The sequence below is a fragment of the Acinonyx jubatus genome, chromosome D2, assembly GCF_027475565.1.
Source record: "Acinonyx jubatus isolate Ajub_Pintada_27869175 chromosome D2, VMU_Ajub_asm_v1.0, whole genome shotgun sequence".
In the NCBI taxonomy this organism is placed as follows: Eukaryota; Metazoa; Chordata; class Mammalia; order Carnivora; family Felidae; genus Acinonyx; species Acinonyx jubatus.
Window position 1 is genome coordinate 2,496,376 of NC_069393.1, and position 72,089 is coordinate 2,568,464.

Below are 72,089 nucleotides of genomic sequence, written 5' to 3' on the forward strand. Positions count from 1 at the left end.
GTTTTTATAGTAAAGTAATGGACCCTTTTTAATGTTTTCCCGTTTGTCATGTTTTAAAAACAAATGTTCTAAAAAAAAAAAACTGTTCTAAATTGTCATTTGTCTTACATTGTATATTTTTGTCAAAAAGAAATGTTTCAGCACTATAAAATATATTAATTGTAATGAATAATCCCATCTTTCCCTCAACAATTTGAAATGTCATATGTGATATTTCATTATTTATTAGATGCACATCTTTTTGACATTTTAAAACCTTTTAAATCAGAATATGTTTTAGAATCGGTAACCTTTCATTACTGCTGCCGGTCAGGTGAAAGAGTTGTCATTGTTTGTGTATGCATGAATTGTTCATGGTTGTTAATAGTTCCATCACATCAACTGACTTATCCTTTAATTTTTTTAAGTTTATTGATTTGAGAGAGAGACAGAGCATGAGCGAGGGAGGGGCAGAGAGAGAGAGAGACAGGGAATCCCAAGCAAGCTCCACTCTATCAGCGCAGAGCCCGACAAGGGGCTCGATCTCCCACGCTGTGAGATCATGACCTGAGCCAAAATCAAGAGTTGGGCACTTAACCGACTGAGCCAGCCAGGCGCCCCTCATCTGACTTATTCTATAATTAAGGAAAGAGAATTCAGTGGTGCTCCGGTCAGCCTAACCAAGTCGACACATTAAAAAAGCCACCACAAGATTGTACATTGTTTTTCACACATTAATACAGTGAGCTACATGTATAGAATTAATATTGTGCCGTTTTTATGTTCCTAGAATAAGTGCTACCTGATTTTTATGTATTATTTGACTGGGTCCTGTTGAACATAATTTTCTTTACAATTTTTGCAGTGATATTTATTAGCGAGATTGGGCTATAAGATTTTTTTCTTTTTGGTGTTATCTTTATAAAGTTCTGATGTAATAATATTGTGCTAATTTTATAAAATACTGGAAGTATTCTTTCTTATGCAAAAATTTAAAAACCTGGTCTAAAATAATTTATTTCATATATCTCTAAAATTTGAAATAAAAAGTGCTGAAACTCAGATCATGAATAAAAGTGATGGAATGTTACAGCATTTACTGCATTTCCAAACAAGTGAGTGTGATAAATCAGGACCTATATAATACTTCCATTAAATTTTTTTAAATAAAGTGATTATTTTATTCTTTTTTAAATTTTTATTAAAAAAATTTTTTAATGTTTACTTTTGAGAGGGAGAGACAGAACGTGAGTGCGGGAGGAGCAGAGAGAGGGGGAGACAGTGAATCTGAAGCAGGCTCCAGGCTCTGAGCTGTCAGCACAGAGACTGACGCAGGGCTTGAACTCACAAGCCATGAGATTACAACCTGAGTTGAAGTCAGATGCTTAACTGACTGAGCCACCCAGGCGCTCCTTTATTATTTATTTTATGTTTATTTTATTTTTGAGGGGGTGGAGGGGCAGGGAGAGAGGGAGACACAGAATCCGAAGCTGGCTCCAGGCTCTGAGCTGCCTAGCACAGTGCCTGATGTGGGGCTTAAACTCACAAACCGTGAGACCATGACCTGAGCCAAAGTCAGATGCTTAACCTACTGAGCCACCCAGGTGCCCTTATATATAATACTTCATTTTATATTCAGCTGGCATTATGGTTATTTCAAAGATCTGGGACAATTTAAACTCTGATAAAAAGAAGTAGAAATTCTCCAATTTCTAATTTTGAGAGTTATATGGAAGATATGCAACATTTATTTATATGTATGAAGCTAATATGCATATACGTAACAAATGTTCTATATATTGTGAAATCCACATTTGAAAAACAAAGAACATCTGTGTTTTATCTTTTCCTGGCAATCAGCTCACGATATTAATAAATAAGTGAATGTTGTAACTGTAGTGGCTCCTTAATGCTTGAGTATCTCTTATGTATCACTTTCTATACATCATCTCACTTAATTACCTACCGTCATATACAGATGAGGAAACTGAGGCTCAGAGAGATGAAGTTACAAGCCTGAAAGCGTGAAGCTTTAGCCTGGTGAGAGAGCCGATACTCAAACCAACGTTCACCTAGTACTTAAAATTATGTTCTTTTTCTCCACTGTGCTGCTTCTCCATAGGAGACCTACTGCAATCCAAGAACATACTTAGCCCGCCAGTTCTTATCTCGAATATCTATAAACGAGTAGGGAATTTCTATGTGTGAACTGTCAAGGGCCACAAATTTTCTTGTTCTACAGGTACCTACTCATCACTGAGAACTGAGATAATCCATTAGGAAATACCAAGTGTGAGAAACTATATTTTTAGTGGACTTGAAAGCAACATGCATATGGCAGAAAGTTCTACTTGCATGGGCTCGTTCATGCACTTGAAAGGGTGCTGTAAAAAAATGGAATGTACATGGTTCATTTCTGTCTCACATGCCAGATAAGAGAGCATTTCTGGTTTCTTTCTCAGAGTTCTGAACAGCCTCACCAAAACCAGAGGCAGATTTGAGATTAAGATTGGATACTCTCCAGGTGACATTAATCTGTCCATCACTGAGTTCTGAGTCAAAGCAACAGCATGACCCGCACTCGTAAACTTGTGTAAACCTCGACGTGCTCTGAGGCAGGTACAGCTTGGCTTCCTGCAGTGGTGGGTGAAACCTTAGGCACCAAACATGTGTCATATTCATAGGAAAATTGCAGGGGAAGTTTCTGCTTGGCTCATGTCATAATAGATTTGCTTCTTTTGCCCAAACAAGTTGATTTATTTAGGGATTTACTAATTTACTCTTGCTAAACATGTTGATCAAACTTGATCTGAGCCAGGCAGAAGTAGGCCAAGCAGTTTACCAGTAATACGGACAAAAATAAAACTTGTTTGAAGTCAGGTAGCTTGACTAATCACATAAGGAACTTGTTTTACACTTGTACACACCCTTCACCAGAATTTTCAGCTACTCAGACTTAAGAAAGAAAGGCAGATGCATTCTATTGTAGATGGCTTAATTCATTTGAAAACATCTCATGGCAAGAGTTGGATATCGATCCAAATCAAGTCAACATATGTTTATTAAGTGGCCATGGTATGCAAGGTCCTGTGCTTGAAGAAGAAGAAGGGGAGGAGGAGGAGGAGGAGAGGTGAAGGAAGGCGAAGGAGGAGAGAAAGAAAAAAAGCAAAAAAAGGAGGGCAAAAAAGTATCTCCTTTGGCGTTGGGAGTGGGGAGTGTTTGATCTTTCCTTGAAGCTCCATTTCAAAGAGCCCAAGTCAGTGGTGTCCTAAGAGTGAGTAAAGTCAGACTGAGCTTCCGAATGACTGCATCTTTCAAAGTACCGTTCATCCAAGAAACTCACAATGTTTGACCATCAAGTTTTAGCTTTGAAGAGGAAAAGGCCTAGACGTTTTCTGGGAAGAGGAGGCTCCTGGCTCCTGATAAGAAGGCCATCAGGATAGGCTTCTGGCTCCGTCTCCCCAAAGCAGACCTGAGAGTAAAGCAAGACTGAGGACCCAACCTAAAAATTGCGGACAAACGCTGGTAGAGATGGGAGGATTCCTAAACTGGCGAGAGTGAGGGCATGGCGAGCGGGAGCCTCAGCCTGGGGGAGGAGGATGGCCTGGCCCCAGAGAGCCAGGCCAGAACTTTTCTATTCTCCGCTAGCTTCTCCCCTACACTGCCTTGGGAGAATCACATGGAAGTGATAGCCGGGCCAGCTGGTGTCTCGGTTACCAACAGGGCGGCCCAGAAGCCTGCTGGGGTTAGGTGAGGCACTGATGAAGACGGGTGCCGACCCACCAGGCTCTCCTAAGCACCCACACCCGCACCCACTCCTACCCTAGACACCGGGACTGGTACGACACATTCCAAGAAAGTTGTTCCTTACCAGTACAGCAGCATGTTGCCGTGACTAAAGAGCAAATCCCTGACCCAACCATGAGTTTCCAAGTGTGGTGGCAGGAAACAGGGCTGTAGACTGTCGCTTTGTGGTACCTGGGGGTTCTCTGTCCTGAGGCTCATTTCCTCTATTATCTTAAAGTCACCGAGGGGAAGACAGACTGGGCCTGGGCATTGGCTCTTCGCTAACACGTAGAGTTAGCCAGAAACATGACAAAATTGAATAGTGTACATCACATGAATTCAGAGAGCAGAATTATTCGTACAGATGGATCATGAATTTCAAATAAGCAACAAATATTCTCACAGAAGTTATTAGTAATATGAAGCTGGTACAGGAGATTAAAAAAAAAGAACGAGTGGAAATCAGTTATGAAAAATATAATACAGCACACAATAATGATAATAATGATAGTAACGGCTAGAAAGTATATATTATTGGGGCGCCTGGGTGGCTCGGTCGGTTAAGCATCCGACTCCGGCTCAGGTCATGATCTCCCGGTCCGTGAGTTCGAGCCCCGCGTCGGGCTCTGTGCTGACGGCTCAGAGCCTGGAGCCTGTTTCAGATTCTGTGTCTCCCTCTCTCTGACCCTCCCCCGTTCATGCTCTGTCTCTCTCTGTCTCAAAAATAAATAAACGTTAAAAAAATTTTTTTTTAAATAAAAAAAAAAAAGTATATATTATTTACTTTGTACCAGGCAGTACTCTGCACGCATTTCTTACAGTTACAGATTCAACAACAACTCTATGAGGTGGGTACTACTGTTATTTCTACTTTACAGGTGGAGAAACTGAGGCAAAAAGAGGTTAAAAGAATTGTTCAGGTTGGGACTAGGATTCAAACACAGGTCTTCTGGCTCCAGAAAACAAACAGCAAATCGATACGGCCAAAGCAAGAATTAGTGAACAAGATCAAATTGAAGGGAGGAGAACAGGATAAACGTAAGTGAAATGAAGGACAGAAGTACCAATATCTGGCTAAAAGAGTCTGAGGAAAAAAAACAAAGGGAAGGGAGGATATATTTGGAGTCAACGGTGGTAAGACTTCTAGATTTAAAGTGCTCAGAGAGTGCCAAAGAGGACGGATAAGGAAAAACCCACACTTAAACCCACTATAATGGCATTTAAGACTAGCAAAGACAGTAATATTAGAAAGCTGACACAAAGAGCCAATCCTTCTCAAAGAGGCAAGACTTAGAATCCATGTTACAGACCACAGAATTAAAGTTGTTTGACCAAGTAAGAGAGCCTGATCAGGTGCAGATCAAAGTCTTTCACTTCTGGGAGTTACATTTTCTGGATGTGGAAAAGTTTCCTTCTTGCTCCGACAAAATTTAAAAGTGGAGAATGAGGGGCCCCTGGGTGGCTCCGTCGGTTAAGCATCTGACTTCGGCTCAGGTCATGATCTCACGGTTCGTGAGTTTGAGCCCCATGTCAGGCTCTGTGCTGACAGCTCGGAGCCTGGAGCCTGCTTCAGGTGCTGTTGTCTCCTTCTCTCTGCCCCTCCCCCCATTCGCACTCTGTCTCTCTCTCTCTCAATAAAATAAAGACATACAAAAATGTTTTTGAAAGAATGGAGAATGAGGGGTGCCTGGGTGTCTCAGTGGGTTGAGCGTCCGACTCTTGATTTCAGCCTGTGGGATTGAGCTCCGCATTGCGCTCTGTGCTCAGCGTGGAGCTCGCTTGGGATTCTCTTTCTCCCTCTCACTGAGCCCCTCCGCAACTCTGCACATGCTCTCTCTCTCAAAAACAAGCATTAAAAAGAAAAGAGTGGAGAATGAGAGGGATGCGTGGCTCAAATGATAGAAAGGCCGCTGTGCTGGGTGGTGCCCCCCATCTGTGCTGTTTTCCTCTGCGCAGACAATCTTCCAGGGAGGAGCGCACTCCACTAGCCACTGCTGAGATCCCACATGAAAATTCTAGGAGACATGTGAGACGAGGAAAAATAAAATTAAAGTTAGGCTGAAGTTAATCCAAGGCTAGTGGAAAACTGTTTTAGGACTAAGAAAAGAACAGAACGTGAAGAGAGAGCTATACAAGGCAAAGCTGGGACAGTTTGAGAACCCAGATGACTGCAAGAGATGGAAACACACTGAATGTATTTAAATCCACAAGTTCATAGTTACACTCTCCTCTCCCCCAAATAAGTTCCTCATAGGTCACTGTTAGAGGATGCCAGTAAAGCAATTCATCATTTAGAAAACTAATAAATAAAGGGAAAGAATCAGGCATTTATTCTGCCTTTTCTATACTCACTACTGAGTAACTTAATAGATTAGAGGAAGCTGTTTTTCTGAGAAGTATAATAAAGAGGAAATAATCGAATTGAATATTATTCATTTGCCGTAAATTAATGGAACTTACCAATGCTCACCATACCTGCTGACATTACACAAAAAGAAACAAACATGATGTGCTCCCTCACGGAAGAACATAGCAGCATGTTTGAAGCAGCTTTGCCAAAAACTTTAACCTGAATCTGAGAAACTACCAACACTGCATATGAAGAAAGAGGAACATGTTAAGCCACACCATGGAAGTGCCATCGGCAAAATACAGACTATAGAAAACTCAGTCGCATCTGTAATCCAGTTTTCCAACAAATAAAGAATCCTACAGTGTATTTTGTGGTTAAAAAATAATGAAGATGCACAGATAAAGAAAACCTCTTAGATCTCTTCAAATATGACCAGTAGAGACATTTCTGCTTGACTAGTTTTATTGATTGTATGTAATTTGAAGATGATTTCCAGTAACAAGAAATAAGCAGTAGATTCAAAAACCAGCTCTTAACATTAAAAAAAATGTGTTTTCCTTGCCTCCTTTTCTAAAAGCCTATTATTTGCACTGACCAGTGGCTTACGTAGGGACTGGTAAATAAATAATCATTTTTCTTCTATTTTTCTACCATCTGTTCCAAAAGAACAAAACAAAAAGACTCTAGAAATATTTATTAATAAAAATAATAAAGAGCCACAATTTGATTGACAACTAGCCTGAAACCAATGCAAGTCAGAATACAATGCGATGCCATTTTAAATAGCTGAAAGAAAATAACTACTGGCTTATAATTCTATGCCCAGGGAAAGAGCAAGTAAAGAGCAAATACATATATATATATATATATACATATATATATATATATATATATATATGTATATATATATACATATATATATGTATATATATATACATATATATATATGTTTTAGACCAACAAAAATTCATAGAATTGGCCCTTGAACAGATCTGCACTCAACACCAAAAAATAAATAATCTGATTAAAAGATGGGCAGAGGACCTGAATAGACACTTCTCCAAAGAAGACATATAGGTGGCCAAGAAACACATGAAAAGATGCTCAACAGCATCCATCATCAGGGAAATGTAAATGAAAACCACAATATCATTTACAAATGTCAAAATGGCTAGAATCAAAAAGACAAAATACAGCAAGTGTTGGCAAAGATGTAGACCCACACTAAAGGAAATTCTAAATGGTTTCATTCAGGCAAGAGAAAATAGAATCCCAGATGTAAGACTGGAAATGCAAGAAGAAACATGGTAAAAATGTGAGCTAAACCAGTCAACACATTACCTAAACTAATAATAATAATAATAATGATGGCTTGTAGAATTTAAAATATATAAAATACTTTATTTAATTTTTATTTATTTATTTTGAGAAAGAAAGTGCTCTGGATTGCCAGCCCTGGGCCTGGCATGGGGCTGGAACCATGAGACCATGACCTGAGCCAAAATCAAGAGTCAGTCACCCAACCAACTAAGCCACCCAGGCACGCCTAAAACATTTTAAAACATGACAACAATAGCATATAAATTAAAACAAGGGAGGTGGTACTTGCGCTGTTCAAGAGGAGGGTAAAAGAAATAAATAACAATGGGTTTTTTAAAATAAGTCTTGGGTATATGCTGCAATCTTTAAGGAACCACTAACAAATAGTAAAACATATAAGTACAAGACTAAGAAATGGAAGAGGGGGAAAGGGATTTAAAAAAATGAAGTAAATCCAAAAGAAAGCAAGTAAGGAGTAAAGGAGTGACACAGAGCAGGTGAAACAAATCAAAAGCAAATGGGGGTAGGTTTAAAGTGAATATGTCAGAGATGCACAGCTGGCTCAGTGGGTAGAGCATGCGACTCTTGATCTTGGGGTCATGAACTTGAACCCCACGTTGGGCACAAAGATTATTCTTAAAAAAATGAAATTCAAAGTGAATATGTCTGTAATTACACTAAATGTAATTCTATTAATTGGTCTAATTAAAATACAAGGACAGGGCACCTGGCTGGCTCAGCTGGAAGAGCATGTGACTCTTGATTTCTGGGTCATGAGTTCAAGCCCCACTTTTGGCTGTAGAGATTACTTTAAATAAATAAAATTTTAAAAATAAAACAAAATACAAGGATAGGTGCATTAAATAAAAGAAGAAAACCCAGCTATATGCTGTTTAGAAGTAACATATCTAACATATTAGGGTACAGAAGAGCTAAAAGATGAAAAACGATTATGCAAACCTGATCTGAAGAAAGCTGGTCACTGCCATATTAATATATAAAAAGTTGATGTTAAAGCAAATACTGCTACTGAATGAAAGAAGTTCACTTCCTAATGAAAAATAGTTCAATTTAACAGGAATATAATCTGCATATAAATATATATACTTTGTATGGAGCTAACTTGAATATATATGTGTATACACATATAGATATACATATATAGATACACATACACATATATACATATGCTTACTGCTCACTGGGTGACCAGGCTGTGCCTCAATAACCAATCCAAGGAATGCAAGAGGAGACATCACTAAATATCCTTAAAAAAGATAATCATGAAGAATTTTGTGCTACATGGTTGGAAATTTGGATAAATGGGCAAGCTCCTGGCAAAATACAAGTTACAAAAACAGACACAAGATGAAGCACAGATATAAACAGTCTTATAATTATTAAAGAAATTCATAATATAAAAACTCTCACATACACATATACAAACACACAACTCATGGACTAATTATTTCAGTGATAAATTCCAACAACATTAAAGGAATAAATAATGCCAATATTACAAAACTTCTTCCAGAGAAATGGAATAAAAGAACCACTTCCCCATTTTGTTTTAGGAGGACAACATCATTTTGATACCAAAATCTGATCAGGAAGATTAAGGGACAGTAAGGACAATCGGTCTCAGAAAGACTGATGCAAAAATCCTAAACAAAACAATAGCAATGCTAATTCAGCTTGTCTAAAAGGATAATGGATCTCAACAAATTTGTGTTTATTTATTGTGCTTATTCCTGTAGTGAAAGCTTGGTTCAACATTTGCTATACTGAATACCAAGATTTACTACAAAATTATGGTAAGTTTGACAGTGTAGTATATGGACACATAATTTAGGACAAAGGTGACACTACAGAGCAGTGGGTAAAGAATGGATTTGTAATAAATTATGCATAATTGGACATCTAAGTTGGAAGAAAATGAAGTTTGGCTCTTAAACTGCACACAATAATCAATTCCAAGTGGATTGGAGCTTTGGGTGTGAAAGGCAAAATAACAAAGCTTCTAGGAATTGATATAGGAAAGTAGCTTCATTACTTTGGCATAGGGAAACACTTCTTGAAAGAGAAGCAAAAAACCCTAGCCATAAAGGTAATAGATTGTTCAATTTAACTGGAATAAAAATAAAGACTTCTATCCTTCAAAAGACACCATTGAAAGAGTAAAAATGTAATTCAAAGATTGAAGAAGGTATTTTCAATACATATAAATGGCAAAGAACTTGTGTGCAGAATATACCCCCAAAAATCTACAGAGCAATTTTTAAAAACATCAAAAATACGATGGCAAGAGACTTCAAGAGGCCCTTCACATGAGAAAATATCCAAATGACCACTGAACATAGGAACACATATTTCATCGGTAGTCCTCAGAAAAATGTAGATTAAAATCACAAGGAGGTGGAATATGTATGAAATTTAAAATGAATCTCGGGGCGCCTGGGTGGCGCAGTCGGTTAAGCGTCCGACGTCAGCCAGGTCACGATCTCGCGGTCCGTGAGTTCGAGCCCCGCGTCGGGCTCTGGGCTGATGGCTCAGAGCCTGGAGCCTGTTTCTGATTCTGTGTCTCCCTCTCTCTCTGCCCCTCACCCGTTCATGCTCTGTCTCTCTCTGTCCCAAAAAATAAATAAATGTTGAAAAAAATTAAAAAAAAATAAAAAATAAAATGAATCTCAACAAATTTTAGAATTGGTCTCATGAAGACCACCTTTTCTAATCAGAATGCGATTAAATATATAAAATAATAATAAAAGATAGGCAAAACAAAAAATAGCACATGTTTGGAAATTTAAAGCCACATTTAAAATAACAGGTCAAAGAAGAAATTATATTGGAAAGTTGAAAATGCTTGAACAGAAAGAAATGAAAAAAATACAGTACCTGAAAATCTGGTGGAACACAACTAAAATGGTGCTAAGTAAGATATTTGTGTCATTGACTTCAAACATTACAAGAGAAGTGAGGTTGAATTTTTGGGAGCTAAGCAGGTGGGTTCTTTAAACAAAAAAAGTCACTTGCTAAAAGAGGTTTGATCTTGTTTCAAAATCTTCAGGCTCTATACTGTGATTTTCCTGTTGTGACTTGCAACACACTTCTTAGAGCATCCAAATTAGTGCAGGTTCTTTGAGAAGCACTGGATCTGCTGAGGCACAAGGACCAGGGCTGTTTGTACTGTAGTCTGAAGTGGCTAGACACAAATCAAATCTGGCAGCTTTCTCAGTCACTTGGCAAATGTATTGGAGCAGGAAAATAGGATATTAAAAATGCTGCCTCCAGAATTCAAACACCCAGCAAGTATTGTATCACCTTGTCTGGGGTTGTGGACAAAAGATGAAATATCTTTTCTGTGATATGGGTGAAAATATCTCGACAGTGTCTAACCCACTAAAGGCATAACTTCTGGAATGTGGCAGGATCTTATATTTTCACAGATCCCCACCCCCCCCCCCAAGAGATGCTGTAAATATATGGCATACATAGCATCTGGGGTCTGCTATTTTCAGCTCTCTGGATCCTACTGGCATGCTATCATCCATGTAGCAAATTAGGGTGTTGCCCTAAAGTATAACAAGCCAGTCCATCATGTGTGGCAAAGAACAAGAGTTAACTATCCTGAGCCAGGAGAGTAAATGTGTACTGCTGTCCCTATCAAATGCAAGCGAATGCTCCTACTATTTCTTAAATTATTTACATCTATTAAAAACAACCACATTACCCTTCACAATTCACATTTTCTATGTTTCCTTTAAAATGGTTTGTGTAGGGTGCCTGGCTGGCTCAGTTGGTAGAATATGCCACTCTTGATCTTGGGGTCATGAGTCTGAGCCCCACGTCGGGTGTAGAAATTATTTAGAAAATAAAAAATAAAGTGGCTTGTTGCACTACCTCCTTGTTCCCGTAGAACAACTCTGAGCGCTCATGGTTCCAGGTGGCCACAAGTAATAACATTTTGCCATTATGTACTATGAGCTGCTACCTTCCCATTCTGGAGTATAAAATGATTCTCTTTTGCTTCTTATTCTTATAACCAACACTATGTTCTCGACAAATCCTTCAATCCACTCTGGTTATGATTTCTGAGTCAAAGATGTTATGTGGCAAGCAACAGAAACGAATTTAAGCAATATTAAAGAATTTATGGGGTGCCTGGGTGGCTCAGTCGGTTGTGTCTGACGTGAGCTCAGGTCATGATCTCACAGCTCGTGAGTTCAAGCCCCGCGTCGGGCTCTGTGTTGACAGCTCAGAGCCTGGAGCCTGCTTCTGCTTCTGTATCTCCCTCTCTCTCTCTGCCCTTAACCCACTCACATTCTGTCTCTGTCTCTCTCAAAAATAAATAAAAACATCAAAAAAAAATGGAATTTGCATGAGATTCTGGAGAGCAGCCAGCATCAAAATAAAAGATGAACAATGGGGTGCCTGGCTGGCTCAGTCAGTAGAGCATGTGATCCTTGATCTGGCAGTCGAGAGTTCGAGCCCCATGTTGGGCGTAGAGTTTAAATAAAATAAATAAAGGATGAACAATGAATCCTTGGGGAGGATAGGAACCAGTGTGGTTTCAGGGAAGTCATGGACCTGCAAATGACTCATCGAAAACCACCTTTCCTCCCAGGGCGTGTCTGTTTCAGAGTTAAATTCTAGGAGACAGAATAGATTGATTTAGGATTAATATAGCACAAGAAGAACAAGTGATTAAAGGAAGTGATAGTAGGCAGGGCAAAACAATATATTACATAACACAATAATACCATACCCTCAAATATGAGCCCATTTTTGGAAATGAAAAAATTAGGAAATGGAGGATTGGGAACATACCAGGATCCACTAAACAAACATATTCACTGTTATTAGTTTTCTAAGTAATATTTTCCTTGATAGATTAGGAAAAATACCATAGGTATTTGGAACGATTCAAATGCGTATCACTCATAAAAATTGCCAATAAACATGCAAGCAGACACAAACAACTTTACATTTTGGTGGTATTCGTGCTTTCATTAAAACTTTTAAAGTTGAAAGTTTTTCCTCATAACAAACATAGACATGCGGGTTACACTGCAGAAATATATGCAACATAAAGCAAAGTGTTTCCTAGAATTCTGACTAGCATCTGAGTATGGATATTCAAGTGAAGCTTCTATTTGCTAGTAATTTAGTGGGCAGTTTGGTGCTAGGGTCTATAGGATCTTGAACCATTCTGATTATTACTCCTATCATACTATTATAATAATGACTATAATATTTTGTTTTTTAGGTGTATCTTCCGGCTATTGCCTAGGATGCTACTAACCTCATTGAAACATGGAGCCCACTTCATTGGTACCGACCTTCATCCCCTGACTACTGAAAACAGTCGCTACAGCACTTTGAAAATTTGGATCCCTCTCTAACCATTGTACTTTTCAACGTCGTAATGGGGAAAATGTATTTAGAGTTCTCCTATTAAAGGATGAGTGAGTAGATGGATTTGATAAATCCAATCTAGCATTCTTATCTCCCTTTCTCTATTTGATAAAAAGGAATTATTGCAACTTCATTCCATTTAGTGTTGGTCACCACCGAGGCCAGGTTTCAGATAACTGAGTAAGCAAACTATTAAAATCACTCTCATCTGCCTGAGCAACTATCAGCAAATTTGGTTCTATCTGAAATTCTTCCTCATTCCCTAGCCTGACACTCTCACAATGCTTTCCATGGCTGTTCTTTTGGGTTCTGGCATGAACAGAAGTCTTTTGTTGTGTGAGCTTTCTCCTGTAGGGGGCCTTCTCCCATTTAGGGTTTCACTTTGCAACTGACTCCAGGTGCCTGCTGGGATGTGGCCTCACCAGACACAGAAGCAAATGAAAAGCGATGGAAATGAGGCATGAGGCAATTTGGCTACCTCTTACCTGGCAACCATTCGAGGCGAGGTCATTCATTATAAGATCTCTAGGCAGAGCGGGAACATCTTCATCAGATGCGTGGAGTGAGACATTCTACTTCTGCCTGCGAGGAATGCTCAGTGGAATGTGAAGTGGTCTACATCATTCAAATTCTCCTCTATTTCAATTCTTGGGATCTTCCACTCTATTCCACTTGGTGTCCTAATTTTGCATGAGGTCTGGTGATGCTGTCAAATGCAACTTAACCTTGCAATTTTGCAACCCACAGGATGGAAATTTGAGTTTGATTTTCTGTGACATCGGTATTGAGGTGAGTAACCTAAAAGGTCCTTTGTACAGTTCAAGGCAGCTCTTAATTCTCTATGCTGAGCCAAGAACTTTGATCTTAAGTCTGTTATTAGCTTTCTTTAAAGTTCTTCAGCACACGAAGACACTTGTCGCCCAGCCTTCCTTCAGCAGGCACTTCATTACAGTGGCCTAGGTAATAATGGAAGCAACTCTTGACTCTGCGTGCCGTAGTCCATCCAAGAGACACTCTCACTAATCCCCAGGCCCTCAGAACCAACTACGCTCAATAACCATTTCCTTGAGGATCTGTGCCCTGTAACTATTCCCCACAACAATTCCTGTATCAATCAGAGTTCTTTGTAACTATATAATCCATTCCAACTAGTTATCAGAAAAGGAATTTGGTAAGGGATTTTGGACTGATCTCCAAATTGAAGGAGTAGTTTAAATACGAGGAAGATACCTTTTTTAAATCAAAATATGTATTTTTTTCAGGAATAGAATTTAGTGATTCATCACTTACATATAACACCCAGTGCTCATCCCAACCAGTGTCCTCCTTAATGCCTTAATGCCCATCACCCCTGTAGCCATTCCCCCCACCCAACACCCCACCAGCAACCCTCAGTTTGTTCTCTGTATTTAAGAGACTCTTAGGCTTGTCTCTCTCTGTTTTTATATTATTTTTGTTCCCTTTCCCTTATGTTCATCTATTTTGTATCTTAAATTCCACATGTGTGAAATCATATGATATTTGTTGTTCTCTGACTTATTTTGCTTAGCATAATACACTCTAGTTCCATCCATGTTTTGCAAATAGCAAGACTTCATTCTTTTTCATTGCCAAGTAATATTCCATTATATATAATATATATTATTATTATATATTATATTATTAATATAACACACACACACACACACACACACCACATCTTCTTTATCCATTCATCAGTTGATGGACATTTGGGTTCTTTCCATACTTTGGCTATTGTCAATGGTGCTGCTATAAACATTGGGGTGCACGTCCCCTTAAAATCAGCATTTTTGTATCCTTTGGATAAATAGTAGTGCAATTGCTGGGCCACAGGGTAGTTCTATTTTTAATTTTTTGAGGAACCTGCATACTGTTTTCAAGAGTGGCTGTACCAGTTTGCATTCCCAAGAGGAATATACTTTTAACTCAAGCACAACCCTTGAAGTCTATTCATATGATTTTGTACTTAGAGATTATCCTGAAAATGCAACTGTTAGTTCCTCCCCACTTCCTCAAACACTGGAAAACATGTCTAAGAAATAAACTCTGATCTGGGGCGCCTGGGTGGCTCAGTCGGTTAAGTGTCCGACTTTGGCTCAGGTCATGTTCTCACGGTTAGTGAGTTCAGGCCCCACATTGGGCTCTGTGCTGACAGCTCGGAGCCTGGAGCCTGCTTCAGAGTCTGTGTCTCTTCTCTCTGCCCCTTTCCTACTGGTGCTCTCTCTCTCTCTCTCAAAAAGTAAATACACACTAAAAAAAAAAATTAAATAAGTAAATAAACTCTGTATTCACTGATAATTTCCTGAAAGGGTAGCATACTCCCACCTGACTTAGATTACATTCACATTTGTATATATGTATACACACACACACACACACACACTTAGACACACACACACGTATGCATATATGTGTATACACACACATATTTGAGTATAGTTGACTTACAATGGTACGTTAGTTTCAAGTGTACAACATAGTGATTCAACAAGTTTATACATTATGTTGTGCTCACCATAAGTGTAGCTACCATCTGTCACCATACAAGACTATTACAATATCACTGACTATATTCCTTATGCCGTGCCTTTTATTCCCATGATTTATTCATTCCATAAGTGGAAGTCTGTATCACCCACTCCCCTTCACCCATTTTGGTTACCTTAACATTAAAACATTTTTTTCAGGGCGCTTGGGTGGTTAAGCATCCAACTCTTGATTTTGGCTCAGGTCATGATCTCAGCTGAAGTCATAATCTGAAGGTTGTGGGATAGAGATCAGGACTCTATGCTAAGAACAGAGCCTGCTCGGGATAGTCTCTCTCTCTCCCCCTCTCCCCTGCTCTCTCTCTCTCTCTCTAAAATAAAATAAAAAAATTGCCTATGATAGCCATCAGTGAGATTCTTAATTTTCTGTGTCTATTAGTTATCTACATGCAGATACATTTTTTTGGAGACTTCTGTGCTATCCAGAGTTTGTGATTTCTATTCTTAGGCATTCAGAGAGGTTCAGTTTTTCAGGAAATTCTTATTTTGAATGTAATCTTTGTGCCGCCTGATGGAATTGGAAGACAAATATTCCAAGGGATATTTTGGGCCACTGTTCCCTGAGTTCAAGATCCTCTTAGTTCATTTCTATCCTAGTTTATGGTCCATACCATCACCATACAAACAATAAATGTAACAATTATTATTACACCATAGGTTGATACAATAGCATGGGTAAAGAAGAGGAAAGAAAGAAATTTTATGTAAGATACACCAGCAAGGAAACGGAGGTAGAGCCTACGTTCGTTTCTATAGCTGGTCTTGAGGCTATAACTTGCATTATCCTCCCCTACGATGTATTCCACACTTTGCATATCTTTGGTTAACACTGTGGCTGGTTGAAGGTTTTTGCTTAATGGGGCAACCTACGTCTTTCTTTCTGTGGGGCGTAAATCCTTAAATCCTTAGCGGTGCTACTTGTAAAGGACTACAATAATCTGCTGGCAATTTTGATCACTGCACACAGTATGCAACAAAGGACCCCTGGGGATCACTGTTCTAGCTGGACTTCTCCCAGCATCTACTGTGAAGCAGCAATCCTATTTCCTTCTGATGGTCAAGGGTGATTAGATTTGCTCCTACCCAGTACCTCCTACCCTCTACCTGTTTAGTGCTAGATTGCTCAATCTTTGTGCTATTGACATTTTGGATAATTCTTCGAAGAGCCCCAAAGGGACAGGTGAGAGTCTCTGTCCAGTTTTCCCCAGTGAATGTTCTTTTCTTGTTACTATCACTTTTTTATTAAGTTTATTTATTTTGAGAGAGAGAGAGAGCATGAACCAGCAGGGGAGGGGCAGAGAGAGAGGAAAAGAGAGAGAAAACCTCCAGCAGGCTCTGCACCAGCAGCACAGAGCCTGACTTGGGGCTTGAACTCACAAACTGGGAGTCGGTTTTGGCTCAAGTCATAATCGACTCAGCCACCCAGGTACCCCATCATTACTATCAATTCTTGACTAGTAAAACCTATGCTTGGAATATTGAACATCCTCCAAATAGCAGCCACATCAGAAATGTTGAAAGGCAATTTAAAACTAGAGTGTGAAGGGGTAATTTATGCAAGGAGGGAATGCGGGGCAGAACAAAGGAATAAAAGTTCACTCCATCCATTTTGGAGTAAGCAATAAACTTGTGATAGCAACTTTGAATTATACAGAGAGAAGAGGAAAAAAAATCCCCATATCCAGACATTCAAAGACAAACACTGTTAATAGTTTTCCAAATGACATTTTCTCCCTTGTTATAAATATAATGCACACTTAAAAACAATTTGGGAAATGAAAATAAAACTTCCCATAATTGCATCATTTAGAAAAAAACACTTTTAACACTGAGACATATTTGCTTTCATCTTTACAACAAAATTTAAAACCTGTATTTTCTTTTATAAAAGTAATATGTGGGGGTGCCTGGGTGGCTCAGTCGGTTGAGCTTCCCACTCTTGATTTCAGCTCAGATTACGATACCGGGAATCACATATACATGTGTCCTAAATTACATTTTTAAAAATTTATGAAATAAAATCTCACTCTAAATACTGGTTTGCAACTTGCCTTTTTCTTCTGATGATGTATCTTGGGTATCTTTTATTTTTTTTTAATTTTTTTTTAACGTTTATTTATTTTTGAGACAGAGAGAGAGCATGAACAGGGGAGGGTCAGAGAGAGGGAGACACAGAATCGGAAACAGGCTCCAGGCTCTGAGCTGTCAGCACAGAGCCCGACGCAGGGCTGGAACTCACGGACCGCGAGATCATGACCTGAGCTGAAGTCGGCCCCCCAACCGACTGAGCCACCCAGGCGCCCCCCTTGGGTATCTTTTAACATAAATGCATTAATCTATCTTATTCTTTTAAAAGTCAACATAGTATTTCATTCTATGAGTACATCCAAATTTAACTAAATATGGCAGACATTACAATAATTTAAGTAATTTCCAATTAAAACATTTTTTTTAATGTTTATTTATTTTTGAGAGAGAGAGACAGACAGACAGAGCATGAGTGGGGGAGGGGCATAGAGAGGAAGACACAGAATCTGAAAAAGGCTCCAGGCTCTGAGCTGTCAGCACAGAGCCTGATGTGGGGCTCGAACTCATGAACCGTGAGATCATGACCTGAGCTGAAGTTGGACGCTTAACCAACTGACCCACCCAGGCGCCCCAGTAATTTCCAATTTTTAAGTTTTTAAAAAAAAAATTTTTTTTTAACGTTTATTTATTTTTGAGACAGAGACAGAGCATGAACGGGGGAGGGTCAGACAGAGAGGGAGACACAGAATCTGAAACAGGCTCCAGGCTCTGAGCAGTCAGCACAGAGCCTGATGTGGGGCTCGAACTCACGGACCGCGAGATTGTTACTTGAGCCGAAGTCAGACGCTTAACCGACTGAGCCACCCAGGCGCCCCAATTTTTAAGTTTTATAACAATGATCACAAGCATATAGTGTGTGTATATACATACATTTGCACAAATCCGGTATATAAATCATTCTTTCATTCATTCAACAAGTATGCATTTAATGTGCATTATGTGTCCGATGCTATACTAAACAATGCGGATGTTGCAAAGCACAAAACAGATATAAATCCCTATCCACATGGATGTTACATTTTTAGTGAAAGAGATCAGACAATAAATAAAATAACTAATAAAATGTATTATATATTTGTATATATATACATATAAATGTATGCATACATACATACATATAAATGTATATAGAAGGGATAGAGGAAGGGATATAGGGACATAAAGGGGACATTTCACATGGATTACTAGGAATCTATGCCTGTAGATAGATTCTATTGCTGCCATAATAAATGATCACAAACTCGTGGCTTCAAGCAACACAAATTTATTATCTCACAGTTCTAGAGGTCAGAAGTCAGAAATGGGTCAAAATTTTATTGGGTTAAAATCTAGAGTTGGTAATGCTGTATTCTTTCCTACAGCTCTAGGGAAGAATCTGCTTCCTTGTGATTTCCAGCTTCTTGAAGCTTTTTGCATTCCTTGGCTCATGGCCTCCAGCGAGTAACCTCATCATTGTACTTCTTTCATGGTCTTATCTCCTTTTCTGACTCTTCTGCTTCCCCCATTTACTTATAAGTATGCTTGTGATTACACTGGGCCCACTCAGATAATCCAGGATAACTTTCCTATCTCAAGATCCTTCATTTAATTACATTTGCAAAGTCACTTTTGCCATTAAGGTAACATATTTACAAGTTTTGGTGATTAGGATGTGGACATCTTTGGAAGGCCATTATTTGGTCTACCACAGAAGGCATCCTCTATTTTCAGTGAGGATATGTAGGAGGAAAAGAACAAGTCTTGGAGAAATCCGTGGAAAGAGCAATCTATGCCAAAAGAACAGTAGGTGCTAAGCTTTGAGGCAGGACTATGCCTACCCTGTTTGAAACAGAAGGCCAAAGAGGATGGAGTAGAGTTAGCGAACAGTGGATGAGAACAAGGTAATGAGGTGGTGGTTGGTGCCAATTATGTAGGGTCTTGTAATAACTTTGACTTTTACTCTGAGGGACGTGAGTATCCTTGCAGTTTTAAGTAGAGGAGTAACACCATTTATGTATATTTTAACAGAATCACTAAGTGCTGTGTGGAAAAATGACTGAAAGTTGGCAAAATTGAAAACGGACACCAGTGTGTATCAGTTATCTATTGCTGCGTAACAAATTACCCTCAAACTTAAAGACTTTAACATGACTTATTATTTTTCATGATTCTTGTGGGTTAGTTGGATGGTTCTTTTGCTCCATGGTGGTGATTGCTGGTGTTCTCATTCTGTTGCATTGAGAAGGGAGTTCAGCTGGGACTAGAATGTCCAAGATGGCTTCACTCACACGTCTGGCACCTCAGCTGGTTTGGTTTTAAGGAAGGGGGGCTGCTCAGGCCTCTCTCATAGAATAGTCAGACATCTTACGTGGCTTAAGGTTCCAAGAGAGCTAAAAGGGAAGCTGTTGGGTCTCTTAAGGTCTAGGCTTAGGTACTGACCCAGTACCACTTCCCCCACATTGTATTAGTCAAAACAAATCAAAAGGCCAACTCAGTTTTAGGGGGTGAGAAAACTGACTCCACCTCTTGATGAGGAGGATTGACATGTACATTCAGTTAGGAGAGTACTACAGTATTTGAGGTAAGAGATAATGGTAGCTTGGGGAAGGGGATAATAGAATTGGTTCTACTATTGTATAATAGAATAGGAGATTGGTTGTAAGCTGAATATATGTTGAAGGTAGAGCCAATAGGATTTGGTAAGGAATAGTGGCTTAGTCTGCTTGGGCTGCTGTCACGAAATACCATCAACTGGGCTGCTTAAACAATGGATAAACAAGTGTTTATTTTCTCACACTCGGAGGCTGGAAGTCTGAGATCAGGGTTCCAGGATGGTCAGGTTCTGGTGAGATCTCTCTTCCTGGCTTGCGGATGGCCACCTTCTTGCTGTGTCCTCAAATGGCCTTTCCTTGGTGTATGCTCACGGAGAGAGATCTCCCCCACCCTGTCTTGTTGTAAGGCCATCAGTCCTATCAGATTAGGACCCCACCCCATGACCTTATTTAACCTTAATTACCTCCTTTTAAAAGCCCTATCTCCAAAGATAGTCACATTGAGGGTTAGGGCTTCCACATAGCAATTTTGGGGAATGCAATTCAGTCCATAGCAAACATGATGTAGAATGTGAAAGAAAGAGGAGTCAAGGATGACTATAGTTTTTTAGTCTGGTTGATTGGAAAAAGAGATTCACATTAACTGAAATAGGGAATAATGCTGAAGAGCTGGGTTTTGGGGGATTGATATGTTCAGATATGTGAATAAGGTACTGGGATATGGGTTTGAGCTGGATATGAATTTTCTGCAGTAGGGACATAAAGTGGGGTTATTAGGTTATAGATGGCATTTAAAATCATCAGAATGAGAGCAATACGAAAACAAGTGTATCAGAGAGGAAGTCTTTTGAACAATTGATTGTTCGGTTTGGGGAGATGAGAAGGAACGACAAAGGACTGAGAACTGGCTAATTAAACTGGCTAACCAGATTTATCAATGTGGAAGTCATTAGTGATATTGGCAACAGCAATTTCTGAGCAGTGACAGCCTGATTACGGACAGACCCAGGAAGAATGGGATTACAGGTATTGTAGAGGTTTTACTGCAAAGAGGAGACAAATGGCGGGTAAGTTGGAGATAGAAGTGGAGTCAGCAGACTCTTTTAAGATGGATGATAGGGCAGCAAGTTTGTATGGTGATGGGAATGACACAGTAGAGGACAGGAGAAAGAAGAATAATATAGGAGAGAAAGGGAAGAATTACTAGCACACAGGGAAGGAAAAATACTCCAGCTCTTTGCAAGGCATGGCCCCTTCTCAGTGAGGTACTTCCCAACTACCCTCTGTCAATTGCAACTCTCACCCTCACCGCTGGCAACCCTATCCTTCATCTCTTTTTCTTGCCTTCACTTTATTTTTCTTTATAGCAACGATCACTTTCTAATACTATATGCTTAATGTGTCCTCATCTGTCTCATCTCATTAGAAAATAAACTTCATGTGCCTCAGAATCAGCGATCCTTAGAACAGTACCTGTGCATGGTTCTGTTCATGCAAAGATTTGTTGAAGGAGTTGAAAATGGTTGTGTCCTCTATGGCACAAATCACATTGCCAGGCACAAATTAGGCATGGAAATGTCGGTTGAACATTATCAAATCTGTAAGGTTAAAGTACTTGGCATCTTCTTCACTATAGATTTAAAAAAAAATTTTTTTTAATGTTTATTTATTTTTGAGAGAGACAGAGACAGAATGCGAGTGGGTTGGGGCAGAGAGAGAGGGAGACACAGAATCGGAAGCAGGCTCCAGGCTCTGAGCTGTCAGCACACAGCCCGACGCGGGGCTTGAACTCACGAGCTGTGAGATCATGACCTGAGCCGAAGTCAGACGCTCAACTGACTGAGCCACCCAGGCGCCCCAATTATAGATTTTTAAAAATAAATTGAAGCTGTACTGTTTAAGGCTCTTCCTCAGTAACACTGAAGTATGTCTATATATCTACCAGGATACAGTTACAGGATTTGAAATGAATGTTTCCTATCATTCTTTCAAAAAATAAATTTTCATAGCTTTATTGATATAATTCATTTATCTACAATTCCATTGATTTAAAGCGACAAATACAAGTTTTCAATATATCCATAGATATGTGCAACCATCGTCACAATTTTAGAACATCTTTGTCACCTCAAAAAGAAACCCCGTACACTTTAGCGATCCTTCTCCTATCGCCGTCTCCCAAGCCTCTCAACCCCAATCTGCTTTGTATAGATTTGCATATTTTAAACATTTCAAAGAAATGCAATCCTATACTACGTGCTCTTCTTGGAATGGGATTATTTCACTTAGCATGTTTTTAAGGTTCACTCATAGCACGGATAGTATTTCATTCTTTTTCGTTGCTAAGTATTACTCTATTACAAAGATGTTCCATACTTTGTTCATCTATCCATTTGTTGCTGGCCATTGGCTGGTTTCCACCTTTTCATTGCTGTGAATAGTGCTGCTATGAACATCCGTGTCCAAGGCATACATTTGGCAGTGGAATTATTAGGTCATGTGATAATTCTGTGCTTAACTTTTTGAGACTATCAGTCTTCTTACAACTGCTGCACCATTTTACATTCCTACCAGCAATGATGAGAGTTCCAATTTCTTTGTATCTCCACTAACACTTGTGTTTATTTATTTTTATTATAGCCATCCTTGTGGTTGTGAAGTGCTATCTCATTGTGGTTTTGCCCATCCCTTTCTATTCCAATACCAGCTTCCCTCTCCAGTAAAGAACTAGAAGGAAAATCCCTTCCTCCTATCATGTCCTAGCATTGCTTGAAAAATAAATCTGTGAATTGGTATGTATACACTTCACAATACCCCTTCAAACCCTATAGGTATCTTTTAAATATTATGGTTATTGCTTTAAAACTGGTCCCTGAAGGTTCTAGCAATTTCCCATGATCCCCCCCGCCTCCACTGGAATTTACTTAATAACTACATAACCAGGCAAAAGCTAAAATAGAAAATATCCTGAGAGCCTGTATTTTTCCTCTTAGTTGATTATGTGATTTTTTTTTTTTAATACCTCAAACCAATTTTGATATCAGATGTTTTTCCTTACAAAGGTGACAAATGTGAGGATTTATAAACACTGGTGTGCTCCAAAGGCCTAGAGCTTTACGGAGTCAAATGTGGGCAAATGGAATGCAACGATAAGAGCGGGAAGGAAAACCGTTCCGAAAACCACACCAACATTTCTTGCTGAAAATGTTTTACCTTCTGCTTCCCAACTTGGGGTGGTAGTTCTCCTTTAAAAGCGAACAAAACTATGTTTTGCCAAATACCCAAACTATGTGCATGCATCTGAAGCAACAGAGCAAGGAGACAAGGTGGAGTTACCTTCTGCAGGTTACCCAAGGTTGAGAAGTATTTCCTCCCCAAAGGGCAGCTACAGATGGGACACCTGGAGCAATGCCTATGCAAATAAGTGCTGGCAAAGAGTCCCTGAAGTACTTTGAGAAGTCATCACGGGTTATGAAACTTTGTGTTCTAATCGTTATGGGAAGCAGTGAAAAGCAGTTTGAGTAACACAGCTGTCAACAGCTGAACAGGAGTGGTGGCTGGACAAACAGAATGAATATGGCTGATCTATGTTTTTTGGACAGTTGAGGTCTTCAGAGGGGCCAGTCCAGCAGAATTAGGAAAAAATACCCTTTCTCAGACTGTGGTATAATAAATACTGACTTTAAAAGTGTTTGTAAATTATGGGCTTCTCTGGATCTAGAGGGAGACATATTAAAATGATTATATTTCTATCAGAGGGGTTCCCCCCCACCCCCCTGCCCCCATGGTCAAGTCATCTCTAATCAGGGAAGGAGGATACTGGTGGATGTTAGCAGGGGCAGACCTCCCACAAACTCAGAATTATTCGTCCCAAATCTACAAAGCAAGAGTCTTCAGAGCCTATTTAATCCACAAGGAATTTGGTTAATCAATTCACGTATTCAGACAGCAGTAGGTATGCAGAAAGGTATGGATGGATGGTCGTTACTTTCTAGCTTCGGAGTTGGGAGAGGCCCTAAAGCTTACCCAGGGCAGAAAACCTTCCTATGACACACTCCGGCCTGCGGCTCGAAAATACCGCCATGTTCTATCCAAATTGTTTCATTTACTGTTTCTTTGCTCCTAAATTAACAAGGAGGAAAGACCGTGTGTACAACACGTGCCCACAAGCGTCACCAAATATACTTGTGTTTTCCCCACTAGGCCTAGGCCATCCAATTTACCAAGTCTTACCCTGAGTTTTATCTAGAAGAGGCTGCATTGCCACTTAGTTACCCATCTTGATGACACGAACCTCATTCTTCAAAAAAACACAGAGACTTACAAGCGCTACGGGTTCTGGGTGGTGGTACCTCGTAGTAGTAAGTCTAGTAAGATATGGCAGTACCTGTCCCAAATAAAAAGCTCTCAACTTAGTGGTGCACACCTATTATTATTATTACCAACCTCTCTCTCTCTGTCTCTCCCTTTTTGGAGGGCGACGTTGGGAGAAGGGTATCCACGCTAATATTTAATTGAGCACTTACTATGCGAAAAGATACTCTTCTAAGAGCCTTAGCATGAACTCACTTTGTCCTCAAATAACCCTAGGACGCAGGTACCATTCTATCCCTATTTTACAGATAAAGAAGCTGAGGAACAGAAGTTAACTACCCTCAGGGTCGCACAGCCACTCAGTGGCGGAGCCAGCAGGCCGTCTAGCTATAGAGACACAAGGAAAAAGGAGTAAAGCGAGACCGGGCGGAGAAGGGGGCAGAAACGGCGAGACAGGCGGGGAGCAAGGGGGAGGAGCGCAGAAGTCGGGTTTTGCCCTCGTCAGACAGAACGCTTACTGATTTTCATATCTCCATCATTTGACCTCCAGGTGTCACGCCCAGGAATGGAAAGTGTAAACTCCCAACTCCCCAAGGTTCGGCCTCGAGGCTGAAAAGACCTTCCCATTGGTGATCGAGGGCTCGCTCTTCCTCATAACCTGGTCCGGACGGCCACAGGGCCAGCAGCTGCGGGCAAACTACAATCCCCACTACTCATCGCGCGGAAGGCTGGGTCCACACGGAGGAAACGCGGGGGTGTTCCAAGGCACCCTGGAGGAAAAAAAAAAAAATCACGTACATATTCCGCCTCTTTCCACTTTCACACACGCCTCGCTTCCGTAGTCTGTTTTATTAACAGACCATGCAGTGAAGTGGGTGAAGGCGTTCTGTCTTCAGGCACAGCAGAGGGCAGGCACAACAACAGAGCGCGGGCGCGAGGTCCCCGGGCCGTGCGCGGGGCGGGGCCAGGGACGGGGGAGGGGGCCGTCGTGCAGGCCGGAAGTGTGCGAGGGCGGAGGGAGAGGCGTGAGTGGTTGCAGCCGCGCGCTTCCGGCCAGTGCGTAGACGTCGGCCGGCTGCAAAGGGCTCCTCGGCAGGTCTCCGGCCGGCACCTTGCGCACTCGTCTCGCTCCAAGGCCCTCAGTCTCAGCTCATCTCACCGTAGGCCGTGACGACATGAGCAGCAAAGAAGGTGGCGTCCTCGGCGGCACTGGGCGTTATTTATTCAAAGGGGGAGGATCTCCATCCTTTTTGTCGGATTTTCCACCTCTCTTCACCCTTGAGGGATGCCCTCTCCCCTTGCAGGCTCGGGGAGGCGGCGGCCCCGGTGATTTCCCGGCCACATTGGTCCTGTTGACACCTCTCTTTTTCTTAAAGACCTGTTATTTTTAATCTTAGTTCGGTAATTGCTCCACCTTGTGCCAGATCAGGGAAGCCATTGGTGGAAGCCTGAGTGAGGTGAGCTGAAGGTTTGGGGAGAAAAAGCAAGGCTGGTTTTCTGCGAGTCCGCTGGGAAAGCCTCTAAGGCGAAAGCCCCGTGGACGCTGGTTTAAGAGGAAGGAAGGAGTTAGCTGACTTTACGTTGTAAGTCTTGTTGGTGGAAGAGCCCTGTCCAACTTTTTTCTCCTTCTCTACATAAGGATCAGGAGGGTTCAGGAAAAGGAAGCATGACAATTTCCCACATAACCAGAGAAGAGAAGGGAAGGATGTTAATTCATCTTCACCTGTGATGTTGGCCTTCAAATGTAAGTTCTCTGTAATGTAAGTTGACGAAGGGAAGAGAACTAAAGAGGTTGTAACAAGGATAATTTAGACATGTTGTGCACGCAAAAAAAAACCACCCAAAAACCAAAAAACCAGCCCATCAGAATTTAAGATGTGGGTGTGTGAATCTTTTACTTTTCCTGGAGGTTGGCTATGGTGCTAGGTCTGCCATTAAAGTCGAGATTACTGAAGTCTTGACTTTTTTTTTTCATTACAGGTCTACAGGTAAACAATTAACATCAGACATGCCATATAACTAAAAATTATTGTGTACTTGATATATAAATAAACGTCAGATGTGTATATATATGTGTGTATATATGTATATGTGTATATATATGTATGTATGTGTGTGTGTGTATATATATATATATATATATATATGTATATGTATGTAGTTAATAACTTTTAAGCATGTGATGGTTTTGTTTCCTCAGCCAGACTTTTGAAGACAGGGACCACACTTTTGTTTTGACTCTTAACATTTTGCACAGAGTGGGAACTCTGTTAGTAAATCATATATATACGTGTTATGTATATACTATTCGTATATATAATGTTTATGTGTATGTATGTACTTTTTCACAGTTGTCCTTTTAACTGGGTCAAGTTGCTCTTTATTTCAAAACAAACCCTAAAACAAAATTCTCCTTCCCTGTATCCTCCAGCCACCCTCCTATACCTTACAGTTTTTGTGGTTCAGGAACCTGAGAGGGCTTGAGCTGTCCTTTCCAACTTGCAGTCATCTGAAGGCTAGATTGGGGCTGCAGGATCCACAGCAATTGGCAAGTTAGGCCTTCTGCCAACAGCCAGCTCCCACTTCCTCACATGGTCTCCTCCATGGGACTATTTGAGGGTCCTGATGTTACGGCATCTAGCTTCCCCCAGTCAGAGCAAGGAGGAAGCCATAGTGTCCTTATGCCCTGATCTCAGACATGATACATAGTCACTTTTGCTACCCTCTCTTAGAAATGAAGCAGCTTAAAAACTTCATATTTAAGGGGAAGGGAATTAGTTTCCACCTACTGAAGGTGGAATAATTTGTGGGCATATTTTATTTTATTCATTCATTCGTTCTCAAGTTAGTTAATGTACAGTATAGTCTTAGGTTTAGGAGTAGAACCCAATAATTCATCTCTTATATATGACACCCAGTGCTCATCCCAAAAAGTGCCCTTTGTTATTAATGCCCATCACCCATTTAACCCACTGTCCCCCCATCAACCCTCAGTTCTCTATATTTAAGAGTCTTTTACGGTTTGCCTTCCTTTCTCTTTTTATCTTATTTTTCCTTTCCTTCCCCTATGTTCATCTGTTAAGTTTCTCAAATTCTGCATATGAGTGAAATCATATGATATGTCTTTCTGTGACTAATTTCATTTATTATAATGCCCTCCAATTCCATCCACATTGTTGCACACGGCACAATTTCATTACTTTTCATCGCTGAATAGTATTCCATTCAGAGAGAGAGAGTGTGTGTGTGTGTGTGTGTGTGTGTGTGTGTGTGTATACATACACCACATCTTTATTATTATTATTATTATTTTTTTATTCTCAAAAAATACACTGTCTTGGCTTCAGGACTAGAACCCAGTGATTGATGACTTATATATAACGCCCAGTTCTCATCCCAACAAGTGCCCTCCTTAATGTGCAAGCATGTTTTAAAACCACCACAGCACTTACAGTGATCTTCAGAGGTATAAGACTACTTGTGATTGATTAGAGAGTGTATTGATAGGACTGTATACACAGTGGAAAACCTGCAATGGGCCACCTATTCCCCAGCCTGATACTCTGTGGCACATCTGACACAGCTGCTTGTTTCCAAGCACATGTTGCTTTTGTATGTTTCTGTGCCTTTTCACATGTAATTCTTTAAGCTCGGGGTTGCTTCTCATTTGGTACCCCCATTGTCCATCTGGTGAACTGTGGTTTTTCCTCAAGACCCCGCTCAAGTAGCTTCTTCCTTTGAAGCCTTTGTGATTTTTCTCTCAAGCAAATTTATTGACAGATATTGCATTTATTAATTGTCCGTTCATCCATTCAGTCATGAAATACTGATCATCTATCATGTTCTAGTATGTGTTAGGAGTGAACAAGAAGAATGTGGACCCTGCTTTCCCAAACCTTTACATAGATTTATTGTGTATTTTATTTACTTATTTACAATTTTGTCTTATACTGGACTAAGCTCGAGGATAGGGTTTGTCTTATATAACTTTGTATTCATGGTATTTAATTCACAGTAGTCATTAATGTTCATAATAAATAAAAACTTTTGATTGTCTTGAAATAGACAAAATCCGAACTTAATTATTATCTCAATAATAAAAGGGCAGGTGTCTTTGGTCCTTGTCAGCCTGTTATTTGGTTAATAGTTTATTCAAGTTTTGGGTTTTTTTAATTCATGCAAAATACATCTGGGTGCTCCCTATAGGGCAGGCAGTTTGCTGGGTCTTTGGGGTAACAATGCTTCTGAAATAAAGCGGTTATTAATTAAGAGTTAAGTGGTTTATGGGTATTTTAGTGACTAGGGCTTGGAAATTCAGAAAGTTGATGTCATTAAAAGTTATAAACTTTTATTTTTTAATGAAATCAATTTTTTTGAGGGGGAGATAATATTGCATATGATTAAAACAAGGTGATTAAAAATGTTATGTAACTTAGGTAATTGGAAGGAATTTTTTAAAGTCCTGTGTGATAGTTCTGTGATAACAATCTCATGTTTACTAGATGGGGTATTTTTTTACAGTATATACATCTTATTGTGAGGCTGTGAGTGGCAAAACCCAGTTAAAGCATACCTGTGTTCAAAGAACACAGTCTGTAATTTCCAAATGCTTTAAAAGTAAATGAGATGATTTGCTCTTTATTTTTATATTTTATATCTTATATATAGAGTAAATAGTAGTTAAATAAGAGTAAATAAATAGTTTAAGAGTAAATAGATAAGAGTTAAATAGAGTAAATAATAGTTGCTCTGTTGTGCCTAATAACAATAATAGTTGCTCTATTGTGCCTATCAACAATGTTTGATAGGCTCAAAGTATAGAATATGCATGCTTATGGCTGTAATAATGTGTTCTTAGCATTTCAGCAGGAACTTGATGCAAGACATGACAAATACGAGAGACTTGTGAAACTTAGTCGGGATATAACTGTGGAAAGTAAAAGGACAATTTTTCTCCTCCATAGAATTACAAGGTGAGTAAATATCTCTAAAATTTGTTCCAGTGGCATACACTTTGATACGTGTTATATATGTACTTTGTAATGCTTTATACTTCAGTGGACAGTACCTAGCTGTTAGAAGATTCTGTGATTTATTCTATGAATACTGGGATTGGAGGATGTTAGCAGCAAGAAGATTTTAAGAATAAATATTTTAATCAGAATAGGGAGGAAAGTTTTTTTTTTAAGTATTAGTTTTGAGAGTCAGTGAGTGTGAGTGGGGGAGGAGCAGAGAGAGAGAATCTTTTTTTTTTTTTTTTTTTGGTTTTCTGATTTTTAAGGAAATAGGTATTTCTTTTTTCTTTTTGTTAAATTTACATCCAAGTTAGTTAGCATATAGTGCAACAGTATGCTAAAAGAATTTCAGGGGTAGATTCCTTAATGCCCCTTACCTGTTTAGCCCATCCCCCCCCCCAACAACCTCTCCAGTAACCCTTTGTTTGTTCTCCATATTTAAGATTCTCTTATGTTTTGTCCCCCTCCCTGTTTTTATATTTTTTTTGTTTGAGAGAGAATCCTAAGTAGGCTCTACACTGTCAGTACAGAGCCCAATGTGGGGCTCAAACCCACAAACCATGAGATCATGACCTGACCCAAAGTTGGACACTTAACTGACTGAGCCACCCAGGCTCCCCAAAAGGGAAAGTTCTTATTTTCAGAGCAACTCGGAATTTTGTGTTGTTAAGAGCACTCAGTGATACAGGTATTGTTTGTGAAAATATTAAATTTCTAGTGATTTACCAGAGCTTATTACGTTAAAGCTTTACTTAGGTGATATGTGCAAAATTTCAATATTAGATAAATGTGGAAATCTGCTTTATTTATGTTCCCATTCGTTTTCCAACTCATTGCAATCTGCTTTTCTGCCTCACAACTATTGAGATTGCCCTTGTTACCCTCATATTGCTAAATCTAGTACATACTCTTAGTTTACCTTTTTGCAGCATATGATACTACTGACTAATTTTTTGAAAGTTCCTTTTCCTACAGCTCTGAGACATCTTTTCTTTGAAATTCCTTTCTGTAGGATTTTGTTATTTTATTTTTCTACGTAGGCTCTGTATATATCCTAGATTCCTTGGTTGTATGTATGTAAAAGAAAACAGCTTAAACTAGCCTAAGCAGAGGAGGAAAATAAATTTTAAAGATTCAGGAATTTCTTATGAATGCAGCTGAGTATCTTCGTCTTTCACCTTTGCTTCTTTGTTTGCATCCTTTTTCATTTAATCAGCTTTCTTTGCTTCTCTGTTTTACGTGAGGTTAGAAAGTGCCCACCCTGGAGCACCTGGGTGGCTCAGTCAGTGTAGCATCCATGCTTTCAGGCCCCGTGTGGGGCTCTGCGCTGACATCAGGCTCTATGCTGACAGCTCAGAGCCTGGAGCCTGCTTTGGATTCTGTGTCTCCCTGTCTCTCTCTCTCTCCCAGCTTGTGCTCTTTCTCTCAAAAATAAAATAAGACATTAAAAAAAATAAAATAAATAAAAAAAAAAAAGAAAGTGCCTTTCCCACCAACGCCCAGGGAGAGATTGTTACAAATTACAAATGCCGCTAGAAGGATTTGCACTATGTATCTTATAAAGCATTTAGGGAAATCCAAATATAATTTACCATTTTTTATTATTAAAAATATTACTGAAGTGTTCTATTCACTCATTTGCAACTTTTAAGATAACTCTCTAATAGTTTAGTTTTTATTCTATTAAGTGGAAGTGAATTTGCCATACATAGATTTCTTGGAATTAGGCACTGTTAACCTTTTCTTCATCTTAACCTGACTAAAATTTTTGCTTGTTTTTTTTAATGAGTTCTCAGTTTATATCATGAAAGGAAATTAAACTGTTTTTGAACTTGAGCTTATGGAAAGAAGCTACACTGTTTTGATTAATTATGAACAGTTTTTCAATACATATTGCAATTTAAAAACAATTGACATCAATATTCATCGGTTTAAAGAAATAATAGAACTGTGGCAGAGCATCTTAATATTTTAGAAAAAGCCATGTTATTTTGTAAAGTCATCTTATAAGGATTTCTCTACCAAAAATAATAAATTCTTATTATAGTAAACTTAGAAAATAGTAATCTTCAGAATAAATTGTAGAAAAATAAAGATACCAAATGAAAGAAGTCAGTCATAATACCAAAGATAGCTACTGTTAGTGAGCAGATTTCATATTTTATGCACTTTTTTTTAAAGTTCTGTGCCTAATGTGGGGCTTGAACTCATGACCCTGAGATCAAGAGTTGTATGCTCTACTGACTGAGCCAGACAGACACCCCTGATTTTACTTTTTTTTTTTATTTTACATATTTTGATTTGATTTGATTTTTTAATTTTTTTTCTTAAATTTAAATTTTAGTTAACAAATGGAATATTGGTTTCAGGAGTAGAATTCAATGATTTATCACTTACATAAGCAGCCAGTGCTCATCACAAGTGCCCTCCTTAGTACCCACCACCCATTTAGTCCCATCTCCCACCCACCTCCTTCCATCAACCCATAGTTTGTTCTCTATCATTAAGTCTCTTGTTTATGTCCCTCTCTTCTCTCCCCCTCCCCCCACTTCCCACATGTTCATCTGTTTTGTTTCTTAAATTGATTTTACATATTTTTTTTTAATGTTTATTTAATTTTGAGAGAGAGACGGAGCATGAGCAGGGGAGGGGCAGAGAGAGGGGGAGACACAGAATCCAAAGCAGGCTGTAGGCTCTGAGCTGTCAGCACAGAGCCCAACACGGGGCTCGAATCCAGGAACCATGAGATCATGACCTGAGCTGAAGTCAGACACAACTAGCTGAGGCACCGAGGCGCCCCTGATTTTACGTATTTTTAATAAATATAATAAATAAAATAAAATTATGGTTTTGAGTTAGAAGCATCCAGATACAATATTAATTCAGTCCTATGTTGATACTTATTATTTTTATAAATTTTTTAAATGTTTATTTATTTTTGAGAGAGAAAGGGAGAGAGGGAGGGAGGAGCAGAGAGAGGGAGACACAGAATCCGAAGCAGGCTCTAGGCTCCGAGCTGTCGGCACAGAGCCCGGCACAGAGCTCGACGCAGGCCTGGAACTCACAAGCTGTAAGATCATGACCTGAGCCGAAGTCGGATGCTTAACCGACTGCGCCATCCAGGTGCCCCTGTTTATTGATATTTAGATGATTTCAGTTTTTCACTAACAAAGCATCTGGCTGGTATATTGATTATAGTGCTCCTGATATGGAAGAGATTTTGACAGAATCAGAAGTGAAATTGGATGGTGTTAGACAAAAGATCTTGCAAGTAGCCCAGGAGCTCTCAGGAGAAGACATGCATCAATTTCATAGAGCCATTACCACAGGTAAGTCCAGGTTCATGTCAATGGTAACTTTTTTTTTTTTTTTTAAACCAGTGTGTTACATGATTTCTGTGTGGGTTGCGTTAATTTTAATTGACACTTGGTGAAATATTATTAGCTTTTAAAAATTGGGACTTCTGCATAATAATGTAAAGGTAATCCAAAAACATTAAATTGGCTTTATTTTTCTGAGTAGAATAGTCATCGATAGCTCTTAATAAAGTAATTGAAAAAAGACCTAACAGAGTGAACTTTAGCCTTGAGGGCATAGGGTGTATTCAGACAAGGCACGTCGCATTTCCCACTATGGGGATATCTTACTGGTGGCTCTAAGTTTCAGTTTCAGGGAATGTATCACCTAGCCAGTATGGACTCAAACATGTCGCAGGGCGACTCCATAGTGGAATTTTAAGATAGTACTGGGTTTTATATAAACACGAATCACTTCAAATATATACAGATGAATCGCATAAATAGCGAAGTGCTTGGTTCTTTTCTCTTCAACCTTTTTTTTAATGTGAGTTCACTGACAGAGGTACTGTATAATTAAGACAAATTCAAAGGTGATTTATAGAAGTATGTGAAATTATATGTTCTTTCTATCAAATAGCAGATTCCACTGAACTCCAGGCATTTCATCATGAGAAATGAGTTTATGTGGTATCTGCTCAGTGTATGTCCAGTTTTAGGGTGAACATTTATAATTTCACTTGTTTTCAGAAATGTCAATCTGTAGTATGTTCAGATGTCTTTTGTTGTTGTTGCCCAATGATTACATGTACAGTTGACCCTTGAACAATGCTGGGATTAGGGGCGCTGACCCCTTGCACTGCCAGAAATCTACGTAAAACTTTTGACACTCCCCAAACTTAACTACCAATAGCCAACCATTGACTGGAAGCTGTACCAATAATGTAAACGGTTTATTAACATGCATTTTGTATATTATGTGTATTTATTGTGTTCTTACAATAAAGTAGGAGAAAAGAAAATGTTATTAAGAAAAACACAAGGAAAATACATTTATAGTTCTGTACTAATTTATTGAGAAATCCACGTATGTATGGACTATTGCAGTTGAAACCCTTGTTGTTCAAGGGTCACCTGTTTGTGTGTGTGTGTGTGTGTGTGTATTTTCTATTGAGGTATAACTGACATATAACATTATATTAGTTTTAGGTGTACATTGTATATATTATGAAATGACCACCAAAATAAGTTTAGTTAACATCCATCACTGTACATACAGAATTATTTTTCCTTATGATGAACTTTCAGGATCTATTAGCACATTTTAAGTAGGCAATACAATATTATTAGCTATAGTTGCCATGCTGTGTGTGCATTGCATCCCTAGGACTTTAGACGTTTGTACCTTTTGAGTCCCTTCACCCATTTTGCCCATCTCCCGCCTCTGGCAACCACTTGAAATGTCTTTTGATATTAGTGAAAGAAAGTACCTGCTCACCTCAGTTAAAGCTGGGATGTATTACTAGAAACTGAAGTGATAACTCAAACAGTTAATGAAGACTCATTATAGTACATTTCTGTCATTGTTATTTACTACCAGGGATTTGTTTTTTTAAGTAATAGTGCATATAATGGAAAAGGTTTAATGAACTCAGTCTGTACTGTCATGTGGCACGACCTTGACCGTGACAGATTCGGCACGGCTGGGAGAGAAGATCTGAGTATCGGTGAGATGGGTGAAGCAAAAGCTGAGACAGTCCTCGTGAAGAAAACGTGATAATATCTTCATGATCTTGTAGCAGAAAAGATGTTTTAAAAATGACACAATCATTGCAGTGCCTGGGTGGCTCAGTCACTGGTTAAGCATCCTACTCTTGGTTTTGGCCCAGGTTATGATCTCACAGTTCGTGAGTTTGAGCCCTGTACCGGGCTCTGTGCTGACAGTGTAGAGCCTGCTTGGGGCTCTCTCTCTCTCTCTCTCTCTCTCTCTCTCTCTCTCTCTCTCTCTCTTTCTGCCCCTCCCTCACTTGCCCATGAGTGCATGCATGCTCTCTCTCTTTCTCAAAATAAATAAACTTAAAAAAAAATTGGGCACCATGGTGGCTTAGCCCATTGGGTATCTGGTCTTGGTCTTGGCTCAGGTCATGGTCTCACAGTTTGCGGATCGAGCCAGGTCGAGCCCGTGTCAAGCCCTGTGTCGGGCTCTACACTGACCGTGCAGAGCCACCTTGGGATTCTCTCCCTCCTTCTCTGTCTCTGCCCCTCCCATGCTCATGCTCTCTCTCTCTATCAAAATAAATTTTAAAAGATGACACAAGCATTAACTGCTGACGGAAAAATGGATCAATTGAATTTCATCAAAATTAAGACATCATTTATCAGACCTCCTTTTCTTAAGTTGAAAAGGCAAGCTGAAGTCTGAGAGAAGACATTTACATTTATGTGTTGGGTAAAAGACACATACAGAATTCCTACAAATCAACGAAAAGACAAGCAATTTTAAAAATGGACAGGGACTCCTGGCTGGCTAGTTGGTGGAGCTTGTGATTCTTAATCTCTGGGTCATGAGTTTGAGTCCCATGTTAGGTGTAGAGATTCCATTTTAAAAAAATGGACAAAAAACTTGAACAGGGGCCTTATAAAAGTGAATATTCATATGGCTAAGAAGCCTATGAAAAGGTGCTGAGCATTATTGCCTAGAGTGATGCAAAGTAAAGTCAAATGAGATACTATTCACTCACCGGCGTGATTAATTATAAAGACTGATGATGCCACTTTTTTTTTTTAAGTTTATTTTTATTTAGTTTGAAAGAAATAGCAGGCGGGGAGGGGCAGAGAGAACAGGAGATAGAATCCCAAGCAGACTCTGCACTGTCAGTGCAAAGCCAGATATAGGGCTCAAACTTAAGAATTGTGAGATCATGACCTATGCCAAAGTCAAGAGTCAGATGCTTAACTGACTGAGCCCCCTGGGCACCCCTGATGATACCACTTTATTATTATTATTATTAGAGAGAGAGAGAGAGCATGAGTGGGGGAGAGAGGCAAAGGGGGAGAGAGAGAGAGAGAGAGAGAGAGAGAAAGAAAGAAAGAAAGAATATCCCAAGCAGGCTTGATCCCATCACCCTGGGATCATGACCTAGGCTGAAATCAAGAGTCAGGTGTTCAACCGACTGAAGCACCCAGATGCACTAAGACTGACAATATACTTTAAAAAACTTTGGCAGTATCTAGCTAAAAACATGCTCCTACTGTATGATTCCTTTTGGATATGTACCCTTAATAAAAGTGAGGCCTGTGTCACCAAAAGACAAAGGCAAGAAAGCTTGTAACAGCTGTAGTCATAATATTCTAAAACTGAAAAATGACCCAGACAGGAGAGTCGATAAGTACACGATGGTATATTTGTACAGTGTAATACTACATAGCAATAAAAAATGAGAAACATGCATCCCAGCAAGTATGAATCTCACATACATTCTGTTGGGCAAAATAAGCAAACACAAAGGAGTATCTATACTGTATAATTCCACTTATGTAAAGTTTAAAAAGGCAACATTAATCTAGGGAGTTAGAAGGCAGGATAGTGGTTATCTAGAGGTAGAGGTTGGGGGCAGGCGTTTCTGACTGGAGGCATGAGGGAACCTTCTGGAGTGATAGAAATGTTTTGTTTCTAGCTGGGTGGTGTTACATAGTTGTACACGTATGTAAAAATTCATTAAGTTAAACATTTGAGATTTATATTTAAGATTTATGCAGCTTATATATAAATTATAACTCTTTTTTTTTTTTTTACAAAGTCACTGTTGACGTTTTCTTAGTTCTTTTTCCAGAGCCGATCTTTGTATTGGGAAATCACATCAATAATCTCTTCACGGCAGGGGCACCTGGCTGGCTTAGTCAAGGGTGTGTGACTCTTGATGTCAGGGTTGTGAGTTCGAGCCCCACTTTGGGTGTAGAGATTACTTAAATAAATAAAACTTAAAAAAAAAAACCCTTCATGGCAGTCTTGTGGTGAAAATATGTGCCATGTTTAGTGAAAACAGCCATACCATTCATATTAATGACGTCCTTTGTCAGAATCCCTTTGGTGAGGTTTCTCTTGGGCACCCTGACATTTCTAGTTGTTAGGCTGGGCAGATAACGTTTGCGGCAACGTTTGCCTTGTTCTCTTTGATCTCCTGAAATTTTTATCTGCCTCTTCTAGTGGAAGTGGATTGGGGAGGAGGTAAGCTTAAACATCCAGCACGTTGACCTTTGTCAGTTCTCAGGTTGACTGGAATCCCAAAGTGGCATTTCCAGGCCACAGATGTTGTAGGTCTTTTCGTGGCTAGAGATCAGGAGGAGTGGTATTTATCATTTGTTGATACGTGAGTAGTATACTGCCGTGAGGAGTGCCAGTGACTTAGTGCTCTTGTGCCCTCCCCTAGAGCTGGAGTAGTAGCTTTGACCACACTAGAGAGATCCATGGCAGGCAGATTTCAGTCACGGTGGTCCTGCTATGTGTAAATAGGCACGCGTGTGTAATCTCAAGGACTGTACTAGGTGGTGGAGTTGGTACTGGGGAGCAAGTTGGATCTCTCTCAGTTTCTAGAAAGTCCTTGATCTGAAGAAGCAGTATGGTCTAATGTCTTAACTGCATCAGAGTAACCAAATCCCATTCTACACCTTCTAAACATTCGATTAACTTGGGTAACTAGAGGCAAGACTTGGAATAACTTCCATAAGCTTGATCATTTTTCTGTCACATTGTGCAGTAAGCCTATCTCATAAAAATTCATGGCAACATAATACATATACTAAAAGCTGACTACAGTTGTCTTCACTTTGACTTCAATCCGTGCTTAAAACTTTTACACTTCGGTAAAAACTTGCATATTTTCCTCACAGTGTTGGTGTGTTGTCATGTGATGATGTATTTAGATCTGAATTTCAAGTTAGTTCAAGGTTAAGCCCTACGAACCCAGGCAACTTAAAGTTCTGGCGGGACATTGTAGATCTGCTTGATTTGGCCCAGTAATGTGTTTGGTATGTTCTTCATTCATCACTGAGTAAAGTGTAAGGAAAGACTTGAAACCAGAGCGAGGACCATATGGATAGTGATATGAAAAGAAACTAGAAAGTTGCACTTGGCTCATAGAACAAAACAGAGAAATGCAGAAAAAAAGGCCAGAGGAGTATTAGTTGTGTTTCTTAGGAAAGAAACACTGCACTCTTGGAAAGAGCTTAGGTAGGGCATTAATAAAATGGGAGCGATCTTTAGATTTTCCCACTTCAGTGTATCATTGAGGATTATTTTAAGCACCATATTTCATTTTAGGTCCCTGTCTCTTCTTTGTCAGTGTATTTAAAAAATTTTTTTAATGTTTTTTTTGAGAGAGGGCGAGTGGTGGAAGTGCAGAGTGAGGGGGAAAAGAGGATCTGAAACCGGCTCAGGGCCGATGGCAGAGAACCCTATGCGGGGCTTGAACTCAAAAACTGTGAGATCGTGACCTGAGCTGAAGTCAGACACCCAACTGACCCAGGGGCCCCTTTGTCATTTTTTTGGAAGATTAGCTACATATGGATTAAAATTTTAAGGGTTCCCTACATCTCACTTTTCTGTAGTAAGTCCTTAAAATGAGGTTCTTTAAGTGGAAACAAAGTTTTTTTTTTTTTCTTTTCTCTAAAAGTTAAGGAATAAAGCAGTTCAATAAAGAGGTATCTGGGACTTAAATTTTTGCTGACAGATATTTTATTTGATACCATAAGGTTATTTACAACTAGAGAAGCATTAACAATATGATGCTTCTGAATAGCTTGCTGCTTGTAATTGTTAAATGCTTGTTTTGGTGTTACTCCAAATAGTTGTTCTTTTGACTCGAAGATAAAACAATTCTGGCATTGAACTAAAGGAGTTCTGTGCTTTTCCTCATTAAGAATAGTGCTAATGGCACGCAGAGCATTTCCCTAAGGGATACTTGTGTGAGCTCAAATGTCGAGTATCCTCCTAATAATTGAACAACAACAAAAAGTTAGGTCTGTTTTCTACACATTTCTTATCAGAGTAGATTACAGATTGTCCCAAGGGATGGTTAAACAAATGAACAAATAATTAGTTGCTTGAAATAAGTCACTTAAAAAAATGTTGGGCTCTGTCATGTTTTTGTTTTGTGTTTTTCTCCTGTGGAGGAATTAACAGTTGGGGGAAAATGTTCCCCATCTTAAAGAAAAAAATTGTTTATACCACTCTGATAATAATGAAATTATTTAATTTTGAGACATTTTGGTGCACATAACTAAGTTCAGACCCTAACTAATATTTTAATTCTCTTATTCAGGAATGTGAATGATGTGTTAAGTGGATGTTTTGTGTCAGAGATTTTTTTTTAAGCCATTGTTCTTTGTGACCTTTGCAGTATTCCTAAATTACAGATATTATATTTTCTGCTAAGTAAGTGGGGAGTCTCCCAGTGTTTAAACAACTTGCCCAAGATAAGTTACTATAAGATATGGTTGGTTTCTTACCATATGGATTTAATTTACCTGTTGACTTTAATTTTTTTATGTTTATTTTTGAGAGAGAGAGAGACAGAGACAGAGTGAGAGTGGGGGAGGGGCAGAGAGGGAGGCACAGAATCCGAAGCAGGATCCAGGCTCTGAGCTGTCAGCACAGAGCCCGATGTGGGGCTCGAACTTGTGAACCGTGAGATCATGACCTGAGCCTCAGTTGGATGCTTAACCAACTGAGCCACCCAGGTGCCACTGTTATTTCTTAAAATAAGTCCAGAGGTGGGGAGAATTTCAGGAAGGACATCTCTTCACGCTTCTATATACTTTCTGATTTTGTGCAGTGCAGCTAGGTGGCAAGCTGCAAAATTATGTTATTTGAGGGGTGGGGAGACTGGGGAGTTGCTTTAAGTCCAGAGATGCAGCTGTGAGGATTTGTGTTGTGCAGCTGAGTTGTGGCCCCCATCTGTGAACCTCCAAAGAAATGTGCTAAGGGGACAAGCAGATAGCATTTGGGAGGTTTGTCAGGAACCAGTGATATAAACAAGTGTTTCATGCAAAGCATATGTGCTCAGATTGTGTAATAGTCTTTGAGGTTGGTTCAGCAGAGCTTTGCTTTGTTTGAGACATACCCCATGATGGTGAGGGTAGCAACTGTCTCTGCACATAGGGGAGAGGTCTGGGGGAAGGGAATCTGTCCTGGGCACACCCTTCCCCCCAGTCCCCCCAAAAAGTGACGTCCAAACTTTTCTTCTCTTCCACTCCCTTTATATATATCCCAGGGGTTAGAGAGAGGATGATGAGAGAGGAACAGAGATTTGATGAGTGTGGAGAGAGTTGGAAGCTGAGATGGAGGCAGGCTCCCCACACAGTCAGGCTCCCCGGTCACCAAATGACTGTCATTTTAATGGAGACAGTCACGGGAAGAGTTTGATGATGTTCCCGATATCAAATCATGCCTGTGACAGTGGCTTCATTTAGATAAAGAAAGACATGCAACAAAAGATCTTTCCATCAGCATCTAAAAATCAAGAAATAATTTGAGAGTTATCAGAATGATTTGATAAATAACTTATGCTGTATCTTATAGCACTTGATAAGCAGTTTTATAATAAACAGAGTTTAGCGTAGTACGATAGTACAAGAATGTATTTGAAATTTGCGGTTTATATTGCCTTACGTAACAATTATGTTCCTGTTAAAAGAGTTGGAATATTACTGCAAGGGACAAGGGAGTTGACGATGCTGACAGGAGACGTTTTAGGGATTGCTATCACGAGTAAGTGAGATAGGAAGAGAATGTGATCCTCTGGTATTAGCAGAGTCATCTTGGAAGGATTTAGAAGATCCCCAGATTACTATTAACTTTTCTACTCATTCATGTTTGCTTTTTGAACAGATAAAATCAACTGACGGAGGTGAAGTAGAAAGAGAGCTTTTGCTGTCAGACAGGCTTGGGCTTATGTGTTTTCTCTGATGTTCCTTAGATCCGTAACCTTGGAGCACAGTATGCAACTTGTTTAAATTTCAGCTTTCTCACCTGTTATGGGAGAACAATAGTAGCTGCCTCACGTGTTGTTTTGAAAACTAAATGAAATATGTGTATGGGAGGCATTTCTTACTTTGTTTGGCACATCACTGTTAATGTGTTTGTGTTCCCTTCTGGAATTTAGCAGAATTAATCTGTAATAGTGTGCTAAATTAAATTTATTTTCATTTTGGATTAAAAACTCAGTAATACTTATTTTCTGAACACATACTCTTCAGTGCTGAAGAAAAAGCCCTGTTCAAATAGACAGTATCCAATTAGGCAAAATCCAAATTAGTGAACTGGTGTTTAAGTTTTACTGTTGATAGTATAATTGGATATACTCTACAAAGCTAAGGCTTATGGATATATTTTCGGTGTATAATTTATATATTTGAGAGTAGATTTTTTTTTTTAGCAGAGTGGCAAGTGAATCAAACCTACATCTGATTTTAAAACATTTCAGGGATCTGAAAAAGCTAACTTTTGAAAAAAAAATCTGATGGTATTCTTAAAAGTAGCTGGGTGGTTCAGTCAGTTAAGCATCTGACTTTGGCTTGGGTCATGATGTTGTGGTTCGTGGGTTCTGTGCTGACAGAGCCTGGAGCCTGCTTTGGATTCTGTGTCTCCCTCTCTCTGCCCCTCCCCCGCTCACGCTCTTTCTCGCTCTCAAAAAATGAATAAACAGTAAAAAAAATAGTTATAAATGTAATTTTTAAAAATTGAGATACAATTTATACACCATAAAATTAACCCCTTTAAATTGTGTAATTCATTGGTTTTTTTTTTTTTTTATTTTGGTGTTTTGTTTTTTTTTAGGGTTTATTTATTTTTGAAGGAGAGAGATACAGAGTGTGAGCAGGGAGGGGCAGAGAGAGAGGGAGACACAGAATCGGAAGCAGGCTCCAGGCTCCAAGCTGTCAGCACAGAGCCCAACGCGGGGCTCGAACCCACAAACCGTGAGATCATGACCTGAGCTGATGTCGGACACTTAACCAACTGAGCCACCCAGGCGCCCCTGTAATTCGTTGCTTTTTACTGTGATTATAAGGTTGTGTAGCTTTCACCACTGATTCCAGAATGTTTTCATCACCCTGTAAGGACACCCCCTACCCATTAGCAGCCACTCCCCATCTTCCTTCCCCCACGCCAAGCCTAGGCAGTCACTATTTGACTTTACATCTCCATGGCTTTGCCTATTCTGGATATTTCATATAAATAGAATAATACAGAATGTGGCCTTTTGTGTCTGGCTTTTGTCACTTATGATAATGTTTTCAAGGCTCTCGTATATGTCCTAGCACATGTCAGAACTTTATTCCTTTTTAAGGCTGAATAATATTCTCTTGCGCATATATACCACATTCTGTTTATCCATCAGTCGATGGACATTTGGGTTGTTTCTGCTCCTTGGTTATTGTGAACGATACTGCTATAAACATGTGTCCACAAGCCTTTGTAAACCTGTGCTTTCAGGTTCTTGGGTGTATATATATACCTAGGAGTGGAATTGCTGGGTCATATGGCAGGCAATTTTTTTAAAACCCTGAAAGCCTAGGGGTGCCTGGGTGGCTCAGTCGGTTAAGCGTCTGACATCAGCTCGGGTCATGATCTCGCGGTCTGTGAGTTCGAGCCCCGTGTTGGGCTCTGATCTGCCAGCTCAGAGCCTGGAGCCTGCTTCGGATTCTGTGTCTCCCTCTCTATCTGCCCCTCCTCCACTTACACTTTCTCTCTTTCTCTCCCTCTCTCTCTCCCTCTCTCTCTCAAAAATAAATAAACATTAAAAAAAAAAAATTTAAAACACCGAAAGCCTGGAAAAAAAGGCTAGTTTAGAATGAAACCTCTGCCTGGTCTGTTTGCCTTTCTTTATATATGTTTTTTTTTTTTTTTTTTCAATTTTTTTTAATCTTTATTTTTGAGAGAGAGAGACAGTGTGAGCAGGGGAGGGGGCAGAGAGAGAGAGAGGGAGACAAAGAATCCGAAGCAGGTTCCAGGCTCTGAGCTGTCAGCACGGAGCCCGACACGGGGCTCGAACCCATGGACCACAAGATCATGACCTGGGCCGAAGTCGGGCGCTTAACTGACTGAGCCACCCAGGCGCCCCCTTTATATATGGTTTTTGATGGAGATTTGGACTGGGTGTATACTGCTTAAATATTATAAGAATAAGTGAAAATAATCAGAAGCGTTTAATTGGGTTTCCTTGTATATGTTCTAATAGGAGAACATGGAGAAAAATAACAAATTACATAAAAACAACCTACAGACTTCTCTGTTACTGGCAGCTGATTCTGCAAATAATTCTAATTGGATTTCATCCAAGGCAAAAGCAGAAGGGGAAGGCATTGTTTGATGGAATATGGCAGTAGGTTGAAATTTTTCACCTTGGGGATTATTCACTGAAAATAGCGGATGTCCTTTTTATCAAGTTGAAACATAACTTGTTTAAACATCCTTTTACCTAGATGTGACCAAAAATGCTTTTCAGTGTTTGGGGCCAGATGTCCTTGAACTCTCTGTGTGGTATATCATGAAACCTAATAACCATGGAGCAAAAATGGCCACCTCATCCTGAAGTAACTTTAAACAAACACATCCCAGGGACAACTTAGATGGTGACTTTAGATACACTTGAAAATGTAATGTTTGACAGCCATGCACATTAATATAGACTGACACCACAGATAGATTTTGAGGGCTGTTGTTCTGTATCTCTTTCTGCCCCCTTGAAAAATAAATCCGATACCTTGAAGACCTCGAATTCTGAACTTTATCAGTTTGAACTTTATCTTATAAGAATATTTCTTTCTTAGTGGACTTAAATCCAAAGTACTATATATTAAGTAAAATTGGAGAATTCTGAACATTTGAATAGCAGATTTTAAAATAGTTTTGCCAGAGCACTTAAAGTTTCCTAAAACCAGTAAGAGTAGGGAGAGATTATTTTGAAGAATTTACTAAACATTTGAGTCTCTTTCTCAAGGTGCTTTGGGGTGGGGAGAGGAGAAAGTTGTGAAGACATCATTCCTTCCCTCAAAACTCTGGGGTGCAAAAAAACAGGCATTCATAACTTGGAGCTGGCTGACTAAGTTTTATGTAGTGGGTATGAAGAAATGCCTTGACTGGGTGTATCAGAACATGTCAACTTTTTTTTACAGGTAGAAGAAGATTTGAGAGAAGGCAACACAGGCACAGAATAGCACAGAATCATGAAAGTATATGGTGTGAGAGCCTAGAGAATAAAGTTAAGGCCTGGAGAAGAGCTGAACTGGGGATTTAGTGGGGGAAAAGTTTGAGAAAAAGTGAAAATGTTTTGTATGGACTTGAACGTAAGGCGGCAGGTAAAGCGGGAAGGGCACGAGCTTCTGGGTTGTAGGAATGTTTTTTTACTATGTGACCTGGGTGAATTTCTGAATTTCTTCTGGGCCTCGGTTCATCTATAAAGGAAGGATAGTGATACAGTCATGTAAGGTTATAATGAACATTAAAAAGATGGATGTAAAGTACCAGATACATTATCTTCTGTATAACTGACACTCAAGACTTAGTAAGCTGCTACTAATATTTTATTTATATTTTTAAAAAGTTTTGTTGGAGGCTTCAGGGACTGGGAGATGTTTGTATACTTCTGTTCATAGCAGCATTATTCACAATACCCAAAAGGTGGAGGCAACCTAAGTACCCATTGATGGATGAATGGATAAACAAAATTTCACATGTCCATACAATGCAGTATTATTCAGCCCTAAAAAGGAAGAGAATTCTGACACAGGCTAGAGCGTGGATGAACCCTGAGGACCTTGTGCTAAGTGAGATAAGCCGGCCACAAAAGGATAAGTTCCATACCATTCCACTTCCACGAGGTAAGTAGAATAGTCAGATTCAGAGACGGAGAAAAGAATGCTGGTTGTTAGGGGCTTGAGGGAAAGGAGAAGGAGGAGTTATCTAACAGGTATAGAGTTTTAGTTTTGTAAGATAAAATAGTTGGTGGTGACGGTTGCACCACAGTGTGAATGAATGCCACGAAACTACACACTTAAAAATAGTTAAAATGGTTAGTTTTACGTCGTCTGCTCTATTTGGTGAGTTTAATACTACTGTATATGCATTCATTTGTAAGAATGCAAACATTTTAGCAACAACTTACTGCTGATTTTTACGTCATTTGGCAGTGCTTTGTTGCAGAAGCAAATGACGTTTCTGTGTTGTTGCCGTATAATCTAGTTTCACTAAATGGATTTTTTTTGACATATCATTAGGAAGATTAGTTCCTACCATTCTGAATTTGAAAAGTACCATAGAGATCATTGTATCTAGTACTTCTATTTTACAAATGAGGGACAGGCCTGGGAGTTGGTTGGACTTAGTTGATTTTATTAACTACAAATCATTTTAAGAATGTATTCGTTGGAACCGTTTTCCATGCTTTGAGTGGGCTCATGTGGATAAAACAACTGTACAACTGATGAATTTTGCCAAATATATTTTTCCAGTCACAGAGGAGTGTGGTTTTACCACTATAGATAGCATCTTGGTTAAAGAAAGTCCATTAAGAATCAGGAATAGTTTTTTTTTTTTAATCTCTTTCTGTTTCTTATTTATTATTGAGAGAGAGAGAGAGAGAGAGAGACAGAGCACAAGCAGGGGAGGGTTAGAGAGAGAGGGAGATGGAGAATCTGAAGCAGATTCCAGGCTCTGAGCTGTCAGCATAGAGCCCGATGCGGGGCTCGAACTCACAAACTGTGAGATCATGACCCAAGCCGAAGTTGGATGCTTAACTGACTGAGCCACCCAGGTGCCCCAGGAATAGTTTTTAAAATACTGGTTTGCTGTTTCACTGCTTGTCCCCCCCTCCCATTGTTGAGCGATAAAACTTAAAATTATTTCTCTTTGACGATTCAAGGCATTTCATCTGTATGGTCCCTGTACTAAATTTAGCTCCATTTCTACCCTTTCCATTTCATGTCCCACCACTCCTTAAAGGACTTCTAAACAAAGGGACATCTACTCTGGGATGCTATCCTTAAGCATCATGAAGAAGGTCCTAGAATTTCAGTTTTGAACAGGATCAAGTTCTTCCACATGATTTGACATGATTTGCCCTTGCTGATCTTTGTAAGCAAATTAGTGCAATATAGTGGTATTTGTTCTAGAATCACTAGAATGATTTAAGCCACCTTGTTTAGAGAGCTGAGGTGGTCAAAATCCTTTTGATGTTGTTTTAACTTTTTAAATATTTTTGTTTTTGAGAGAGAGGGAGAGTGTGAGCTGGGGGTGGGGGGGTGTGGGGGAAGAGAGAGAGAGAGAGAGAATATCTTAAGTAGCTCCATGTTGAACGGGGCTTAATCCCACACAGCTGGGATCATGACCTGAGCCCAAATCAGGAATTGGATGCTCAACCAACTGAGCCACCTAAGTGCCCCCAGATGTTGTTTTATTTACTTATTTTATTTATTTTAATTTTTTTAATATTTATTTTTGAGGGAGAGAGAGACAGAGCATGAGCTGGGGGAGGGGGCAGAGAGGGAGGGAGACACAGAATCTGAAGCACGCTCCAAGCTCTGAGCTGTCAGCACAGAGCCTGATGCGGGGCTGGAACTCATGAACTTGGTCCCAAGTGAGACCATGACTTGGGCCAAAGTCAGACGCTTAACTGACTAAGCCACCCAGGTGCCACCCCTCCAGATGTTGTTTTAAGTAGCAGGTTTCCTGTTTCCCACTGTTTGTAATCACTGCATGTGTATTACATTTTAATTTTTTATTTCTCTATGATTTTATGGGTTTTTCCCCCAAAATGGGCACTTCCTTGTTAATTGAATGTTCTTATAAAACATAATCAAAAATTATTAAATAGTTTTTCAGAAATGGATCTACCTCATTTAATCATGTTTTTTGGTGTCTGTTTGTGCAAGACGGGCTAAGCACTAGGGATAGAACTGTGCTCAAGGTAGTTGTGGTATTGCCCTCCTAGCAGGGGATAGATACTGCTACGTATTAGATAAGGAATTTTACATTATTGAAATACAACTTTGATTAGTCCTAGAAGGGAAAGGCACACGGTACTAGGAGAACATCTAATAGAGGTTTGGCTTAGAATGGGGGTTGTCTGAGGCAGTTTCTTCAGAAGTTGATACTTCCTGGAACCCTACAGAATTAGTAACAGTTTATTAGGTGAAAGAGTGAGAAGACCGTGTTATGATGCTGAGGGAAGAGCATATAAAATCCCTTGAGGCAAGGGAGGGCACAGTATAGGTGAGGAACTGAAAACCGTAGGCACAGAAAGTGAAGGAGGTTACAAAAGTTTTGCATTATAGACACATTCATGTTCTCTGAATTCAGCTTAAGCATTTTGCCTACTAGCATTTCACAGTCAGGATTCTCCAGAGAAGCTGGAGAGAGAGCAAGGGAGGGATTGATACATGTGTTTAAAAAAATTGACTCGTGATTGTGGGGGCTAGCAGGTATGAAATTTGCAGACTAGACTGGAAGGCTGGAATTTTAATGCAGAGTTGATGCTGCAGTCTGGAGTCTGAAATCTACAGACTGGAAATGCAGGCAAGCTTTCTCTGTTGCAGTTTTGGGAAACCGTGTTCTTTGTTCATAAGGCCTTCAGCTGACTAGATGAACAACCTCCACCCACCCCCATTATGGAGGGTAATCTGCTCTACTCGGGAGTTCTGATTTAAATTTTAATCATATCTAAAAGTAGCCATTGCACACAGTATTGCTGTAAGAATAGAAAATAGGCTGGTTTAGTTTAAGCGATAAGCTCACTTCTGGTATCTTCTACCTTGACTTGCACATTGGAACTTGTACCTTGACCGTCAGATCAGCTTGAGATTATAGGTGTGTAGATGTGATTATCCTCCTTCAGGCTTACACTATTAAGCTGAGACAATGACTGCTTGGTGGTGTCACTGAGCCATAGCTTGAAGGTTCAGAGAACCTTGAAGGTTCAGAGAAATTTATGTTACCACCTTCAGCTGGTACATGACATAGTCCTGGTTCCTGTGCTCTCCCATCCCTGTCGATTAACGTGTGTAGAACAAGAGCCTTGCGACTTGTGTTTGATTCTAACATTTATTTTTTTATTTATTTTATTTTATTTTATTTTTTTTCAACGTTTATTTATTTTTGGGACAGAGAGAGACAGAGCATGAACGGGGGAGGCGCAGAGAGAGAGGGAGACACAGAATCAGAAACAGGCTCCAGGCTCTGAGCCATCAGCCCAGAGCCTGACGCGGGGCTCGAACTCACGGACCGCGAGATCGTGACCTGGCTGAAGTCGGACGCTTAACCGACTGCGCCACCCAGGCGCCCCTGATTCTAACATTTAAAGCACTGCTATTTTTGTGTAACCCGGCCCTGAAATGTAAGCCAGCTGCAGGAACTTGGGGACAGGGTTATGCCTAGAAATACTGAAGTAGTGAATTCTATTAAATTTGTATTGTAGAATATATACAAGTCTTAACTGATTTTAAGGATTTTAAGAACAATTCTGACATTATACAAACATGGGTTTATGTACCCATCTTTGAAATTTAACCTTTTGTGTGTTATAACTTGACTGTTGTATAAGTTGAGGCTGATGTAGGTGGAGGGTGAAATTAAGCAGGGTCTTACAAGCCATGTTAATGATTTTGCTCTCTATTCTGAGAACCATGGAGAGCTATTTGGGCTTTAAGCAGGAGAGTGATGTGATAATTCTTTATTAAAAAGGCAAATATTCAGTAGTGTGAGAATGGATGAGAAAAGGTCAGAAGTGGATGGGGTGGGGAGATCAGGAGACTCTTAGAATTGGCAAAAGAAAGAGGGGGACTGCATGTGGAAGGAAGATTGTGAATTCATCGTTGGGCGTATTGATTTTGAGGTCCCTCTGATGGAATTGTCAAGTATGTATTTAGATATATGTGACTCTGAGCCAGAGATGTGAAGTTGGGGGATGGCAGGGTTCACTGAAGCCAAGTGTAAGTGAATTTGAGAGAGCCTGGGGCTGATAGAAGCAGAGACTAAGAAGACCTGGCCAGAGAAGTAGAAAAAAAGGGAAATCGGAGGATGATGCATTCAAAGGGACCAAATGAAAACTTGTTTAAAGAATTCCTCCTTTCAAGTGGTCAGACTACGGACTGCTGCTAAGATTGAGACTGAAAACATGTCCATTCAGCTTACGAAATAGTATAATCTTAGTGAGGGCTGTTGTGGTGTAGAGATGGGCTCAAACTAGGATGAAGTAGGTTGAGAAGTATGAGGTGCGCTTATCGAGGAATGTGGCAGAAAGTAGCTCTGAAGAGGAGAAGAGAGATAGGACCAATAGATGGAGAGATCTGAGCATGTTTTACTGACCATTAGCATCCAACAGAGAACATAAATAATGTGGAGCATCGAAGGGAGAATCTGCCTTCAGCTTCCCACTGGGATCGCATCTTCATCCTGATCCTGGGGACAGTACAACCTCAAAAGATAAAGTACCTCCTCTATAATGATAGGGGTAAAGGGGAAATAATACCATTTTTTATTTTCCTAATTCCCTACTATATTCATCAGGGTCTGAACAGGAAACGAGCCGCACAGTAATTTGAACAGGGCAAGTTTAACACAAAGAATTAACTGTGTATGAGGGGAAAAAAAGAATTAACTGTGTTGGAGATTATCTGATGAGAGGAAAATTGTACTCGAAAGAGTATAGGAATATCAGAGGGACAGCCACTACCCCAGGGCTAAGGCCAGGGCATCCAAGAGAGGAACAAATCTGGAAGAGTGCACCCTTCAGCCCCTTGAGGGCATGGTCCATTGGGTGGCAGGGGAGTTTGCTGAGGTGTGGAGCAGATAAAATTCTCTGGGAAGCTGTCTATGGGGAGGTGCTGTGCCATCAGGCTCCTTGCGCACGGTGGTGGCTCCCTGGAGAAGCTGCTCCCGAGGAAATGCCACGTGCTACTGGCCACCTCAAGCACCAGGTTGCCCCACATGTAGAAGGCTGCTGTGGGGGGGGACACACTAGAATGAGGAAGAGCGCCTTCTCCTCCTCTGCTTTCCTTCCAGTGCTGTCTACCAACAAAGTTCAATATCGTGCCAGCTGGCAAAGGAGAAACGTTTTAGAGTCCGCCTCCATTATCCGAAATAGTGGAGCTGAGAGACGGTAAATTGGCAAGTGATGTCTATTATTGATCTTTAAAACTTTTTCCACTGCTTTGCTATAATGATTATAATGATGAATATTCTTGCGCACATGTCTTCTGTGTGGCTCATTCATAAGAGCTGACCGAAGAAGAGCCTATTGACAGATACAACGAGTAGTCCTTAGGGTTTGCTTTTTCTTTTTGTGTGCACGAAGTTCTTTCTGGAAGGAAATGTGAAGTACAGATTGTCTTTAGGAAAGAGAAGTGGGTGGTCACCTATTCTTAAAACTAAAATTTTACAAAAATATTTTTTATTGTAAACGTAGAAGATGTTATCTATTCTGTCAACCTGAAGTTTATTGTTTCATTTCTCAGCATGTTATAGTTTATTAAACAGTGACCTATTCTATCCTGTCCTGTTCTGTCAGCTAAAGGCACCGATTTCTGACCTTGCTTCAACATCACTCGTGGCCCCAAATGAGTCAGGATATTTTCATTCAGTTGTTTCCTCTTACTGCTATCAGAACCAAATCATCCACTTCCTTTTGTGTCTCTGACCCTGCTGTGGCATTTGATGCGACGATACCACAGTGGGGTGAGCCTCAGCGCTGCGGCCGCCACGCCTGACTGTCGGTGTCAGGGCTGGGAGTGTTCTTCCCAGGTGCCAGGGAGACAGCTTGGACTCTGGGGATTCTACTCAGTCCTGAGTTTTCTTTCTGGAGTCAGAATTCCTTCTTCTCTTGTTTCTACAATAAAGCCTTTATAAAGAATACTGTTTCTTAACTCAGCAGTAATGATAATCATTTTAAGAAATACTTTTGCCCTGTATCATCTTATAGATTATGCCATAATAAACTAATATTGAAAATTGTGGCCATAGAACTTTGGTTTTTATATATATATATTTTTTTAATGTTTGTTTTTTTATTTTTATTGTTGAGAGAGAGAGAGAAAGCGCGTGCAGGCAGGGGAGGGGCAGAGAGAGAGAGGGAGACTAAGGATCCGAAGCAGGCTCCATGTTGACTGCCAGCAGAGAGCCAGATGCGGGGCTCAAATTCATGAACCATGAGATCATGACCTGAGCTGAAGTCGGATGCTTACCTGACTGAGCCACCCAGGTGTCCTAGAACTTAGTTGTTTTAAAACACTTGAAAAAGTATAGTACTACTTTCGACCTTTACCAAAATTTGTTTTAATTCAGTGTTAATTTTGTAGAACTTACATCTGATACAAGATTGTATTGCTCATTTGTTTGTTTTTTTTTTTAATGTTTTTATTTTGAGAGAGAGAGAGAGAGAGAGAGAGAAAGAATGCACACGGGGGAGGGGCAGAGAGAGAGAGATTTCCAGGCAGGATCTGTTCTGTCAGTGAGTCCGAGCAGAGCACTACACGGGCTTAATCTCGTGAACCATGAGATCATAACCTGAGCCCACATCAAGGTCGGACGCTTAAGCCACCTAGGTGCCCCTGTTTCTTTTTTTTAATTTAAATTATCAAAGTGGAAAGGAGTTATCTATTCTTAGATCCATTTTGGAGTAGGAGGAGAAAAATAGTATTTTGTATTTTGACACTTTATTCTGCATTATTTAAAGTGTTTTGTACCTATTAAAATTTCAAGAAAGATCCAAATGGTGTTTAATTTTATGCTTCATTTGATTAAATCGTTATCTATTTTGTTGCGTTAGAGAGCAAAAATTAATTGTATAGTTTCTGTTAAAGCCTTAATAATTTTTATAATAGCCTTTCCTTAAATGAATTATTTTCTAAAAATCTTTGACACTTCCCCATAGCAGAGAGAGTAGATTTCTAAGACTAATGCCGCATGAAGTAGGAAGAAGAACTTGAATCCATTTGTATTTGAGCTGTTCGTAAAGTTCAGTGACAGAAATGTTTGCTGTGTTCAGTATTGATCCCCACCATCTATCCCCAGGTAATTCTTAGTAGTCTAAGTATTGAATCCAGTGCCACCATTATAGTAGGCATCCATTAAGCTTTTGATGAGCTAGGTGTTGTGCAATTTGAAGTTTTTTTTATTAATGACGGTCTGACTAATGTAATGGTTGTTCTTTAGCAATTTTCTTGGTTGGTATTTCAGGACTGCAGGAATATGTGGAGGCAGTCTCTTTTCAACACTTCATCAAAACACGATCACTTATCAGTATGGATGAAATTAATAAACAATTGATATTTACAACAGAAGAATATGGAAAAGAAAATAAGACCGTAAGAATTTAAAATCACTTCACATTTTTATATAATTTATATAACCGTATAATGGTTATAGGAGGTTTGCTGGCTTATAATGCTAAGAATATTGAGACGGTAGTGTTCTTTTCTAGAGTGTGGTTTCCAAGATTCCCAACTAAGGAAACGGTCTTTTAAAATAGTTTTGTTAGTGGATGGAACAAGAACAGCTATGGGTATGTTGGGGGGAAAACAATGCTGTTCACCTAAAGCGCTGTTAAGTGATTCCTGTTAAGTCCACTTTTGATTTTATTGTGCATTTACAGTGTGCCTTTCGTAAGCACTATCTCATTTAATTCTTTCATTAACTGTATGAGGTAAGGATTTTTACTCTCATTTTGCAAAGAAGTGGGCGTTAGAGAATTTAAATAACTTCTCAAAAGCCACACAACTAATTAAGTGTGGCAGAGCTAAACTTTGAAACCAGGTGTTTTGAAATGTAAGCCAGGTGCCCTCGTCCACCCTGCCACTGTTTCTCAGAGTGTGCTGCAGGAACCCTTGCACCAAGTATCTACCTCAAAGGAGTGTTTTACAGGATTTGATTGAAAGGTTTTCAGTTAGGCAGTGTATATAGCATATGACCCATACCTGCTCAATAGTCAGTTAATATAAAATTGTTATTATATTAGGTGAGAGCTCTTAATCGCTTACTAAGTCCCTAAAATTTGTATCTGAAAATTATATAGCTATTCCGAATTAAGAAAAGAGAAACTTTTGCAGTTTGACTTTTAAGTGAATACTATTTTTACGCTGGGTTTCAATATATAGTGTTCAGGCAATGAAAGAGGAGATTTTGAATATTTGGTACTTCCTGAGATACCAGTACACTTAAGGATAAAATTAGTTTTTTCCTGTCTTTATTTTTCATAATTTTTTCTTTATTGTTTTTTTTTTTTAACATTACTCAGAGCCGGACTGGGCAGGCAGAAGATGGAGGAAGCTGTAGAAATACTGTTTTCTTGAATATTAACTAAAATGTTAGCATCAAAAGGTCAGAGTTAATTTGGCATGACAGATACAATTTACTTTAAGGAAGCCACGTATATATTTTCTCAGTTTTTAAAATTATATGAAGTTTATTAAGGAGGATATTCATTTTTGGGAAGTAAAATTCCTGTATGTCTTTTATGTGTTTAGTGAAGATTGCATTGCAGAAAGAAGTAAAGAGCCTATTTGATCCTCTATCCGAAGTTACCACACCCTTCTTTCAAGTTCTTTCTAATTCAGAATGAAAATATCAGGGCAAGAGTGTAAAGAGAAACAGAGAGTAAATGCGCTGTTTTCAGGATTTAGGTAGTAAGTTATTTGAAGATTATGGTGTCATAATGTTCACATATGCTTTTCAAAACAAGACCACATTCATAAATAGTTTTTCCTTTTAGTGCTAAAGATTCTTGGTGCTAAAACTTCTGGGATTTGATAGGGGAAGGTATTTTGTTCTGACTTGCCTGTTGAGAATATTGTCAAAACCATTTAAATTTCTCAGTCATTAAAGTTCACATTCCTTAATGTGATTTTCTACCCCTGACTGTCCTTTTAGAGTCATCCTGTACCATTTCTTACTTTAAACTTGACTCAAGGAGATATCTCACTCCTTCCTCAAACATACGACACAATTCTCACCTGCATGCCTTTGTGGTTCTCTCTGCCTAAAATGGCCTCCAGTATAATTGCAACTTCACCTAGCTGAGTCTCCTATGGACTTCGAATAACAATTTAGGCATCTCCTCTTCCAGAAAGGCTCCAATAGAGCAAGGAAAAAACTGTTGTGGAAAGAGGAGATTGACATGATGGTAATGGTGATAGCAGCTAACATTTATTGAGTATTTACTTTGTGTTGGGCATTATGCCAAGAACTTGGTAAATGTTATCTCATCCTTAAAATAAACCTCTGAGGTAGGTACTGTTATCCCATTTTACAGATGAGGAAACTGAGGTTTAGAGAGATGAAATAACTTGCCCAAGGGCATACACCTTATGAAGCAAGGTCCTGGAAGAGGTGGGAGGAGATGGGTCAAGGTCATTTGGAAGAGTTAACCTCAAACAAGAGGAGGGACAACTCATCATCTGAGACTGGAGGATAGAAGGTAAAGATGGATATGGACATAAATAAGTTTTTTTTGGTTTTGTTTTGTTTTGTAGGAATAAGGTAATTGAGAGAGCTTGTGCCAGGTGATCTGGCACATGGCCAGGTCAGTGAAAGTAGACAAGATTGTCTACTCAGAGTGGAGAGGTTTGGGATTGAGTAGGGGGCTAAGGAGAGTTCTGGTAAAGGTTTGGAACAGTGTCTGAAGAGTCAGGAGAGAGAACTAGAGGAATAAGTAAAAAGGATTGGTGAGTAATTTGTATAAATTCTGTATAGCTGTGACTATCATTACTGTTTTTTGGGTTTTTTTTTTTTGTTTTTTTTTTTTAAGCTCTGTGGTACTCAGCCACTTGAATAAAGCACTAGTGCGAGTAGATTTTAATATTGATGCAGGGTTGTGTTTTTGTTGGGCAGGTGCAGTAAAAAAACAAACAAACAAACCCACAAAGGAATCTAAGGGCACTGAGGAGGAGGTAACAAGAGAGTAATAAATCATGGTGGTCAGTGCTGAGTGGGGATGGAAGAGAGGCCAGAAAGGGACTGTAAGGGACTTAGGAAAACGTGAGTGTATCACCAACCTAGAGGGCTTTATGACTTGTCATTTAGATAACTAAGTGACCGTCCTGCAGTAAAGTCATCAGACTTTGTTTTCAGAATGTTTTAATTTTATTTTGTATGTCAAGTGAGGTTGGGAATAGTTGATTTTAAAATGCTACAGTATTAGATTATGAAATTATCTTGAAGTCATTTAGTTCAACTTTCTACCCAGGGCATGAGTTCTTCTTGTAGCGTCCCAAATGGTCATTAAGCAAAAAAGATCATTTTATTTAGAGATTAGCATGACTGATCTGCTCTTGATTTTATACTTTATAATAAATGTGATACATGCATATTCACTCTTTTTCACGTTGTATTTTCTTTGTGTGTGTGTGTGTTTTCTTTACCAGCCCTCCTCTGATGCACAGGATAAGCAGTTTGGTACTTGGAGACTGAAAATCACACCTGTTGATTACCTTCTGGGAGTGGCTGATTTAACTGGAGAGTTGATGCGGATGTGTATTAACAGTGTGGGGAATGGGGACATTGACACCCCCTTTGAAGTGAGCCAGTTTTTACGTCAGGTTTATGATGGGTTTTCATTCATTGGCAATACGGGACCTTACGAGGTTTCTAAGAAGTTGTATACTTTGAAACAAAGTCTGGCCAAAGTGGAGAATGCTTGTTACGCCTTGAGAGTCAGAGGCTCAGAAATTCCAAAACATATGCTGGCAGATGTCTTTTCGGTTAAAACAGAAATGATCGATCAAGAAGAGGGCATTTCTTAGAATGCCATCCTCAGTTGTTATTCTCTTGAGAAACCAGTTTGTAAGACTGTTATTTAGTATTTCGTGGGGCTTTATTGTGGCTTTTAAATAGAAATGTTTTCAGTCGTACTTGTTTTACATTGTAAACAAGCTGTACATAAAATTATCGAAACGAATCATTTCTTACATCTTACTCATGAAAGTTTGCATACAAAGGTTTGCATATATGCCTATCTGTATTTTTGCTGGCTGTAGTTGATCATCTATCTTTGTAACGTGAACGTGCTTCGGAGCGCACTTTCTGCCATACCTATTTTAATTTACGTTGTGTGAAGTGTGGAGTGGTAGTATTTAGCGGAAGCCATTTATAATTTAAGTTGGTGATTTTGTTATATATAGAAAAGATTTCCTAGCTACACATCTGGACTTGAGCTTCCTGTTAAAATTTCTTGGTAATATTTTGTGAAGCCTCCAAAGTAGGCTTATTCCGTACAATAAGAATTAAAAATTATTAAGTTATCAATAGACTTAATTTTATGAAGTATTATAGTGAGAATTCATATTATATTCTGGCCAGTTTTTAGGCCATTTTGAACCCATTTGAAAGAGCCTTCCAGAAAAATTAACAGGTAACCTAGATTTTAGTTTCTACATTTAATTTTTTTATCCTTTAGCACATAAAGTCTGGTAGTGAATTGGAGCTAACATCGTAATATTTTCCCTGGTGTTTGAGTTCAATTATATACTTGTACATACATCTGAAAAGCTTTTAGTAGTGATTATTTAGCAATTCTTTTGTTGTCATTCTATTACATTAGGCATGTTTCTTATAGATGCATCTATAAGAAATTGCATTTAAATAATTACAGTGAAGTTTGAAATTTTTGAAATACTGAGTTAATTCAAGCCTTTATAGTTGTCCAGTTGTGTTACTTAATAGTATAAAAAGTTGCCAAAGAAAATTTATCATGTACAATTCAGCAATAAGACAATTGTCAACACAGTTGGGAATAACAGTGGTAGTCTTTAGTAATATTTAGAATTGGAACTTGCCTACTGAAATTAGTTCTAGATTATTCCCTGTGATGTGAAACTGATGTGAGCATGACACTATTGGCTGACAACCAGACATTTCCATTTGGTTTTGTGAGTTCTGAGAATCTAGATACTGGATTTTATTTTTGGAAAGATTAGCTGCTCTGTTTGCAAGGCCTGATTCTTTGAAAGTGAAATTTTCCAAAAAAAAATAATCATGTAAAGGAAAATAAAACATAGACATGCCTAATAAATTAGGTTGGTTGGTTTGTTTTGGTGGTAGCATTTCTTTTGGTTTCCCTATTTGAAGACACACTGCTAAAATATAGTCTCATTACGTATTTGTTTCTTCTGCCACTTGAAGTTAAATTTATAATGTTAAAGGTAACATAAATAAATGGATTGATGAATGTCTTAAAGATGTTTAAAATTGAAGTCTTTAAATAAAATATTAAAAGAAAAGTTAAAGCTTATTTTTTGATCATATTGAGAAATATTTAATCAAAAGGTTGTAGAATTTTGGGCCTAAATAGGAAGCCTAGTATAGACTAACTTAATATGGAGATTTATTACTTAAAAAAAAATGTTTTTTTTAATGTTTATTTTTGAGAGAGACAGAGTATAAGTTGAGGGAGGGGGGTGTCAGAGAGAAAGAGAGACAGAGACACAGAATCTGGAGCAGGCTCCAGGTTCTGAGCTGTCAGCACGGAGCTGAACATGGGGCTCGAACTCACAAGCTGTGAGATCATGACCTGAGCTGAAGTTGGACACTTAACTGACTGAGCCACCCAGGTGCCTCAAGATTTATTATTTCTCAAACTAAGTCTAGAGGTAGGGAGGGCTTCAGGAAGGACATCTCTGTACATCCCATTGACCCAAACTGGGTGACATTCTTATCTTTCTAAATTATTTAGGGGAGAGGAGAATATCACCTAATAGACCAAAATACTGTTTTTCTGAGAGGAGAAGGGCAAATAAAAGAAACTGAATTAGGGCATTATCATCATACGAGAAGGGGAACATAGCCTTGGGGTAGGCAGTCAACAGTATTTACTACCCATGGATTGGTGCCATCGCTGTTGGCGGTGCATATTGCATGTTAATATGCAATACTAATTGCATATTATAATTACATGTTGCATATTAATAGAGTAGGTGTTAGGACAGGATAGTAGAGGATCTCTAAATATATCCTGAATGTTTTTCAGTTTTAAAATAGTTGCTCTGATAGCATCAAATGTTGTCATGTTTTTCATTTTTCATCTTTATTATAAAAAGAAAGTGGTTCTAGGTTACATGGCAAGTTACTGACAATTCTGGAATAAAATTGGGTTATTTCCTTCATAAGTAATTCCTGCATGTATTAAATCAGTGGTTTTCAGAATCCACATTGCATAGCCATAGGGCTTTTTGAGGGTGCCTCAAAGAAAGGTGCTACGTAAATGGGTGATTGGCAGAATGGATTTAAAAACTTGATTCAAAGTCTTTGCTCTCTACAAGGATTCACCTTAGATTCAGACACAAATAGATTAAAAGAATAGAAAGAGATATTCCATGCAAAGAGTAACCAAGAGAGAACCACACACAACATAGACTTTAAGGCTAATATTTTTGTTTTTGTTGGAGACAAGAACAATATGTAATGGTAAACGGCTCATTCCATTGAGAATATATGGCGATTATAAACACACACACACACACACACACACACACACACACGTTAACCACAGATCCTCAAAATACACGAAGCCCGATCTGACAAAACTGAAAGGAGAAATAGACAATTCAACAATATTAGTTGGCAACTTCCATTCCCCACTTTGAATAATGGATAGAAGAACAAGACATGAGTAAGGGACTCGAGGACTTGGACAACATGATAGACCTGAGAGACCTACATAGAGCACTCCACCCAGCAGCAACAGCAGATACGTTTTTTCTCAAGTGCGTGTGGAACAGAATCCATAAAATGTCAGGTTACAAAACAAGTCTCAATACTTTTAAAAAGCTAGAAATACAAAGCATGCTCTATGACCACAAATGGAATGGAACTAGAAATTAATAACAGGGGCTCCTGGGTGGCTCAGTCAGTTGAGCGTCCGACTTCGGCTCAGGTCATGATTTTGCGGTCTGTGAGTTCGAGCCCCGTGTCAGGCTCTGTGCTAACAGCTCAGAGCCTGGAGCCTTCGGATTCTGTGTCTCCCTCTCTCTGTGCCACTCCCCTGCTCATGCTCTGTCTTTCTCTCTGTCAAAACTAAATAAATATTTAAAAAAATTAAAAAAAATTAATACCAAATTGGGAAAATTCACACATCTGTGGAAATTAAGCAACATACTCCTGAATAACCAGTGGGTCAAAGATGAAATCACAGGGAAATTAGAAAATCTTTCAAGAGGAATGAAAACCACAAAACACAATGTATGGGATGCAATGAAAGCAGTAATCAGAGGGAATTTCTTTATATCTTTAAATCCCTACATTTAAAAAGAATGGGGTCAAGTCACTAACCTAAACATCTATCTGCCTTTAAGAAACTGGAGAAAGAATAGCAAACTACAAAACAATTAAGAGAAAGGAAATGGTAAATATTAGAGTGGAAATAAATGAAACAGAAAATAGCATCAGACCAAAAGATGGTTTTGAAACAATCAACCAAATTAACAGAATGGGCGTGGGGATTGCAGGTGACTGCTAACAAGCACGGGGTTTATTGCTGAGATGATAGAAATGTTCTAGAATTAGTGGGGATGATTGCACAACTGTGAATATACTAATACCCACTGAATTGTACACTTTAAGGTGGTGAAATTAATGTTTTGTGAATTGTATCTTTGTAATCATTTTTAAATGCTTTTTAAAAAGTGGATTGATTGCTTCGTTGAAATTTTGCTAGTATTGCCTGTGAAACTGGGTATGATATTTTGCTTGTGGGAAGATTTTAAGAAAAAAACTATTTGTTCAGTTTCTTTTATTGTTTAGGACCATTCAAGCTTTTCATCATTTCTTAATGGTAAGTTTCAATGAGTTATATTTTTCTCAGGTTTTTTGATACAAAGTGTTATTAGTATTACTGCATTTATATCTTGGCTATATCTGTAGCCATAATATATATTTGTGTTATCTCTCTGTATATACTCTTTTCCTTCTACTCAGTTTTGCCAGATGTATTTCCATTATGTTAGTCTTCAAAGAGTTACCTTTTGCTTTATTTGGCTTTTTTCTTTTAATTTTTCTTTTTCTTTCTTCTTCTTTTTTATAAATTCCAATATGGTTAACATACAGTGTTATATTAGTTTCAGGTATACTGAATTCAACAGTTCTATACATTACTCACTGCTCATCATGATAAGCGTACTCTTTTTTGTTTGTTTGTTTGTTAGAGAGAGAGAGAGAGAGAGAGAGAGAGAGAGAGAGTGGGGGAGGGGTAGAGAGAGCGGGAGAGAGAGAATCCCAAGCAGGCTCTGCACTGTCAGCGCAGAGCCTGATGTGGGGCTCCAGCTGATGAACCAGGAGATCATGACCTGAGCTGAAGCCGGATGCTTAATTGACAAGTGCCCCCACATGCCCCAGTTAAGTGTACTCTTAATCCCCTTCACCTATTTCACCCATCCCCTCCACCCATCTCCCCTCTGGTAGCCATCAATTTGTTGTCTATAGGTGAGAGTCTGTTTTTTTGGTTTGTCTCTTTTTTCTTTGTTCATTCGTTTCTTAAATTCCATATATGAGTAAAATCATACGGTATTCTTCTTTGACTTATTTGACTTCTCATTATACTCTAGGTCCATCCATGTTATTGCAAATGGTAAGATTTCATTCTTTTTAGTGGCTGAATAATGTTCCATCGTGAGTGTGTGTGTGTGTGTGTGTGTGTGTGTGTGTGTGTGCGCGCGCGCATATATACACCACTTCTTTATTCATTCACCTATATTGCTAGACATTCGGGCTGCTTCCATACTTTGGCTGTTGTAAATAATGTTGCAATGAGCATAGGGGTGCATAAAACTTCTCAAATTAGTGTTTTCGTACGCTTTCGGCAATACCCAGTAGTGGAATTACTGGATCATCTGGTAATTCTATTTTTAATTTTTTGAGGAACCTCCATGCTGTCTTCCACAGTGGCTGTTACAGTTTGCATTTCCACCAACAGTGCATGAGGATTCTTTCTTCTGCACATCCTTGTCAACAACGTGTTGTTTCTTGTGGTTTTGATTTTAGCCATTCTGACAGGTGTGAGGTGATATCTCATTGTGGTTTTGATTTGCATTTCCCTGATAATGAGTGATGTTAAGCATCTTTTCATGTGTCTGTTGGCCATCTGGATGTCTTAGGAGAAGTGTTTGTTCATGCCTTCTGCCCATTTTTTAACTGGGATGTTTTTTGGGATTGAGTTGTATGAATTCTTTATGTATTTTTGGATACTAACCCTTTAGCAGATCCGTCATTAGTAAATATCTTCTCCCATTCAGTAGGTTGTCTTTTAGTTTTGTTGATTGTTTCCTTTGCTGTGCATAAGCTTTTTATTTTGCTATAGTCCCAATAATGTATTTTTGCCTTGTTTCCCTTGCCTTAGAGAAATCATTGCCTTTGCTCTCTTCTAGGGTTGTTACGGTTTCAGGCTTCATATTTTGGCCCTTAATCAGTTTTGAGTTTATTTATGTGTATGGTGTAAGAAAGTGGTCCAGTTTCATTCTTTTGCATGTGGCTGTCCAGTTGTCTCAGCACTGTTTGTTGAAGACCGGCTTTATTTTTGGTAGTCTGTTTTCTGTTTCATTGATGTATACTTTTATTCTTTACTTTCTTCTACTTTTCTTTGGGTTATGTTCTAGTATCTTTAATGATTATAATATTTTTTACATTTTTAAAAAGTGTTTATTTTTGAGAGAGAGAGAGAACACGAAAGCAAGCGAGGGCAGAGAGTGTGGGAGAGACAATCCCAAGCACGCTCTGCACGGTCAGCGCAGACGCGGGGCTCAAACCCACAAACCATGAAATCATGACCTCAGCCAAATTTGGAAGCTCAACTGACTGAGCCACCCAGGTGCCCCAGTATTTTTTACTTTCTAATTTTTTTGAGATTTTTTTTTTCTCCAGGTCTTAAACACTGATTTTATGATTTGTTTCAATAAATGCTTCTGGAATACATAGTAGTAAGATATGGTGCTGACTAGTCTCCTTTCTGTATAGCCCTGGATTGACCCACCTTGATTTTCTATTTTTAGAGGTCTAAGGATCCGCCCCCCCCCCCCCCCCCCATCCTCTCCCCAGTTGGGGAATTAGTGCGTTCCTGATTAGCTTCTATTGGCTAACTTTTATTGTTTTCCTCCCCATTCAGCTGTTAACTCTGTGGCTTCTCTTAGTATCCTGTATCTTGTCTGTTCAGAAAAAGTACCTTTGGATTGTTACAGAAGTTACAATTGTTTGTTTTTGAAGAAGTGCTTTGATTCTCTCTTCAAGTGCAGTTTGTTGCATCCAGAATTACAAAGGTGTTTTTGGCAACTGTTGCTGCCCAGGGCTGTATTCATTGCTGCTAAGCCAGAGGTCAGTTGGTCTTCCAGATCTTTCAGTAAGCCTCTGTCAGTTCCCAATTTGGGATGGCTCTCCAAACAATGAACAGGGTCCTAATTTCATTGGCATTCGTGAGGTTTTCAATATCACTGTTCAGCACCCTCTTACTCTGTGCTCTGGGGATCCCAGAGGGATTATGGACAGGATCAGTGTCCTTGGACCCATTGTACTTAGAGCCACCCAGAAGTCTAGGAAGTACCTCATGGTCAACAATTTGTTCAGTATGATAAGTGTCACATTTGCAACTCATAGCTATTTATTTATTTATTTATTTATTTAAGGTAAGACTTGAAAAGTTTTTAGGTGATTTGTACATCAGTTTCTAACCCACAGGTTAATAGCAGCATTGCTGTTTGTCTAAAAGTGCATTTACACAAATTCAGTTGATTCTTACAGCTCTGAGGTAGGCAGGGAATGATCATATCCCCTCCCCATGCATATGCTTTCCTTCAGATCCTTTTATAAATAATGTAACTAAGACCTAGAGAGGTTGGTTAAGTAACTTGCTCAGTGTTATCTACCACATGTTAGACAAAAATTTGGGTTAGAAGCCACATCTAATGAAGTTTAGATTACAGCTTTTCTGCATAGCACACTACTTTTTGTGGTTCTAATATTACATGTGACCTTGAGCAGGTTTACCTTCTGCCTTAATCTTTCTGAAACTTCATTTTCTCATGTGTTGAATAATATCTACCTTACTTTTCTCAGATGTTTTTTATGAGTGGACAATATAATCTGGGTGAAAATGCATTACAGAGTATGAAGAACCCAGGAATATAACTTACTGACTAGACTATACCTGCAAAATTTTGCATGTCATTTTAAGGAGATTCATCAACCCTCAGAAATCTCTATGAATGCTCTAAAACTAACTCCCTGAATCCCAGATTTAAAACATTTTTCATAAGAACAATCTGAAAATGTCTTTCACCCCATACCCTTGTATAAGCATGTTTCCTCCATTGTGATCTATTGACAAGGGCAGAACTCGATTTTGTTCTGTAAGTGAAATTCTGATGTTATGTTAGAATGTTTCTCTAGTGAGAAATGTTCCTGACTTACATGTCCTTCTCAAATGGGTCTTCAACCTTAAAAAGCTAAGAATCACTGGTCTAGATGGTGTTTCAAGGTCCCATGCATCCTCAAAGGCTTTGTAAGTCAATGGATCCTAACTAGATGAAGCAATTCTCAGGGTTTATGAAGTAGTGGGATTTTCTTTTGGTCATTTGTTTTTTAATAATAAATGAATTTTTGTTGAATGAATGCCTCAAAGTTGTGCCCTAATAAAAGTTTTAATTTGTAGAATCACACTGATATTTTAATTCAGACATTCACCTATCATGACTGTTCTTAGGTTTATATAATTTGTGTGTCTCAAGAGAAAGGTTTTTGCTTTTGTGGAATAAAATATACATAATTTTCAGTCATGCCATTTTCAAATTTAGGGTTCCTTTTTTTTAATCTTTATGATCATTTGATTCCCCCCCCCCCCTTGAGATATACTTGACAGGCAACACTGTACCTTTAAGGTATGCAAAGTTGATTCGATACATTTATAAATTACAAAATTATTACCACAATAGTATTAACACACCACCTCCATCCCATCACAGTTACTTTTTTTTTTTTTACACCCATTACCATACTTAGTTACACACCATTTCTTTTTTGTGGCAACAAACATTTAAGATCTCTTTTAGAGACATCTAAGTATATGAAACAATACTATTACCTATGTACATTAGATCCCCAAACTTGTTAGTCTTTGTGTACTCTTTGAGCAATACCTCCCTGTTTCCCCACTTCCCAAACCCTGGCAATCACCACTTTTTGTTTTTTTAATAGACTCTGTGTAAAGGTGATATCATATAGTATTTGTCTTTCTCTGTCTGACTTACTTTACTTAGCATAATGACCCTCAAGGTCTTTCCAACTTGTCGCAAATGGCAGGATTTCCTTTTTTCTCATGGCTGAATAATACTACATTGTGTGTGTGTGTGTGTGTGTGTGTGTGTGTGTGTGTGTGTGTGTGTTGCATCTATATCCATATACCCATGGACGGACACTTAGGTTTCCATATTTTGGCTATTGTGAGTGCTGCAGTCAACATGAGAGTGCATATATCTTCAGTATCCAGTTTTCACTTCCTTTGGATATATACCTTGAAGTAGGATTGCTAAATCATATGGTAGCTCTTTGTTTAATACTGTTGAGGACCCTCCACATTGTTTTTGATAGTGGCTGCACCAATTTATATTCCCACCAGTAATGCACTGCGAGTCCCGTTTCTCCACACCCCTGTTAACACTGATTATCTCATGTCTTTTTGGTGGTAGCCACTCTAACAGGTGTGAGGTGATCTCTCATTGTGGTTTTGATTTGTACATCCCTGATGATAAGTGATGCTGAGCACCTTTTCACGTACCTGTTGGCCATTCATATGTCTTCTTTAGAAAACAGTTCCTCTGCCCATTTTAAAAGTTGTTAGTGTTTTTGCTTTTGAGTCGTATGAGTCCTTTATATATTTTGGATATTAATCCCTTATCGGATGTGTGATTTGCAAATATTTTCTCCCATTTGGTAGGTTGCCTTTTCATTTTGTTGATTGTTCCTTTTCCTGTATAGAAGCTCTTTAGTTTGATGTCATCCCACTTATTTATATTTGCTTTTGTTGCTTGTGCTTTTGCTGCCAAAGTGTTTATTTCTTACTGGTCTGCTTTTCCTGGAAAAATCCTATTTGTAACCCCTCTCAATGATCTTTTGAATAGTATATGCAGTTGGATATGCCAAATCACAAGTGTTGCTTTAAGAACCATGACAGAACAGAATCCAGGCAACAGAAGAACACAGGACTCAAAGTCCAGAACTTTTTTCCCCATTCATAATGCAAATAAAAGCCTCCCAAACTTCCTGTCTGATATAATGCACACACGCAAACATGTTCCCATAGTCGTTCCTGGAACACTTCTTAGTACTTGTGTGTGGAGGTAAAATGGATAGAAGGCTACAGCAACATCAAGTGGGCAGAACCCTAATGCCACTGATTCTTTAGGAATGAAGATTTGGGTCATCCACCAGGTAGAGAATCTCAATTAACTGAGGTTTTGGCTAAAGACAAAGGGAACAGAGGATGAGTAGTACAAGAAAATTGTAAGTATCAATGATCCCGTCAAGAGCAGTTGCAGAAACAAGGCCTTGAGTGACGATGCCTATTTTCTCCTTGCTTTGCAAAATGTGTGTTTTATATATTAATCAGTTGTGTCCCTTTTTCTTCCTCTCCTTTTACTTTGTTATTTTATATAGAGCGTGTCATCGGTGGCCACCCTTTTTAGTTTAGCGTTCAAGTTACAGGATGGCCAAGGCAGGTGGTATTAAAGTAGAAGAGGCATAAGCCTCAGAGATGGAGAGTGAGTGATAGAACTTCACTGGGGAGATGAAGGAATGTGGGGGAGACGCCTCGATGGCATGGAGGATGGTTGCTGCACTTTAGGTGGAGGCATGATGTTTGGAAGTTTCAACCCTGCTGGCGGGATGTGCGTGAGCTCCGGGCACAATGCGGTGGAGTCTGCCGGGCATTACCTGTTGCTACTAAACCTGCCTTCTAAACTCTCCCTCCGTGTCTAGGGGCTGGAGGCCTGGAAACCACATTTCCTTGATCCTCTTGTAAGAGGATTTTAACTTTCAGTGTACCAGTGAGAGGCACACGTACCGCTTGAAAAACAAAAGAGAAATAGAAGCCGTTATCGTTCCCTCAGCATCAGAGGGCAGGCCTCGCGGCTCGTTCCGAAGGCATACGTGAGGTTTCGCAGGGGCTTTTGCATTCTGTTCATCATCTGCTTCTGTGCGACAGGCAGCTGAGATCATCCGCCGTGGTTTCCTGTAATTCCTGTGACTTGTGGATTTCCTGAATTTGCTGGCAGCTTTCCCTGACCTCCCTTTCACCCAGCTCTTCCAAGGTTTTGGAAGCACCTGTATTAAATCCTTTCCTGAGTGTAATGCCTAGAGTGCTTTCTGTTCTCCTGGCCAGAACGCTGACTAATAGAGACAGTTTTCGGATACGAGATACAGATGGTTCTTAACCACAGGAAGAGATGCCTAGTCTCTCTCATAAGAGAAATGCAAGTTAAAATAACAGTTTATCACATTTCATTTCTCAGATGGGCTGAGATTTGAGATTGAGAACAGCGTTGGTTGGTACGGGGAAAATAGGCACTCCTGCTGCTGTGAAAAATGGAAATTGCTATGGCCTATGAAATCGATGCTGGTCTCCATGGGGATGTTGAGGCAGTGTCTATCAAGCCTATTCATACATTTACGAAATTACACGTTCAAAAAATACTCGTACAGCATTGTTTAGAATACAAAGATGTTTGAAATAGGAGTGTTGTCTTATAGAGGCCAAATTAAATAAATTATGGTACAGCCAAGGGCGCCTGGGTGGCTCAGTCGGTTGAACGTCCGACTTGGGCTCAGGTCGTGATCTCTCGGGTTGGAAGTTCGAGCCCAACATCGGGCTTGCTGCTGTCAGCCTGCCAGTGCAGAGCCCGCTTCAGAGCCTCTCTCACTGTCTCCCTCTCTCCCTCTGTCTCTCTCTCGAAAAATAAGTCATTAAAAAAAATTATGGTACAACCATACGATTAAATGCTATAAAGCCGTTAAGAATGAGACAGTTTTGGGGCGCCTGGGTGGCTCAGTCGGTTGAACGTCCGACTTCGGCTCAGGTCACGATCTCGCGGTCCGTGAGTTCGAGCCCCGCGTCGGGCTCTGGGCTGACGGCTCAGAGCCTGGAGCCTGCTTCCGATTCTGTCTCCCTCTTTCTCTGCCCCTCCCCCGTTCATGCTCTGTCTCTCTCTGTCTCAAAAATAAATAAAACGTTAAAAAAAATTAAAAAAAAAAGAATGAGACAGTTTTGGGGCGCCTGGGTGGCTCAGTCGGTGAAGTGTCTGACTCTTGATTTCGGCTCAGGTCGTGACCTCACAGTTTCGCGGGTTCGAGCTCCGTGTCAGGCTCCGTGTCAGGCTCCGTGCCAACAGTGCAGAGCCTGCTTGGGATTCTCTGCCTGCCTCTCCGTGCCTCCCCAATTTGTGCTGTCTCTGTCTCTCTCAGAGTAAATAAATAACCTTAAAATTTTTTAAAAATAAGAATGAGACAGTTTTCGCATGTACTGTTATGGAAAGACTTCCAAGTTATTTTAGCTGATAATAGCAGAATGTAAATATGCTAGTATTGTGGGAAAAAGTTAAAAGAATATGTGTATATGTTTTTGTTAATGCACAGGATACCTCTTATTCAGGCATGAATCCATACACAGGGCTGAAAAAGCCAGGTGACACATTTATAGGCTTTCTATCACGTAAAGAGCTCAAAACCAAGGACAATATTGGTGTTATTATTTTTATCAGTTTTGGTTCAGTCTTGTCCAAGGAAGATTTGAGATGTAAAACGATGTGGGTTTGTGGAAGGTAGACCAGAGAAGACAGAAGCTTTTGTTTTTAGTAAACAGAACAGCTGCTAAAATCACATTTTGATCCCGAGTTTGATAGAATACACGTGAAGCCTTGTTTCCTTAGTGTCTGCAGCTAAGTTGGGGTACACTTTTTAAAACTATGTTCCAGGCTATTTTTAAAGACTTACAGTGTTACAGAGTTTCATTCCACCTCTCCATCCCCAGAAAAACTACCAACCACAAGATTGGAATATATTTTCTTCTGCTACATATTTTAATGTTTTTATTATATATAATATATTGATCCGTAAATAATTTGTTTGGTTTACATTTATTTATTTATGTTTTCTTTTCATTTCTTTAACAAAACTTTTGGGGGGGTTTACTTTAAAAATTTATGTCAACAGTGTCCCGGCGTACGTATCTTTTTGCAACTAGCTTTTTTTTCATTTAATATTAGGGTTTTGAAAGTCACCTTCAGCAATATGAGTAATTCTAGTTAATTCATTGTAGCTGCTACCTGGTGTTTTACTTTTCAGGATAAACCAGTTCTCCATTTCCCTTCTGCTGTTAATCTGCTGTACCCCAGACCACGCCTTCTCATTTCTTAATGAGCTTAGCTCCTGATTTACTCTCACTCTCTCCAACAGTTAGGCCCATTTTAATCCAATGGCAGGTTCAAGATAAATGAAGATAGGTGCACCCTGGGTGGCTCAGTTGGTTGAGCTTCCGAGGTCGGCTCAGGTCATGATCTCACGGTTCTTGAGTTCAAGCCCCACGTCAGGCTCTGTCCTGACAGCTCAGAGACTGGAGCCTGCTTTGGATTCTGTGTCTCCCTCTCTCTCTCTGCCCCTCCCCCACTCACACTCTGTCTCTCAAAAATGAATGAATGTTAAAAAAAAAAATGGAAAAAAAAAGATGCATGAAGAGAACTCTTTTAATATACTGGCTTCTCACATATTTAAGCCTCTTTCTTCCAGTTGTATTTCCTCCACTGTACCTCTGCTGTCCACTCCCATGGTTATGCCCAGGACCTTACCGTCACTCTATACTTACTAACTCGTGTTCTCAATTGTCTGCATCCCATTCTCTGCTTCACGCCTGTCTTTTTTTTTTTTTTTTTTTTCAATCGGTTTATCGGTTTCTAGTATCCCAACTTCAACAATTCTTAGAACCCTGCCCTGGGACCTTCACCCTGTCAATCCAGTTAACTTTCTACTGCTCATTAACCCCTTGGAAGCCTCTTTTCCTTTATCTCCCACCTTCACTTCCATTGCTATTTATTACTGCTCCCTTGCATACAATGTCAACTCTCTGGCTCCTCTCTTACTTCATCATACTCGTTGGCAAGACTAAAATCCAGATCGAATCCATCTGTAACTACTTCACACCTGCCTTTATGACACGGAGCTAGGACAGGAAAAATAGCCACACCAACTGGGCTCATCTCAAGCTTAAGACCATGAATTTCATGTGGGTCTGTCTGATCATTGCCTGGCAATCCTACTGTGTTTCCTTATTCCATTTCTTCTTCCTCTCTCATAGATGACTATTTCGCCTTGTCCCCTCTTTTAGTTACCTCCCATATCACCTCCCTATCCTTCCACTTGGCCAATGGCTATGAAAATTGCAGTAAACAAAGGCGCCTGGCTGGCTCAATTGGTAGAGCGTGCATGCGACTCTTGATCTCAGGGTCATGAGTTCAAGCCCGACGTTGTGCGTGGGGCCTGCTTAAAAAAAAAAGTGTTGATAGTGTTAAAAAAAAGTTTTGAAGTAAACAGAGGAGAATTTCCACAAGCTCATCACAGTTCACAGCCGGCACACGCAGTCACACGCTCGATACCTTCCTGCCTCCTGCTACTTGTGCTTTTCGCTAGGGTCAACCTCTCCACTTGTGTACTGGCTCCTCTCTCGTCTATGCAAGGACTAGTCCAGTAGTTCTCATCTCTATCCTGAAAGACTGATTTTTGTCTTCCTACTGGAACGTCCCATCAGCATACAAATGTACTTTTATTGTGCATATCTTTGCTTTTTTTGAGAGAGAGAGAGAGAGAGAGAGAGAGAGAGAGAGAGAGAGAGAGAGTGTGTGTGCACGAGATCCGGAGAGGGACAGAGGAAGAAGGAGAGAGGCAGGCTCCACGCTGAGTGTGGGGCTCCATCTCATGACCATGAGATCAAGACGTGAGCCAAAATCAAGAGTCAGGTGCTTAACCAATTGAGCCACCCAGGTGCCCCTTATTGTGCATATCTTAAAAAAAAAACAAAAAAAAAAAAACCCAAACCCCCCAACTCTTTATCGCCACTTTCTGAAAGAGACGTGTATACTTTCTGAATCCAAATCCTCTCTTCCCATCCTCTCTTGAACCTTAGACTTTTATCCCTAACATTTTTTTCCAGAACTGCTCTTCTCCAGGTGTCCATTATGTTATTTAGTTCAGTATCTGACCTTCTGTCCTTATCTGACTCCACCTGTCAGCACTATTTGACAGAAGTGATCATTCTCTCCTCCTTGATACACTTTTCTCCACTTGCTTCCAGCCATCACACTCTTGTCTTCTTCCTGTTTCCCTAGCTGCTCCTCAGTCTCCTTCGCTGGGTCCTTCCCATCCCCTTCACCTTCTAACATTGGACTCACTGCCTAAAGCTCAGTCTTGAACCTCTTCTCTAACTACATCCATCCCCTTAGGTGTCTTATGCAATCTCCTGGATTTAAATAAATACCATGTATATGCTGACAATGGCAGTCCAGACCTCTCTTCCAAACTCCCAATGCATATGTCCAATTCCTAATTCAACGTTTCCCTAGGAATGTCTGATACACAGGTGCAAGTTAACATGTCCAGAGCTCAGCTGGTCTTCTCCGTTCACACCTGCTCTACATGTTACCTGCTGCTTCTCAGTTGGTGATGATTTTATCCGTCTGGTTGTTGAGGCATACATGATAATTAATAGTCATCCTTGACTCCTCGCTCTGACTCACATTCCACATCCAATCTGTCAGAAATTCTGTAGGCTCTATGTTTAAAATACAGCCATAATCCCAACATTTTTTATTGTCCTGGTCCAAACCATCACCATCTCTTACTTGGGAGTGTGCAATAGCTTTTGGCTTCTGCCTTTTGCTGCTGAGAAGCCAAAGTGATTTTTTTTAGCAGGCAGTCAGATCACTTTGCTTCTCTAAGTCCCAGCAGGGGCTACGGATTCATCCAGACTAAAACAGGCAAACCCTTGCAATGGCCGACAAGACTCTACACGAAATCTGCCCGCACCACCCCCTCCCCGCCCCCGCCATCCCTTCATTTTAATCTAATATTCTCCTTTGACTCACCGGCTTCCAGTTTATGGATGTTTACAAGGTCTGTTTCTTCTGCCTGGTTGCTCATTTTCCCCAGGCATCTGCTTGTTAATTCCCTCCTCACTTTTAAGTTTGTGCTAAGATGCCACCTTCCCAATGACGCTTACCTTGACCTAATAATTTCACTTGCCATGTGCCACTTAACTCCCAACTCAATACTGCTGCTTTATACATTTTCAGAGGGTGGCATTTCATAAACTATACCATGAATGGAGTCCTTGAAGTTGTGGGAAGTAGCGTTCCCTTACTACTTAAGTAATATGTAACTTACTTATGCCATTACACTTACTATGTTTCCCTTATCTAATAGGTAAGCTCCTCAATAAGAGGAATGCTTGTCTGTTTGACTCACTGGTGTATCCCAAACATCTTGAACAATCCATGGCATACACTGGTTATGTAGTCAATATCTACAGAATAAAACAGATTACTGTCAAGTTTTTGGCTCAGTTGGAGGAGCGTGCAACTCTTGATCTCGGGGTCATGAGTTTGAGCCCCGTATTGGGGGTAAGAGATTACATAAAAATCAATAAAATCTTAAAAAAAAAGAAAAACAAATTTAAAAAGATTACTTTCAAGTTTTTAATAATGCCAATAATCCTGTAGTGAATATCTGTGAGAGTTAATTTCATCTGTCAATGTCACTGGACCATGGAAAGCCCAGGCATTTGATCAAGCGTTGTTCTGGGTATGTCTGTGAGGATGTTTCTGGATGAGATTAACATGGACTGAGTAAAGCCGATTGCCCTCTCTAATGTGGGTGGGCCTCGTCCAATCAAGTGAGGACTTAAATGGAATAGCTGAGTAGGAGCGAATTCCTCCTGCCTGCCGGCCAAAAGACATTGGTCTTTTCTGGCCTTTGGACTCAAGACTGAAGTACCAGCCTTTTCTGGTTCTCGAGCCTCCTTGGCTTTTGCACTTAACACCACGGGCTTTCCTAGTTCTCGGGCCTTCAGATTTGGACTGAAACCGCATCGGCTGTCCTACATCTTCTGCTGACTACTTTGAAATTTCTCAGCCTCTGTGACGGCATGAGCCAAATACTTAAAATAAGTCTCTTTGTACAACACACATACACCCCGCCACACCCTGCCCCCCATGGGTTCTATTTCTCTATAGAACCTGAATGCAATATTTTTAAGTTGCCTCTGAGTGAGCATGTGCAAGAATTTATTGGATAACGTAAGAGTGAAATTGCTTGGTCTTAGAATATGCCTATTCAATAGTTTTACTAGATATTACCAAAGTCCTTG

The 72,089-nt window shown here is 39.5% G+C and overlaps 1 protein-coding gene across 1 annotated transcript; it reads left to right on the forward strand.

Annotated features, from left to right (window-relative positions):
- Nucleotides 1-25,404: 25,404 nt before the first annotated feature.
- Nucleotides 25,405-56,681, forward strand: TSNAX (translin associated factor X). The gene is made up of 6 exons (XM_027046899.2): nucleotides 25,405-25,544; nucleotides 25,993-26,097; nucleotides 29,212-29,326; nucleotides 32,567-32,697; nucleotides 51,893-52,020; nucleotides 55,075-56,681. Exons 1-6 carry the CDS (start codon nucleotides 25,529-25,531, stop codon nucleotides 55,450-55,452), a joined length of 873 nt encoding a protein of 290 aa, XP_026902700.1. The 5' UTR covers nucleotides 25,405-25,528; the 3' UTR covers nucleotides 55,453-56,681.
- The last annotated feature ends 15,408 nt before the right edge of the window (nucleotides 56,682-72,089 follow it).

Bases quoted from the DNA above. Each gene is read 5' to 3' on its own strand.
- TSNAX (XM_027046899.2), top strand. The intron at 26,098-29,211 runs GTAAGTTCTCTG...ATGTGTTCTTAG, and splicing joins TGTGATGTTGGCCTTCAAAT to CATTTCAGCAGGAACTTGAT. The intron at 29,327-32,566 runs GTGAGTAAATAT...TATTGATTATAG, and splicing joins CTCCTCCATAGAATTACAAG to TGCTCCTGATATGGAAGAGA.